The sequence below is a fragment of the Diadema setosum genome, chromosome 4 (genome assembly GCF_964275005.1).
Source record: "Diadema setosum chromosome 4, eeDiaSeto1, whole genome shotgun sequence".
Taxonomy (NCBI): domain Eukaryota; kingdom Metazoa; phylum Echinodermata; class Echinoidea; order Diadematoida; family Diadematidae; genus Diadema; species Diadema setosum.
This window is the reverse complement of record NC_092688.1, coordinates 22,193,838-22,264,303: the sequence shown is the minus strand read 5'-3', so window position 1 is coordinate 22,264,303 and position 70,466 is coordinate 22,193,838. Positions and strand designations below refer to the sequence as shown.

The 70,466-nt window shown below is 37.9% G+C and overlaps 1 protein-coding gene across 1 annotated transcript; it reads left to right on the top strand.

Annotated features, from left to right (window-relative positions):
• The first annotated feature begins 17,132 nt into the window (after window positions 1–17,132).
• Window positions 17,133–36,531, top strand: LOC140227008 (uncharacterized). The gene is made up of 9 exons (XM_072307440.1): window positions 17,133–17,266; window positions 18,172–18,398; window positions 21,133–21,257; window positions 21,810–21,939; window positions 23,023–23,288; window positions 26,051–26,295; window positions 32,168–32,340; window positions 34,704–34,881; window positions 35,461–36,531. The coding sequence occupies exons 1-9, from the start codon at window positions 17,195–17,197 to the stop codon at window positions 36,133–36,135; spliced, it is 2,091 nt and encodes a 696-aa protein (XP_072163541.1). The 5' UTR covers window positions 17,133–17,194; the 3' UTR covers window positions 36,136–36,531.
• Window positions 36,532–70,466: the final 33,935 nt, after the last annotated feature.

Below are 70,466 nucleotides of genomic sequence, written 5' to 3'. Positions count from 1 at the left end.
GCTTGCCTACCCCGCTTGCCCCGTCCCCGGGAGCTCCCCGCCGGAGCTCTCCCCACCTCAACTCGCCGAGTCCCGTCCCGTCCTAGCAAAGTAGCTGTTGTGTTACTAGTAACGTTATAGGCCTAAACGTTAGGGGATTCGGAGCGGGATAGAACCGTCGGAGAAGTGCATTTTAACAGAATTAGAAATTAGATGTAACGTAATAGGCACAAGTGCTAAGTGATTGAGACCTTTCTCGAGATAAGTATGATCGGAAACTGAAAACTTGGTTTTCAATATGCCAGATAATGTTAGGAGTTTATCCTATTGCTATAGTCAGTATAGACACTTACACCACACTTTGAGTACGTTTTCTACTATAGTATAACACTATAAAACTATGAAACCTTCAGTTATTGTTGTTTAAAAAGAAAGAGTGTAGTCTTGATTTACACAGGGACACCTTTCGTTTAAATATTTGTCATGAATAAAGACACATTGTCACAAATTTTCCGACATTTTCAAACCATAAATGAGGCGATACACTATAAGGATTCCCGACTACTAGAACCAATCTTACTTTTTACATATATTTTTGTAGACTAACCGACTGTTTTCCATTCCCGTACAAGACTGTCCCGCTAAAGACCCCTAAAGTACTGTACCCGCCTTAACAAAAATACGTATATGTACTAGATTCTATACGTAATTATCACCGCCTGCGGCACGCGTTTGCAAAAAGTGGGGGGGGGGGGGCAATTCCGGGTTGCTTGAGCTTACTACTACTACTACTACTACTACAACAACTACTACTACTACTACTACTAATAATAATAATAATGATAATAATAATAACAATGATAATTATAATAATATTAGTAATAAAAAGGTCTACACGGCATTTCGTACCGGCTTCGAAAGGTTTCATTACATTTTCGTCCATTTCTATTCTGCTACTCTCGGGATATAAAAAAAGGGGACACAAAGTGGTGACACCCTATGTATTCCTGTGAACAGGATTAAAAAATGAATAAATAAAGAGAGAGAGAGAGAGAGAGAGAGAGAGAAAAGAAAAAATGGGGGCCCGGCCCAGAGCACACCCCACCCCCCCCCGTTCCGTCGGCGATGATTATGTCCTTGTAAGTTGTCAGTGGTGAATATTATTCTGTATATAGGCACTATATGAGATTCTAACTTAGAACGCAGAATCTACGTGGTAGAGTTATTGTGAACAAATACTAGTAGGCCTATAAAGTATGATGAATGTTCCAGAACCCTGTATTGACCCTAATGTGTGTTTGATTGTTTTTAGTGTGCCCAACTATTAGTAACTACTATAATGATTATGGTGATCCCACTGCTATGATTTGATTTGATTTGATTTATTTCTGCATTTTTACAAGGTATATACAACCTAACAATTTTCCAATACTATTCACTTTATATCCAACACAAAAATGAATATATATATATATATATATATATATATATATATATATATATATTTATGACATATACCAACAGTGAAATACGTATTGTATAGGTGAATTATAAATATGCAAAACAAATGGAAAATCAAAGGTTCAAGTCAATGGAATGAATACATACAAAATGTAGGAGACCGTCATCGTATAACCTGTAATTTGTGTTTGAGGGCGGCCCCTTGAAAAGCATAGTTAGTCTATGATAGCGAGTTCCCTTTGACCTTTGATGAGATTATCGGGGTAATTGTCCCTGAAACAACTCTTTCCGATCTAATCTGGGATGTATGGCATCTTTTTTTTAGTGTAAACGTTGAAGAAATTATCTTTTCCTACTTGGTGAATTTACAGGTTCTTTGTCTGATATTGCAACATTCTTTCGGTCCCATACTGATACACCTACTGATACTGTGATGTTGTACTAATATGACTAATTTTGTGACTGTCGTATATTTTTTCTTTGCAATCCTTTTCTTGTGTATGATCTAATATGGCCTATAACCCAGGGCTTATCATCGGTCTCAGTCAGTTGATGGAGATGGAAACGTATCTAGAGGTATATAGGGTACATGTATATATATACTCGGTAGTCCTATAATTCTATAGACCTGCTGATGTGTAGACTATAGATGACGGTAATAAAAACGAAAGCAGCCCTTATTACCTTGTTATTAGTTTTTTGGAATCATCACATGCATTTCACTGACCAGCCATCCCCGTCGTGAGGCCTGAGTATAATATCAGAATATAATGTTACATCGGAAGGTGGATTTAATGTCACAATAAGGTCCTGTTTACCTTTGGTAAGCAGTGATTTTGAAAGTGTTCAAGAAATCACTTTTGATGCATACGTGTAGGTCATTTTTATCTCAAAACATCCTACCATATCAGTTTTGCAATAAATACTATTGTGGAGATATCGCTATTTTTCTCATTAAACCCTAACTGTAGACGGCTTACTCTTGAAACATTTTCATAACTATTGTTCACATTTGGCTACTTAACATAGATTATACTTTTAATTTTTGATTTTTTTCTATCACAGACGCACATTTTAGAACTATTTTGTAGCACTAATGCTGGGTTTATGTTTCATCATCAAATGGTTAAATCATGCCTTAAAGAAGAACATAAGAAAGAATAGAAGGTCTCACGCTATAAAGCAAAAACCAAATTAGCGATAAAAATAAATGATTGGCAGTTGGTCAAAACATATGTCAACTAAAGTTCCGCTAGCTTGTCGAATTTCAGTTCTATATTTGCAATTGTTCTTCTCAAGTCGGAAGGGCGATACCCCTTCAACATCCTTCCCCTTCATGCCCTTCTTTTCGGTTCACCTCTATTGCCCGAGAATATTCATTTTCATTATTTTTCATGTTGTACAGTTTCTAAATATGCAACCTGACGTGCACGAGATTGCTGGATTTTAGTTCTGAAAGGTGCTAAGGTTATAGCAGGGGAAAGAGGTGACAAACAGCATGCGAAATTTATTGCTTCTCTCTAAATGATGTGTTTTTATCGATTTTTCCTCAAATATGACAAAATATACGCTATATGCATCCATCGCAGCTGGATTTCGTTTGTATGTGTGTGTGTGTGTGTGTGTGTGTGTGTGTGTGTGTGTGTGTGTGTGTTAGTGTTCATGGGGTGGATATCTCCTCCACATCACCCTTCCTCTTATCATTGTCCACCCTCATTTTTCCTTGAATAATCTTTTTCTTAAGAGTATACTTTCCTGCTTAAAAGATTCCAAATACGCTACCTAAGATTTGCACCATATTTCAATTCAAAAGATGCAAAAGTTCCCTACAGTGAAGGGGGGGGGGGGGGAACACTCCCCTTACTTTTTGATTTACAATTTCCCAAATATTCCACGAAATCGTGTGCACCAGATCGTTGCTGGAATTTACTTCTACAATTGCAAAATCTTCCTCGTGTGGGATGCTGATACACCCTCCCCTTTGGTCAATCTTCACAGACTGATCTAGTGATAGTATCCATATAGGCCCACATAGTGAAAACACACAAACTGCATGGAAAAGAGGTAACAGTTACAATATCAACCATTCACATTATCTTGAAGACTTCCTTTCTTATCATCAAAAAGGGGACTAGATCATTGGATTTCACTTCTAAAAAACGCAAAATCTCCCTTGCCCACCCTTAGAAAAAAGGGCCATGCACATACGGCAATGCTCCCTTTCTCCTTTCTTTTTTAACGGATTGACGTCCCTATCCCCCATTCATATTGGTAGTGGGCCCCCTCACTATTAGTAATCCGCCGGCCTTGGCACTGACAGTGTCCCTGAATATTCACGTTTTTTTTTTTTACTGTGTAGAATCAAGAAATTTCAAGTTTTCAACTAAAAGTTTGCAAAATATTGTGGAATTTCTCTAAAATTGCAAAAGTATCCTTATGTGGCAGCCTCCCTCCCCCCCCCCCACTTGAATGACCCGTCCCCTCCTCTGTCCCTCCCCCTCCCCCTTGAATGATTACTACGTATGATCATTACATGCCATCTCACAGCAGGTTGCTATAATTATAGTTTCTCACCCGAGGTATAAGCCAGTTTGTAATTAGCTTATGTACACCTTGGTACAAATGACCTTTCTTTTTTTCTCAGTTGGTTAGGCACTTCACTCGTTTTCAAAGCGGTATAATGCATAAGCTTGCCCGACATAACAATTTGTGGAATTCATGTTCAAACAAAGAATGAGCTTTTGCTTAGACCAGGTGACCAGAATAGTCCGTCAGTTGACATTTTAGCAGGCATCTAATTTATTGTTTCGTATGGAATGCAATGACAACCTTTTTCTTTTGATATTGCAAATGCCAGGCTTGCTATCAGGTGGATGTGCTGGCAAGCACTAATCAGATAAGGATCACATGAATAATCATCACATCACAGATGCTCATTTCAGTGAAATGATAAACCAAAATTCCTGTTGGTTAAATGACCTTTTTCTGCTCATGCGCAAAGTGGAATTACGAACTGGTCTATATTGCTGCATGTAGTCTGGCAACCTAACGGGTGGCTCAGGGGTTCAGCACCCCTGTGAAAAAAAAAAGAAAAAAAAAGTTGCTCCCAGTTGCCTGGTCCTGTATGTAAGATTATGATACATGTCATGCAGACGGCATCTGTTTCTTTTGGTAGTATAACATATTTTGTCCTTCTTTATTTTTCCTTGTTTGTTATAAACATTCAAGGTATGGTACAATTACACCCCCCCCCCCCACACACACACAGATTTTATTATTGTAATTATGTCCATTGCAGGAGGGGACACATGTTTTCAGTTTCAGCTTTGTGAGCAAATGGTATTAAAAGGTTGGTATGCCTGCTAATACATGTGCATTCAGTCTGCATAATATATTGCCCATTATGCACGGATATAAACATACCAGAGAGGGAGAGAGAGAGAAAGAGAGAAGGGGTCCCGACCGTGTACAGAATCAGTCTATCTATAGCTCCTTCATTACTTTTATTCTATACATGTACGTTGAACTAGCTACCTCGGGCCGGGAATGCTCTTATCTTCTCGCCCTTTATATATATATATATATATATATATATATATATAACTTATATAACTATATTCGCACCAAATTTTCGACAAAAAAATTGAATGTATCGTCGACAATTTGGTGCGAATAAATAACACTGTTGGACTGTCGAAATGCATTCGGACTCTACTTCGTCATCTTTCCTATACTGTTACAACACGCGGACTACAAGTATCATTATATTTATATAATATATAATCAAACTATATATATATATATATATATATATATATATTACACACCATATCCAGCCATAACGGGCAATGCGAAAACAATCCCGATAATAATAATAATGATTTCCTATTTTGTATGCGTGCTTTATGACTCACCCTTGGTCACATCTTTCCAATGGCCTTGAATTATAGTTAATGATGACAAACTTTACTACTATAATTATATCTTTTACACAGTGTCAAATTGTCCCGGTGAAAGGTACTATACGTACTAGTCCACCATGGCCCAGCCATGGCAGGAAATGAAAACGTGGCACCACCTGCAAAGCAACACGAGCCATGATGTCGGATGGGTATCAACACTGGACGATGCTAACTGCATTCTAGAAATGTTTGAAGTCAGCAAGACTACTTCTTTCGTTGGAGACCAAAAATCCAAAGGGTTTGGACACCATCAACTACGCCAACTGGAAAACACATCTGCTGAAGCTGTAGTGACAGCAGGCAATGTGAATGATGAAAAGTCGGGTAATTATTACTTGAAATATAGGGTTTAAACATACAGGTCACTAGATACAATCATGTCATTCTTCGAGTACAGTTCAAATTTCTATTGTTCATAATGTCAGTATGTATCTCACACACGTACATGAGTGGAACTGTACGTACTATACACTAAAACATGTATAATTGTATCTGGTGTAGGACACTTCCCCCGTCTGTTTTTTTTTTTTTTCTTTTAATACAAGTGCAGGTCGAGATGGGTACTATATTCACGAGGGTCATTCCGAGAGATCGACATCCACGAGCCATACTCCCAAAGAGTTCTTTAGTTAAAAAAAACTCCAGGAGCACTAAAGCCTATATGGGTGTTCCATAGTGACAGATGAAAACTGCCCATAGGAGTACGACATAATAACACGGGGCTAAAGTAAGTCTCGAGCATGTCGATGGCCTATAGTTTGCTTATTGTCGAAATCGTGCCTGTATATGACGGGTGGATTCTACATTTCGTAGGCTGTGTGACTCATGGGCTGTTTCATTCGTGGATTTAAAACTCGTAACTTGCACCCGTCTTCTGTTCGATCTGTTCGATATTCTTTTGTGTATATGCACACAATGTCTTTGTAGAGAAAAGGCCAACAAAGAGCTTTGTGCACTTCTAGATGTTAATTCAACCCAAACCATAAGAACCGAATCATATCTATTAAGTAACAACAGTTAATCAGAATATAGCTTTTCTTGATAAATTTCGTAACCTTGTCATTTACGTTCCTATTCCGAGCATTCAATAACGGATTCAATGCTCGCAGCACTGAATCAGCACTCCAATTCGAAATCCAGTCATTCGAATTCACTATCGGAGCAGTCCGAGCAATGAATTGCTCATTTGCGTCATTCAATTTGAAAATATGTGGAGGCATTTCAACAAGAGGAATACAGCCGGTGACGAAATATCATCAGTCACTCCATTTGGCCCCCCCCCCCCCCCAAAAAAAAGAGAAAAAAAGAAAGAAACTACGTTCCAAAGAAAATGACTTATTGTAAAACATGTCTGGAAATTAGTTAACTGAAGGCCTTCGTATGTGTCATATTTTCTCTTACCTTCGAGTGGAATAGATTGGGCTCCATGATGAACATTACTTATTTCTCCGTGTAGGCCCTCCTGTTCATGCTGAAATTTGAAATTCACGAGTATTATGACATTACAATGGCAGCAATGTGCGGGCACATCAGACAGTCACTTGACAGTGTACAACGATGTACAATAAGCTAGATTGATGGACATCTTCCATAAAAACAATTTCGACCCCATTTTGACTGATAAAATGAACACCCTATGGGCCTACCTCTTGTTTGTTATTTATCATTTCATTGATATCTTCTTTTTTTTTATCTTCTTTTCGAGGGATTAAGTATAAGATCATCCTGTGTCATGTTTTCTTTTTGATGCATTGTGTGATGTGATGTGTGATGTGTGTGTGTGTGTGTGTGTGTGTTGGGGGGGTTGTCGTTTTTTAATGGGTGATGAGGTGTCATCGAAAGGAGAATGTTTAAGTAGGTAATTGTCTTTTGTCTTGTTTTGATGCACTACTGAGTGGACCCTATAATTCATTGTGTCTTGAAATGAAAAATCAAAAATACATGCACACGGAACAAAGCAGAAGAATTAAACATAAATGTATTAATTCCTGGTTTGTAAACATCTTTTCTTGTTTTATACTTTCGCCCATTTCTTCCCATATCCTCACCCCATCATCCCATTGTTAAAATGTAAAGTTAAAATTTAAAATTTATTCCTTTACCTTCTATGACTTGATCGCACTGAGTATGAAATTTATCATCTGATAATAAGATTGAATGCCCCAAATAAGCTCATCAGCTTTCTCTGCTTCAAATCGGATAGTTGTCATTATTTCAGTAGTGGAATAAAGATAAAAGATAATAACATAGAATCAGTGCCGTTGACCTCTGCTTGCATGGCAGCATTGTTTTGTTAACAGCATTAATGCAAAACAAACAAACAAACAAACAAACAAACTGTGTTTATGCGATGAATCGATCAACACGCTTTTCGTCTTTTTAGACATTTTACTAGCAATCACTATTCAAAAACAAGGCCGCATTTTCTTGTAAGGTTAGCGTTTAGAATAAAGGATAAATATTATGATACAGATGAAGACTGGAAATTTAATTCCCTCCATTTGATTTCATATACGGCTTCAGAAACTGCGTTCTCATCGTACCTGATAAGGTTTAAGGAAGACTCCAACGGATTAGTGCCATATGATGGGGTTCCATTTGTGACGACCGGCAGATATTTTTTAAGCTGCATGTACGGCCGAAACAAGCACCAGTATGCTCAGGAGAAAAAGAAACAAGAGACTGAGCAGGAGATGCAGGTAACGGTTTAACGGTTTGGGAGGTGCGAAATGATGCCACCCCACCCCAGAAACCAAAAACTGAGTTAATGTGGTACATTATTATTTATTTTGTATTCATGCCAATCAAATAAAACGTTTTCCGTTTTTTTTTTTCATGTTCATGCTCGTCGTCCGTTACCAATGTTTGAACCTTCTACATTTTTGTTCTACATTCAATTCAATTCAATTCAATTCAATTCAATTCATTCCAATTCATTTTATTTCCATACTTCTCATTTGTGGACAATATAACAGAAATCAAACAAGTTCTTTCACCTTGTAAACAATGTGCAAAACACAACAATATACATGGTGATAACACAGTAATTATATGTAATAACTGGTCAAATTCGAAATCGAGATGGGGTTGATCAAAGAAAAGTATGGCGGGACCTACATGAAAGCAAGCTTGTTTGGCTGTAAGCCCCGAGTAATCAGTGTTTGTGAAAAAGAAACGGAGAACGGATAGTAGATAAGACCAGATGATGTAAGAGTGCAAAATACGAAAAAAAAAAAAAAAAAACTAAAATGTGAACTATTACTGTGACCGAGATATCATTGGTTTCAGGAGGACAACATGATTTGCATAATCATGAAACCTACTTAGGTATATACATAATGTACACTATAAACTGTTGTTGGATTAAAGTTATCGCCAGGATATGATCCGTAAGACACAAGAAGTAACATGTACAGCTATCAAGCCATTTGGTATCCGCCGTCAAGCTCTGTATAGAAAGCTAGAGAGGGAAAGAGGAGGAGAGGGAAGCGAAGTAGAATGTGGAATTGATAATGATGAATTCGGAGAGCCTGACAGCAAGACCTAAAATGGAATCTGCAGCGTGTTGCCAAGAATATTTGATCGGACAATAACATACCACAATATTACATAAGACATTACAATTCAGTTTCTGCAAGATATGCACTCAATAAAGACTCTTTTAATTTGCGTTTAAAGGAATATAAAGACAAGCAGCTTGTTATTTCGGGGGAGAGGTCATTCCAATATCTGGTGCCCGCATACATTATCGTTTTTTAGCGAAAATTGTTCGAGTACGTGGAAGGTGAAATGCGTCACTTTGGCGGGTAGGATAATTATGAATCAAATAGTTTTTCCTGAACATGCGAGTGAAAACATCCGGTAACTCCTTGGCAGAAAATTTATACATAAATATGCCGACGTTGTAACTAAATAAATCTGATGTTTTCAGTATCTTATTTTTTTTAAATAGATCGTTCGTATGAGACAAATATCCAACATGGTTGATATTTCTGATGGCGCGTTTTTGAACACGGAACAGTATGTCAAGAAGATTTCTAGGTGCATTCCCCCAAACAAGAATACCATAATTAAGGTACGGAGCAATCAAAGTAGAATAAAGATTAAGCAGGATTTGACTTGTAAAAACATTCTTCAGTTTATTAAGAACACCCGTATTTTTGGAAAGAATATTACTTAAGTAACTGACGTGGGATTTCCAAGACAAATCACTGTCATTAAAAAGCCCTAGAAATTTTATACTACTAACTTGATTTAATTCAATTTCATTCAATTTAATGTTACAAGGAAGGGTTTTAAGACTGTTGCTAAAAAGCATACAATGAGTTTTATCGATATTAAGTGACAATTTATTGGCGTATATCCAAGATTGCACAGATTTAAGTTCTTTATTCATTGTGTTAACAAAAGTATGATGATCATCTCTGTGTGTAAAAAAACAGATTGGAGTCGTCAGCAAAACATATAAAGGAAAGAATTGGCGTGGAACTAGGAAGATCGTTAATGTACAAAATAAACAATAGTGGGCCTAGTAAGGAGCCCTGTGGAACACCACATGAAATTAACTTTAACTGAGAATCGTGACCATTTATACTCACAAATTGTTTCCTGTTTGATAAATAATCTCGAAACCAGTCCAAAGCCTTCCCACGTATACCATAATGTCGTAGCTTGTAAATCAGAATATCATGGTCAATTGTGTCGAAGGCCTTTGAAAAATAAAGAAAAACTCCAATAGTGTGGGAGACATCATCTATAGCATGAGCAACTTTATGGATAAAAGTGAGTAAGGCATGGGTCGTTCTGTGGTTTTTCCTAAAACCAAACTGGGAGTTACAAAAAACTTCACACTTTTCGAGAAATTTGTGTGTGCGCGTATATACCAACCTTTCAAGAAGTTTTGAAAAGGAAGTTAACAAAGAAATAGGGCGATAATTTATCACAGATTCTTTTTGTCCTTTTTTAAAAATTGGTAAAACTTTAGCTATTTTCATTTTTTGTGGAACTATGCCAGTAGATAACGATAAATTAAAAATGTGTGTTAATGGTGTAACTACTTCATTAATGATGTTTTTAAGGAGGAAATTGGTGATTCCGTCACATCCAGAGCTTTTGTTATTGTTCAAATTTTGCACGATATCTTTGATTTCTTCTTCAATGACTGCTTCGAAAAAAAGAGACTGCTGATTCTGGTCTTTTAAAAAGTAATAAAAATCAGTGTTTGAGTGTGGAATACTGCTGGCAAGATTAGGTCCTATGCTTACAAAGTATTCATTGCATACTTCTGCCACATCAGCTTGATCTTCAATGTACTTATCATTATAGATAATATGCCTAGGGGGTTCAATGTTCTTTTTAGTGTTCAGCGCTTTATTTATCACCTTCCACGTACTCTTGATGTCATTTTTATACTTGATAAATTGCTTTGAAAAATGCATTCTTTTGGCTAAACGCATGGATGATGTAAGAACGTTGCGATAATGCACATACCGAGACCGAGTTAGACTGTTAGCATCACTTCTGTATTTATAGAAAAGGGTATTTTTACGGTTAATAGACCTAAGGAGAGATTTTGTAATCCAAGGTTTTTGGGGAACTTTTTTACGGTTTGAACGAGTAAATGGCACAACGGGTATATTGGAATCATATGCAGATGACAGTATTTGTGAAAAGTGTTCAAAAGCTAAGTTTGCATCGCTTTGGTTATTAACAATTGACCAATCAACGGATCTTAATCTCTCCCTAAGTCTACTAAGATTAGTTTCTGACATTTCTCGAAAACCAGAACTGGGCGAATGAAAAGAAGCATTACTTATGTTAAAATTGGGCATAACAGCGTAAATCGGAAAATGATCGGATACATCAGACACTATTATACCAAACGTGATATTAGAAAGGGGACGATATTAAAAAAAAATATTGTCAATTAGAGTTGCTGTGACATCAGAAATTCGAGTGGGCTTCTTTATAAGAGGTGAAAAAGACTCGGATAGCATCACATTGAGGAAATCTTGGCATGTGGAGTTGGTATGACAATCTAAAAGGTTGAAATTAAAGTCACCCATGACAAAACAATTCTTGTTCACAAAATATGTATCAGCTAGAAGTACGGATAATGATTCAGTAAATTCATTAGGGTTTGTATTTGGAGGTCTGTATATTTCACCTACAACAATACTTTTTCTATTTGGAACCCTAATTTCAATAAAAATGCTCTCAATAACTTCAGACATTAAACTAAATTCGTCTAAGAGTTGATAATTAAAATTTTGAGTGACGTAAAGCCCAACTCCGCCGCCTTTTTTGCCTACCCTGTTGTTAGTCAAAAGTGTGAAGCCATCAATGGTAAATAGCGAAGAAGGTGATGTTTCCTTTAACCAGGTTTCACTGATTCCGATAACTTGACTATCAAATTTAACTTGATTCACGAACATACTGAATTGATCAAAATTTCTGTTTATGCTCCTTACGTTAAAGTGTGAAATAAAAAATTGGTTTGGATTTGACTGAAATAATGAAATTATATCGTCTTCGATGTGGTATTCTGTGAGTGGCATTTGAGGACTGGTGTCGTTTACATCAACGTCAAGTATCAGTTCGTGAGATTGTGAGTTCAAAAAACTAATGATATCAGGGTTATCACCTTCCTCGCTATTTGTGGCATGTACAGGTACATCCTCTTTGTCTGGTGCGTGAGCAGACATATAACAACAATTCTATTATTCATATCATTCACACTAATTGACTTAGCCATTGTGAAAAAGTATCATAACAGTGGGTATTACATAAACTTGTTGACACAAAATTCTGCTTTTGAACTTGTTTGCTGCTTGCTGTCTAGAGAGAAGAAGACATTCACCTGGTTGAGTTATGTAAGATGCTTGAATACCTGGCAAAGGAATGTCTGTACACAAAACATGATCAAGCATTATGCGTAGACCAAACTTGACGTTCGAGTACAATTTTTGTCTGAGGTAGAAATTTCACGGAATGATTTACAGAGAACTATATCAAAAGCAGGCAGAGACATTGGAATGACTAATTTTCCCTTTGAAAAAATGTGACACATTTGAGTAGCTACGTACGTACAGACATTGACAGCAAAAATGTCGGTTGAACGGTTACGACCAGAAAATAAGAAACACTTGACACATGTTAACAGCTTGTGTTCACTGGGTGAGGAATAATGACAGGGGGTTTGAATTTGGCTACTAGAATATCTGCATACCAGAAAGAGAAGGATCAAGTTCACGTGGTCACAAATAAAAATTGTGTTTATACACTTAGTGCTATTATTATAAGCATTTAAAAGTGCAAGCTTGGCACATTTATGAAAGAAATAAAAAATCTTTGTGGAACTTGCATTTGGCATTTCAACAAAATTACCCCGTCCATAAAAAAACAGAAGGAAAAAATGACGTTGAACATAATGTGCATAGATCAAAACTATCAAACAAGGTAAACGCAACTGTCTCAACCTTTGAGAACAGAAGCAGGAATACCATTAACACGAGAACTGAATTACACATTTCTTTAACCGATTCCAATAGAGACAATTTGTGGCCACCACTACTCCTCCCTAAACATGTGAACAGAATGACGAGCAGAGATGACATTTTCTTTTTTCCTTCGGTCAACCCTTTTCTATTGTAAACAAGGAAAAAGAAGTATCAGTATGAGACAGATTCTGATCACAAAGTAGTGGCAAAATGTACCCTTGTTATTACTTTTTGGTTGTTGTTGTTGAGAGAAAAAAAAAAACCCAATAGCGATAAAAGCTGTAGGTAATGTATTAAAATCAATCAAGTTGGGTTTAATATAATATGCAGTTAAATTTTAAATGCAAGAGGAATCATGTCAGGCCGCTTACGTACATACCAATGACCAATCCGTGAAATTGCGAAGAAAAACAAATATTACATCATATCCGTGAAATTGTGTAGAAAAACAAATATTACATCATACCCGGTTCAAACATAATGATCTATAACAATAACGTCACAATCTAATGTTCGAAATAACTACTACGCTTTCTGTTTTAGTTGTTGATAAACAGCTCTAGTCTGAAGGCTTATAAAAATTAGTGTGCCTGATTCCAATTGACCGGACTTAATAGTATGCAGATGTGGGACCTTTATGACCCGCATTACATGACATTATTAGACCAATCCTGACATTATTAATCGGAGCTTATTGTACTTTCAATCAATTATTTGTCTCTTCTATTTTTGCCGTAAAATAACGACCAGAAAACCGTCTGTCGAATGACACGCTTGTGTGTTGCCCGTGGTTTCAAGAAACCAACAATGCTCTGCAATAAAAGAAAGAAAAAGAAACAAATGATAATTAATAAATAAAAAATAATAACATAGAATCAGTGCCATTGGCCTCTGCTTGCATGGCAGCATTGTTTTGTTCACAGCATTAATGCAATATGTCAATCTGAGGAGAATCTTGGGTAAACATGGTAGCGTTGAATACACGTTTAATCTTCCGAAAGACTGCCCCGACATAAACTGCCTATTTCATATCGATTAATGAGTTTCCGCTGTCGTTTTCTGACCTTTTTTCACAGTTTTGATCCACTCCCGATACCAAATTTGCGTTCTCACGTTTGTATGCATATAGAGCTACAGAGTTACGTCACGTTTTCACATGGGCATGTCAACGTGAATGGATTGTTTTAAAAGTGTTCATGTCTATAATCACTGGGGACAGAAATAAATGTGACATACTACATTTGTTTTCAGACTTTATTTTCATTGACTTCTATTCAATCAATGTCATTAGTGAATACAATTACAGATTATAATACTTATTACAATGAAATACCGTACTTTAAAATATATAGAACTACATAAGACAGTTGTAAGAGAATGATGCCTTAAATGAAAATTCTTGCACATATAGCCTACCTAATTTTGCTAAATTTAAGTAAGTCATGTAAGTATGTAACTTATCTTTAATTCCAGTTTCTTTCTGATCATTCAATGACGACATCTGGAATTAAAAGTCAATACATGTAATGAAAAGATAATGCGCCTACGCGCATTGAATATGTAATGTGCATATGCATTAATCAATAGTTCACATGGCTGTGATATCATAATTCAAACGTAAAATAATACAATTTGACAGTCGCCACCTTCTGAACCGATGACTTTAGACAAGGACACATAACTAAAAAGAAAAAAAAACACCGAAAACCCTTGCAAAATGCAAATCTCATGCATTTTTAAGAATAATTTGGATATGAAAGGCAGTAACATAGAATTGACAATGCATTTATGAAGGTTTAAAACATAATGAGCTATCATGTGTCCTAACGTGGTTGCAATCGGACGTAATCGCATAATTATTTTCAAGAATTATTTGGATATGAAAGATAGTAACATAAAATTGACAATGCATTTTTGAAGGTTAAAGACATAATGAGCTATCATGTGTCCCAATGTGGTTGCAATCGGACAATCGACATCTAGGATCTTGTTGGGGGGGGGGGGGGGGAAGAGAAACAGGGAGGCGGGGAAGCCCCAACCTCATTTCCGTATATATTTAAAAATCTCATAGTCTTTGAGGTTAAGATATGTCACTGAGTATTGATATGCACATATTGCTCTTCAAGATACTTGAGGATTATCAAAACAAGGAATTTAGTAAACTGTTGACTATAGGTATGATGTCAGCCACAGAATGTATTGATGACACTTTTTGTTCTCAGTGAAGTTTATTTCAGTTAATCAACTTCGGTCTTGTTCTTTATGTTTCTCCTCTTTCGAATCATTCGTCACGTTTTACTCAAATAAAACAAAAAATAATATAACACTAACGGAGTAGTCATATCTTTCCCCTTTTTCATACACGTCCCTCTGCAAGCTGTTTGCCATGTGATAGTACAGTTACTTAATGCATTTTTTTTTCATTTACATAAAAAAAAAAATGTATACAGACTGATCATCCCATACTGCGGAAGAGACGGCGAGTAATCCAAGGATCAAAGAAAAAAGGGTGCCCAGCCCGTGTTTTCATGAAGGAAGTCATCAGATTCCCCCATTTTCAGGTACGCAATGTGCAATGTTACTTGTTTGTTTGATAGTAGGGTCATTTCATTATCACAAAAAATGGAAGCTATCATATATGATTTGATTTATCTTGTTTCGCTTTTTAAAACACAGATATATGACACAATGTGCCTGGTTGACTCCTTTTCCTGGTATCGGGGGCGAAGCACAATGGGTGGGTTTCATTCGCCAGTTTTTCGTATTCCTTTCTTCTTTTTTTTTTCTAATTTAAGTTGGTGGATAGAGAGACCACTACACCCAGTTAGCACCCTTGGTTTTTTTTTTTTTTTTTCGATGAATGAATACAGACGGACCCTCCACGTGTCGTGGAGGATTCATTCACGGGTCCATGTGGAGCCGGGATTTGTACAAACTCCAGGAAATGTACCAATGTCTCGCTGGGAAAATGTACAATCTTGAAAGTTGTTTCAACAAGAAATGTGAAAACGTTTCGCCTGAAGATTTAATAACTTTGAATTTCAACTGGAAATGTACAAACACTGACGAGAAAAGTACGAAACACATACTTCTACAGTATTACGTTGGCGATGGATAAAACAGTTGTATAAAAAAATTATCATGAATTCTTACCATTGTAATTTGTTCTTTTTGTTTTTGTTAACCCCAAGAAAGATTTTCACTAAACTTTGAAGAGAACATGTACACTGTATGGTGACTTCTCCTTTTGTTTACTTGAGCCCTCCCACCTGCTGCCTAAGGGAACTAGTTGGGATAGTAAGTCAGAACTCCTGAAAGACCCAACACTTGATATTTTTTTATCTCCTCATGTGCAATGGAAACAGATACAGCTATACAGTGACAAGAAATCATTTATGACTGAAGATTATGTAAGGGGATGAGGAGAATAAGAATGAGGTTGAAACGTCACATTATCAGCATGACTTAAAAAAAAAGCAATAACAAATTTTCTGGCCAAACGGGGAAATTTGCATCCGAACGATAATAAAATCCCTCTTTATTCCTAGGGGCAACAAGTCCAGGGAGGGGGGGGGGGGGTGATGAGGAAATCGGGCAGGGATGGGTTTATCAAAAGCCAAAAATAAGTCATATTTACTAACGGAAAAATCAGACGTGTGCAATAATCACATATTCATAAATACATCACATGTATTATATATATATATATATATATATATATATACTACATAATATACACACAGAATGCAGCTTTCATTCCATAGTTATGATAATATGCAAATTAGAACATACATTATTATAGAAAGATGACATTATGAATCTCGGCTTCCCATTAGCCAATGTGGCAGATGTAAATGTATAAAATTTTATTTTTAAGGTCAATGAACACAATGGATGCCTTTGGAATTGACCATACAACAGAAAGTGTAAATTAGCAACTGTTCGAGAAGGCTTATAATTAACAAGAATATATATGTGTAGACTCTACACATGAGATACACTAACCCTTTTAAGCAAGCGTTGTTGTAATGGAATTGCAGATACATATCGGAAATAATAAGTGACATTAATGTGTTCATTCAATCGATGATCATATTATACTGTAGTTTTCTATTTGGGAGAATATTGGTTTACCTGCTCAAGAAGAGCAATAAATTCCAAAGATCTTTAGGTCTACGTGGAGCTGTAGATTTTATCTATACTACCCCATCTCAGGCTACATCAGCCAGCAAAAGAGCGAAAGATGATGCAAGCTGGGCCCTGCGCCATGCCGTTGCAACTGGCACGGCGGTGATGACAGAGCGCAGGATCTACATGACTCTGCCGTCTGATGAAAAACACGCGGGCACGCATCCAACGGGGACGGTAAACCATACTTTTCATTATACTCCGGCCCATACAGCGTGTGAATACCATGATAATAACGATCATCGATTAATCGGTCTGTCTTGGAAAAGTGACAAATTGTTTTGATGCAACTACTCACTCAAAGGCGATTAAGTTTTGCAAATGCAAACGCAATCATAGAAAAGGTAGAAGAGACCTTTTGGGGATTGTTAGCATTTCGTTGTCGTTGTAAAGGAAACAAAAATCATGGAAATAATGACAAATATCGCGTTACAACTTATCTCTGACTTTTAGAGCAATGTTCTTCCAAACTTGACAAATAAGATAATTGTGTTTTTCTTTTCAAGACACTTTCTCTTGAATTAGACCTGTGTAAACGCTATAATCACATCTTTTTTGTACAAAAAAAAAAAAAAATCTTATGAAGCAATTAATGATCACTGACTTCCATTGTAAAATTGACGGGCAAAGGTAAAATGAGTGCGTTGGCTAATTCTATTTGTTGCTAATGGTTCAGAAGGAAATTGGTAAGTTCTCATCTCTATGTCATTTTGAGCAGGTTAAATAATGCACACTTTAGTAACCGATTACGCGTTTCCATGGTAACATCATGTTGAAACAATTTTACTTGAAATACTTAAATAGCTTGTAAATGATCATCAAGGTAATTCCCAAAAATTATAAATGTGGAAAAAGTGTCTACAGAACACTTATACAGAGAAAGTGTAAAGCAGGTGTATGCAGCTTAAAAAAAAAAATGGAAATTTTTATATATTTAAAACTGAACACTAGTGACGTATTGTAATGCATATAACGCAGAATTGCTATTATTGCAGTGTTATTTTCTCTGAAAATTAACATTGCTGGCACATTCTCTTTAGTACCATTCACCTACTTATTCTTATGCTCTCCCGTTTATATAGCTAACTGGATTTTTCAACACTATTAATGTGAGCGTCAAGAACAAACTAGAAGAACTAGTTGGCCATGGTGTGACCACTGTTAGTGAGGCCAGGCGGCACCTAAAGGTGTATGTGGAAACGGTGCTTTTCCCAAACCCAAAGTCACGTCCAGTTTCTTCAGACACAGCATACTATCCAACTGACCGGGTTATTAGAAACCACATCTACGCGGCCCGTATGAAGTTGAGGTATGCTGTCATAACTTATGATGCAAACTGATTTATCAGCTCTTCATCTGTGCTTAGCAGTATGCCATCATTATTACGTAGTTCGCAAAGGGCAGGTGTAATAAATCAGAGCTATATCATTTTTTTTTTTTAATACCCGAAATAAGATTTTTGATTATCTTATCGCAAACATGGGGACTTTTTGTTATAGGTTTCGCAGGAATAAGCTAGAATTTTCTTACAGCACATAAACTGCACCCAGCAAAGCAACAACTGCTGATGTTTTGAAAAAATATGCATTCTTCTTGACATGTACTTGATAAGTTCAATACTTTGAAAGATACATAATAATGTTATATCTGACACTATCAGCCTTATAATAACTTGGGCAGCTTACATGATATTCACTTGGAATTATCAGGTAAGTTTATAATTTTCAGCTTATTGAGTAACAGATTTGTCAAATGTTAATATTTCATGTCAAGAACATTTAATGTTGTAATGGTCATGTACATTGCTTTGCAGAAACTTTCATTATTGTTTTTATTGTGTACACATGTTTCCAGTGATTATTACATTTTTTTTTCTATACTCGTCTTATGTGGTTCCAGCACATGAAAGTACATGTTTCTTTCGAAGTTCTTCAACATTATAATACATGATAAGGAATGAGGCGATTGTCTTATTCAGTGTGAATGTTTACGCGGAATAATGATATATAATAAATAAGACTGATAATAATAACGTATTGCTTGAATAATTACATCTTAGCCTCCACCTTCAGGTGTCTCCGGAGGCGTGATTTTTTTTTTTTTTTTTTTTTTTTTTTTTGATGATGGAATTCCATCCACTTTCACGATTTTAAAGAGTGACGAAACTGGTGCACACTCGCATTCTATAATCATTATCGCTTCTTCGAGCATTATCCAATGTGAATGTTAGTAGCTTGAAACTAGTGTACAGGTGGAATGTTACTTTCCAGAATTTTGTCCAAGAGACACATGACCACCGAAGTCGTGAGCAAGCACTCCTATAAGTAGAAGTAAACAAGCCACGTGTATGGGCACAATGCATGAAACAAGCAATTGCTTTAAGCAAAAGCACAAGTTCGTCAAGCAAAAGGTCTAACTCAAGCAATTGCTTAAATCTATAAACCTTTTGCTTGTGCTTGTACCTTCTGCTTGCCCTCCACAAGCAATTGCTTGCGTTTTAACAAAAGGGACGTCACGCCTGTGCGAACACAAGAACAAAGGCGGATGTGACAGCATATATTTTATTCTGCTTGCCCTCCACAAGCAATTGCTTGCGTTTTAACAAAAGGGACGTTTTAACAAATATATTTTATTCTGCTTGCCCTCCACAAGCAATTGCTTGCGTTTTAACAAAAGGGACGTCACGCCTGTGCGAACACAAGAACAAAGGCGGATGTGACAGCATATATTTTAAAGGGCGTGTGTGCGCGGAAATATTTCCTGACATAGCAAAGGAGATATGAAATGGCACTCATAAATGCACACACAAACGTAAACATACATCTATACACACACACTAACTGGCTGATTCCCTTCTCTGCTTATTTTATCGTAGTGACCCGGATCTGCCTGATGGTAGGAATGTGGAGAGAGGTTCCTTGCTCTCCACCTATAAAGTCAGACATTACTCCTTTTTTTTATAATATATCAATTTATGAAGCGCAAAACCTATAAACATATATTCTTCTGCGCTGCAAAAGCTTCTGATGTGCTTGATAATAATGAACAATTAAATGAAAAGATGTGTTTGGAGCCGTGATTTAAAGACAGCTACGGTTGGGCATTTCCGGACTTCTAATGGAAGATCATTCCAGAGTTTGGGAGCTGCACAGGCAAATGCTCTGTCTCCCAGTGTTACTTTTGTTTTTCATGTTGGAATTTGTAAAAGTAGAGTGTCCTTAGAACTGCGCAAATTGTGAGTGTGTCTACAAGATTTGAATACTAATGATTCGGATATGTACCTGGGGGCTTGACCGATGAGTGATCTATATACAATCAATAAAATCTTAAACAATACTCGTTAACGAATCGGAAGCCAGTGTAAGTCTTTCAGAAGAGAAGTAATCCTTGAAAACCTGGGTTTGTTACAGATAAGCATTGCGCAGGAGTTTTGGAATCGCTGCGGGCGCCCAACTTGAGAATCAGGGAGTCCATATAATAACACGTTAGAATAATCCAATTTACTGACAATGCATGCTTGCACGATCATTTTCATACTGTTCTCATCAAAATATGTCCTAATACGTCTAAGATTATATATCATATGGTATGATGATTTACACACACTTGTGATGTGTGCTTCCATGTTCAATACAGCTCTATGGTCAAAACACACTCCAAAGCCCTTTTTACACTTTTGTTTCTTAACCCCTTACTTTCTCTGACCCAGGACTATCGTTAGTCCGTATCAATTTTTTCAGCTTTTTACACTCGCCAATAAATCCCGTACTAAGCTCTTGTCCTAGGCTAAGGAGAAAACTGACCTGAGTGTAAAAAACAATTTTATTAAGATTTTGGGTAAATCAGTTATGTATGTATGTATGTATGTAAGTAGGTATGAATGTATACAATGTATGTACTTACGTATGGATTGATCGATTGGTTGATTATTTGATTGATCCGTATATGCATGCATGCATGCGTGCATTCATTCATTCATTCATTCATTCATTCATTCATTCATTCATTCATTCATTCATTCATTCATTCATTCAATTGACTAGATATGCCAAACTGGATCAAGAAAACCTACAAAAACAAGTCGAGGAGTGGAGGACACAGAATCCAAGGGATAAGTACAAGCTTGTGCTTGCAACATCTGAACCGACAGCGGAAACAACTGCACAAGGTGCCTAATTTACACCCCCCCCCCCCTCCAAAAAAAAAAGAAGAAGAAAGAACAAACCAACCAACCAACCAAACAAACAAACAAACAAACAAACAAACAAACAAACAAACAAACAAACAAACAAACAAGTAAACAAACTAGCAATCACGAACAAAAACAAAAACAAAACAAATTGTGGTAAATTCCAAAATGTTTACATTGGTATAAAAAAGATGTGAGGGATGCCCTTTGAACGAGAGTGTTATTGACCGTCACCAAGTAATTACTTATTTATAACTTTTCAACCACAGTGCAAGTTTCAAGATGACGCAATTCCTGCAGCACGCCATTTTTGAATACAGACCTTATGTTTAACGTTTCTGGTGCATGTATTATTCATATTCAATGTAATGGGAGGACTTAAATATGATATTGGTGTTTGGTGGGCTTGCAAAGGAAGTACTTCTGCATTGCATAAATTTGTAGTTTCCATTTAGTCATTGTCTGTAATTTGATTTGCATTTAAAGTACACCTATCTTCTCATTTTGTAATATCTATATTCTGCATTACAGATGTTGAGCAGTCATTGAATGCTGACGACATGAATGACGAAGATGAAGTCCTTCCAATACCAAAGAAAGAAGAGAAAGCAACATTCTTCTTCTGCCACCAAACCGAGTATCAAAGACACCTTCTCCAAAGGTTATTTAATATCTGCATGTACAGATCCTGTTTAGATACTTACACTATTGTTGAGTGATGGGAAATCACCACTCTGCAACTATGTCCTTCCTTGTTGATATTTATTCAAAAGTATACAGTCCCTACTGCAATAAATTTCGTTTCTTCTCTATCGCAACAACGTGTTTCTTCATACATGTACCCGTTACTATATTCTTCAGTCCCTTGATGGATGCTGTTATAAATAATGTCGTTAACAATAATATTGATGAAGATTTTCATGCTTAGGGATTCAAAACTTAAATCACTGCACATGCAGGACATATTTCTATGTTTTGTTCTTCTCTCTCTCTCTATCTCTTTTTTTTTCTAGGTCAATTATACCTTGGAGAATTACCCAAGATCCTTCAAAAAACCCTAACCCTAGTCTTAGAATCCTGAACCTAATCCTAAACTTTACCCAACCTCAAGCCCTTATAGCCTAAACCTTATAACACTAATCTTTAGTACAACGTTGTCACTAACTATAAGTTTGGAGCCGGGGGTATTTTTCCCCCTATCTTAAGGGAGGAGGTGGGGATGATTAATAATTACCCTAATTCGTATTTTTTTTTTTTTACTTCTTGATTTTGTATATAGCTTTCTTTTTCTTGAAATTTATTATTAATTTCATACAAAGCTATAGTGTGAAAACGTGTTTATTCCTATGCCCGTATCCCATTACTCCTAACAGCACAAAACATCGCAAAGTTGTCGTAATTAACATCTCCTTAATCATAGTAATTTCATAGGACTTTCAAATCGTACAATGCACTTAATTTCCTAGTACATAAAAGAAGGCAAACACATTAATGCCTAATACATTACTGAAAGCGTCAATCATTTTTGGGTCAATGTAGCCAAAGTTAATTCCACATGCTGGATTTATGATAGCCACGTTTTTTCTACCGTAAGTAGTATATCAACTTCAGATTTGTATTTTCATCTTGTTTTTGAAACTTCATTTTGAACAAAATAAAAAATACATAGAATCCAAAGTAACCATGCATATTGAGTTTCATGATAGCCAATTTGAATTCAAAATTTATATTTTCTTAATGTTAGATACGGCAATACCCTTTGCCTTTTGGATGCCACATATAAGACAACGAGATACGAGCTTCCCATGTTCTTCTTGGCTGTGAAAACAAACTTTGGATATAGCGTCGCAGGACAATTCGTCGTCCAGTTCGAGACAGTTGCAGCCATTCAGGAGGGACTCCGAACTATTCAGCAGTGGATGCTGGAAGACGAAAGGCCTTGGACTCCGAGATATTTCATGACAGATTTCTCGGAACGGGAGATACGAGCAATTGAAGAGACCTTTCCAGGTAGAGTAGATAATGTAGATAACGTCGTTGCGGAAAATGTATAAATCCGTTATGGAACGTTCCAGTCATGTTAGAAGTTAACTCTGATTTAAGATGTAGGATATTACGGTCTCTTTCGTGAGGTCGTCATGCAAAGTTAATACTGCGTCTATTCACTTCGAGGGTTTTATCCATAACCGGTTCTTTTGTCATTCACATACATTTTCAGTCAGTCGAACTTGTGTTCATGTAAATCAAATCTAAAAAGTAGTCACTAAGATTGGTCGACGAGAGGTTTGTTCCAACGTCATGAAGCGGTAATTCATTTCGCGAAAGACGCGAAGGGGATTGCGCATTGTCGCTATACCAGCATACTTATAATCTTAGAGCAATTTCAAGGAAGCAAATCAGCACAATGGTGCTGATGTTCTATTACATAAGCACATGTTTTAATCCATTGCCCATGACCGTATGTTTCATATGTTTTAATGACTATGATGGTATACAGGATCATTCATTTGCTGTTAAGCTCCCTGAAACTAGTTGCACTCCAGAGTTACCATTTTCACTCATCCATTTAATTCAATTCAAAGGTTTTATTTTCAATTCTTTCAACAGAATGCACAAAATTATAAATTCGACATGCGTTTGAACGAATGATACATGGACAGCAAAGGGAAACGTTTGTCAGTATGTCATTTCAAAATGAGGCATTTTTCATACTAACATATTTTTACATCCTGCAAAAAGTGGAGGTACCCACTCCAAAGACTATATGCTTGTACAATTTGGGCACCTCACAGGAGAAAAAAATTAGGTGAAAATTTAACTACACATTTGCGGGATGAAAAAAAAAAAATATGGAAGTGGAAAGGGGGGAACAGAAATAGAAGTAAAGAGACGACTAAAGAGACAATTAAAAACAAAAAGCCTAGATCAATCGATACATTCAAGATCAAATCAACAGAATCTATTAGCCATATCATTCAATCAATTCAATTCAATTTTTATTTTCCATTCATGGGGTGCAACACCCTCGTCAGCCAAAGGCTGGTTTTCAGAGGGGTCCACACATACAGGTTAAAAATGCAAACAGTATACATACAGTACGACAAGGATATAGAACAAGAAACAAGGTATAAGCACCATGATAGCGTGTTTCAGACACAAAAGAAGAAAAAGGAAAAAAATATCTACAGGGCCTTAGATTACGACATAATAACAAAACAAAAAATAAGGGCATGTGACACTGAATTTCAAATACAGAAGAGAATCGGTATTGCTGAGATATTTTGACTGTGAATTGATGAGTGAAAAAAAATGGTTTAAACTCCATCCGGTTACGCATCGTATATTCATAATTATTTTATATATTCATGTAGTTGTTTTTGGAATGTATCAAGGGAAATATCAGAAGAAATATGTCGAACTACATCATTCCATACAGAAGCACCTTTATATACAAAACATCTTTTACCGTAATCTGTTTCAGGGCGTGTAATGTTCAATTGCAAACGCTTTTGTATGATAATTGCATGTATATAGCATATAATTTTGTAATCATTTTTTTTCTTTAAGGTATGCATACAATAGGCAATAATGTCTAGTTGAGAAAAGAAAAAAAAAAAGAAATCATGCGTACCTTTTCTGTCTCATCAAGAAACTGCAGCAATGCACATCAAGGACATTATAGCATATATTTTTGTGATAGGCCTATATGGGAATTTCATCTCACCAGACTTAGTAATCTATTTCCTCTTGATCAAGGCCTCTTGGGAGGTATGTCAGGGTGTCGATATCAAATGAATGTGTCTGTACATAGTTTTGTGAAATGATGAGGGTCATTGTTTTGCCTTCAGGCATGATGTATATGACATATGCAACGTTTTCACATGAAAAAAAAAAAAAACACCGAAATTTCAAATCCTCGTAACGTCCGACGCGACGTTGCGAAACGTTTTGAATATTTAATGCAAATATAATATAATACAATGGTTATTGTTTGTGCTATCATATTTTAGTTTTCCAAATATCATTCGTTTATCAGTGTACTCTATGAGAAGAGAGAAGTTATTTGATACTATCGTTATGCTGTAAAAAACGTGTGATTTGCATTTTCCCACGTATACATCGTGCTTTGTTAAAGGAGATGGCGAGTAACTGATCAGCATTTATCAGTGGGAATGCTTGGGGATGATTGTTCGAATTCTTGAAGGATTCGTTAAAGAGTATATCATATAATGTATTGTTGTGTGAAAATAATTTGCTTCAGAACGGTCGCGTGTTGAAGTAATAAGCAGTTTAATGTCCCGTCAGTGTACAGGCATGCTAGCCTGGAACCACTGAAGTGCACATTACTAGAATATGAGACCATTCTGAAGCAATTAATTATCACATAGACATAATGTACTCTAAAATGAATCCAACAAAGATTCGAACAATCATCCCCCAGCCTTCCCAGTGATTCCCACTGACCAGTTACTAGGCACTCCCTTTAATATCACATGATTCAGTACTCAATATGACTAGTTGAAATAGTTGTAAAAATAGACATTGTTGTTGGCCCTACAGCACAAACTGTAACGACTCGTTTTTTCGTTGTCATCTCCTAACCGCAAAGTCCGTCTGCCTGAAAATTAAATACATACGAAGAAACGATCAACAAGTGAATGTGCGATGTGCTAACGTATATCCTTACATTCAGCAACAGCAAGATTTTTCAGATGCAGGTCTAATGTCAATAAGTGAAAAATATTATTGTTACTATGTGTTTCAATCTTCAGGGTGTCATGTCTTTTTGTGTGACTTCCACCGAGAACAGAGTTGGGTCCGCTGGGTGGCGAAGTCATGTAATTGTGTTCCAGCAGCCTGCAAAGAGAATTTGCTTTCTATGTTGCGTAAATGTGCGCATGCTGTGACACCTGCAGACTATGAAAGGGCCCTGGAATCCCTGAAGACATCGCAGATCTGGATGGATAACAAAAGGTTGCAGACCTGGTTTTCCAAGCAATGGATCCCACAAAGTAGGGTGAGTATCATTCTGTAACTTAAACATTGTTTTTATTATAGGAAAAACAAAAGCAATAAAATCTAAGCAAGCATGCATAACCGCGTTCATGAAGAGCAATTGTAATCATGTTTTTGATCTCTGTAATTTTGTTTGATGTTCTTTAATAAGAAAAAAATTGAAAGATAAAAAAAGAGCAATTATGTTTTTCATATAGATGAACAGCACAATATTGGCGTTGATAGACCCTTGTGGAGCCGGGAAATGTGCAAATACCGGGAAATGTGCAAACGCCCGGGAATGTGCAAACGTCTTGCCGGGAAATGTGCAAATCTCTAAATTTCATCAACGGGAAATGTGTAAACGTGACGCCGGTCAATGTGCAAATGTTCATTTCACCTATATTAAGTACAGATGGGACAGATACTCTCAATCAAACATGTGGATGAATCATTACTACCTTTATCCCATGTCTCAGCCACCACCTGTCTATAGCGACCATTTGTCCTTTATCTTAACATTTTCAACATTTCTTGTAAACCTCACAACGAATTTTCACCAGATTTGGCAGATAGCATCTTAACAGTGATATGGTCGTAATTTCTTAAAATGAGTCCCCCCCCCCCCCCCACTCACACACACCATCACCGATGGAGGAGGATGGGTTGAAGTCTCGAAGGCCCTGAACTATGGATTTTTCCCCTCTTCTTCTGCCGAACCGAAAAAAGATAGAGCAAAGTTAGTGCTTTGAAGAGATTAATGACTGAAATTTCATCTTTGATTATAGTGGATCGAGGAGTGCCCTGAATTGGGGGGGGGGGGGGGGGGGGGTGACGCAGAGGAGAGGGATTGTCCACATTTTCAGCATCTTCATAAATCTCACTACAGATTATCACCAAACTTGGCAGAAAGCATGTTTACGGTGATATGATCCCTAAACTCTGGATTTTGTCTACTTCTGTCAAACCGGAAAAGATAGAGTTAAGTTAGTGCTTAATGAAGACGTTAGTGACTGAAATTTCACGTTTGATTATGGTGAATCCGGGGGAGGGGGAAATTAGAGGAAGAAGGGGGATTTTCCACATTTTCTGCATCTGTTTTATAAATCTTTGAGGAATTTTCACCAAACGTGGTAGCATCGCTAGGGTAATAGAATCCCACTTTGTTCGAAACGGCAACAAGTTCAATTTGTTCCCTTTCCTCAGAGCGGGGGCTAAGACGAGGGCAGCCACCACGTGACGATTATAGCAGACATGAAATTTCATCAAATAATAATAATTATAAAACATTTTTCTAGAGCGCAAATTACATTCAAGTCTCTGAGTCTTTTAGAAATGAGAAAAGACAGATTATGCATGTAGCCCAGTGGCTACTAGCACACAAAATGTCCCGGTGACGCAAAAGTACACAGCCCTATACAGCCCCTTCTTTGAGTTTATGCAGTCAGTGAGGTCCTGGTGAAATCCTTTGTTTTGCTTCCTGCCAGACTTCCTTTGTTTTCTCGTGGTCAATTCCCCTTCCCAAGAGAAGAGTGATTTACGGCAGTTTATGAGTTTAGCAATTAACTCCCCCATAACAGGTCCATAATCCTCAGCACCACAGCCCCACCCCAAATAACTGAACGTAACTGTTGTGAGGAGGCGCTTCACCCCCTAATTTTCATGTGCAATGATTCCGGTGTTAAGAAGTAGTCAAACAAATTAGAGACCATTGGTGAGCAATGTGGACACTGGCTCTTTGTCTCCTGCCCCTTGTTTGATATCGTTAATTATAATTATGAGGAAATTGACAGGAAACACTACAGCAGATTTTGCATAGGAAATAATGGTAGGAGCTAATGGGACATTTCACCAATGGGATGTTATTATTTTGTGGAGACACTCCCAAAGATCAAATTTAACCAATGAAATAATGGTAGGAAAAGAAAATGTGAATAGTTAATTAGGTATAAAAGAGCATGTTTGAGAGTTGTTTAAAAAAAGTTGGTGAGTGTCAAACTTGGTGAATGACTGAGCTGAGAGGAGAGAAGTGGCAAGCAAAATTCGATCGAGCTCCTACACATTATGTAGAGAAGCAATTAAGAGCTGCAGAGTATTTTGGAACTTTGAGAGTTGTTTGAAGCTTGAGGAGACAGGAGCAGATTTTTGGTTGGAGACCACTAAATTGAGTTGGAAACCCCCTTCCTTCGCCCATCATGTCCTCTCCAAATTAATTATTAACCTGCACTGACACTGTGTACCTCGCTGACATAGAACTGTGAGCGTCATTCCGATGATGTTAATCGGACTGTTCACATGATTTAATTCGGCTCACCCAAAGCCAGAGTGTAATGAACTCGAGCGACAACTGTTTGGTTGGCGTCATGGTCATGATGGTTGGAGCGTTCCATCCGACTGAGGCAAAGCATGGACTTATTGTTGTAGGTCCATGGGCAAAGTAAAGTGACAGCGACTGTGTTGATGCTGGACTCCCCACGCCCTTGGTGATGAACCGGTTTACAGGTTTGTGGTAGATGCAGATTTCCGACTGGACACCCCAGCTCATCGGCGATGACGACATCGACATGCGGAGGAGATCTTCATGCGTCTACCAAAAAGACGTCGAGCTAAGTGGCCATACCCCTACTAATTTCATTTTCCCAAATAACCAAGCCCCTTCCCCTCCCGTAGAGTAAAATGGTCGTAAAGAGTCTCCTGTTAATGAGTATTAAAGAGATGAGTGCGAGAGAGAGGTTCAGTTATATTATGTATTATTGATTAGTGTTGCAAGTGTGACAAAATGTCGTTCCGTAGATATTTGCAAAAATGTGTCATGAGTTGTAAAAAGGAAATTGTTTGTGAGCAATTCATTATTTCAGGCCTACGGGAAGGCCGGTGAATAAATATGCTGTTAGAAGCATTAGAGTTAAATATATAAACTGTACTCCTGTTCATATTTTGTCCTTACTCCTGTGGAGAAATGTTAGGTGCCTTTTAAATTTTGGTATTGTAAATTTTATTATGATTGGTGTCTATGTGATTACCTAACCCCCGACCAGTACAGAGAGAAGCTAACAGACCAGACAATCCGCCTCTGTACAACATTGGTCGCCCCCTTGAGACAATTTTGGGTTTGGGGGGTTAGACTCGTATGTAAGAACACACAGATACAAAAGAAGGAAATTACATATATATATATATCAACTTAAACACATCATTCAACAATTTACAAAACAATAGAAGTTACTTTACAAACAAATGAGACTTCAATAAAGACTTGAACTGATGTAATAATGAACATTCTCTGATATCATTGGGGAGTTGATTATTATAATAATATTCAAATGATAGTTGACGGTCGTTGACCGTATGACTTAGTTGATACATTAACCGGTTTTGAATATTGTTTGGTGCTTGAGCGAAGTTGTCTGACAGGTTGATATTCTTGGAGGAGCTGTTGCAAGTAATGTGGAGCTAACTGATGTTGACATTTATGTGAAATTACAAGTAACTTGCAAACCAACCTATCTTTGACTGGCAACCAGTGCAACATGTGTAATGTTGAAGAAATAGAGTCACATGTGTGAGTTCGGGTAACCAATCTTGCAGCTTAATTCTTAATTCGATGCAGTCTACCTAACATTGAATCTGACAAACCATATAACAATCCACAACAATTATCAATTCTACTCATTACAAAAGCATGTATAAGCCGTTTAGTCGCAATTTCATCAAGATAACGTATAATTGAAGCAATTCTTTGTAGTCCAAATGATGTTGTACAACATATACTGTTAATATGATCGGTCAAATGCAGTTGATCATTAAAAAGAACCCCTAACATGCCTAACTTGCGTGCACATGTAATAGGACGAAGAATAAACTCATTGAAAGTTATCGGAGGAAGCAAACTTCTTGTCCTGAAACGTGAACATACATGTAGTAATTCATTTTTTTTTTCATTGATTGAGAGGCTGTTTACTGAAGACCAATCAGCTATTGCACGTAAACATCAAAGGAGATCAACCTTCCCAATTTGTGATAAAATTGATTTCTGTTCATGTTAGTTTTACAGAAAATTTCTTCAAATTTGATTATGTATTCCTTTTGTCGTGCGTGGGGTTTTCAAGAAATACCTGAAATTCTGAATTTCACCCAGACGACCACACCCTCTTGTCTCGGTCCCTACTGAGGGGATGAGATGGGGGTGGGCTGAAACTCCTCCCACCTTTGGGGTTGGGAAGGTGAAAATTTGTCAAAGATTTTTTCAAGAAGAGGGAGAAAATTTGGAAAATGTCCCTCATCCCTTCACCCGACCAATCCCCTATCAGAGCATCCCTAGCTGCACCCGCCATAATCAAACATGAGATTTCAGTCCTTAAGGTCTTCATAGCACTAAATTTGTTCTTTTTCAAATCTACAGTAGATAAATATAAAAATTAAGAGTTCAGGAACTGTGAGGCTTCAACTCACCCACCCCCAACTCCCCTCCTCTTCGGCGGGGAGGGGTGGGGGTGGGGAGGGAGGGGATAATTTTAACAACTCAACATCAAAGTACAGTGTAATTGAAAATCCGTAGAGATTTTTAAAGAACAATGTGGAAAACCCCCTCCCTCCTCCGCCTCACACCCCACCTCCCTATCAGGGCACCCCTGGATCCGCCATTATCACACCTGAACTTTCAGTAACACTGCATAGCATTAACGTAGTTCTATCGTTTTTGGTTCGACAGAAGAAGATTAAAAATCCCAGAGATCTAGGAATCTTAAGCTTCACCTCCCCGAATGGAGGCTTCACGGGTTAGGGAGGGGAGTTGAAGCCCCCACCCCCCCCCCCCCCCACATGGACTCGTGCTCTGCATCTTTGGATTTGTCATTAAACTTGAACTACTGTCATCAATGTCTTTATAGTACCAACCAAGCTCTATCTTATTTGGTTATAGAATATAAGAAGAATTTCTGGGAAGAAGTGCAGGGACTTTGAGGTCCCCCCCCCCCAACCCATTTTTCGTGGGGGGGGGGGGGGGGTGGGAGGATGGGTAGTCTAAATAAATTGAGGTATGGCCCATTGCCATAATGGTGCTACCTGCCAATTTTGTTGAAAAATCTGTCAAGGATCTTATTAAGAAAGTATTAATGGTGGAGGTTCATGCGCAATGTTGACATGGAGTTTGTCGATCATCTTTTATATACAGTATTGCTAGAGTAAATGATTTGCCCATTCCCGACTACATTTGCACATTTCCCCGCAAAACTGAACTTTTTTACATTTCCCGGCGTCGTGTTTGAACTTCTCCCATCGATGAAATTTGCACATTTCCTGGCGAGATATTTGCACATTTCCCGGCGTGTGCACATTTGCCGGCAAGACGTTTGCACATTTCCCGGCAAGACGTTTGTACATTTCCCGGCGTTTGCACAATTCCCGGCGAGACGTTTGCACATCTCCCGGTGTTTGCACATTACCCGGCGTTTGCACATTTCCCGGCTCCACAGCCCTCCCATTTTCTGACACTCTAGGCGAGCCATGATGAGTCAGCATCTTTCGCCAGTTTTCTTTCGTGGTGGATGAAGGTGGGGGAGGATCTTTGGAGCTTGGAATGTGCAAATGCTGGGAAATGCATGCAGGTTTCGCCTGGAAACATGCAAACGTCGGGAAATGTGCAAAGATGACCAAGGGAAACGTGTTAAATATGGAAAACAATTACATCACAAATATTGGATGTTAGATGGTAATTCACCAGTATTTGTGAGATGAATTATATCCATGCAAAAAAAAAAAAAAAAAAAAAAAATGAGCAAAGATGGTTTACCATTAAAAATGCAGTCAGAACTAGAGGATTACAGTAGTACACGCGAACACTTTGATTGTCTTTCATTCCTTTCTTTTTCTGTTTCTTTGTACTAATTTTACAGCGGTGGGTGTGGGCCTACAGGAACAATGAAGGCATCCAAGTAAACACCAACAACGGACTTGAAGCTCAGAACAAGGTATTCAAGTATGCCTTCCTGGAGAAAAGGAAAGATTCAAGCGTATGTGGCATGTTGCACTGCCTGCTGACGGAATATCTTCCAGCAATGATGCAAAAGTATGAGGAATAATTCATATGTTTTTCTTGTTTGTGAAAAGATGAATATTACGTTTGTTTACACCTTTTTCTCGTTTGTTTGGATTTTCTTTGCTTGCTTGTTTTTGTTAATCACGGGTCAGTGTATACTATCTAGGGAACCCCACGATTAATAGGTAATGTCTGTAATAAAAAGTGTAAATGTTCACTATTGAAGAAGTAGATAACAGAGAGAGAGAGTAAGTTCAAAGTGAAATTTGAGTGAATTATTAGTGAAAATGTGTATTTTCACTAATTTTGAAGTGACCTCAGGAATCACTTGAAGATTATGTTTTGACGTGTATAACAATATCAACTTACTAATGAAAAAGAAATCACCACAAGTGTAAAACCAAATTCAGTTTGATGATCTGAATGGATTTCACATAACCAACTTTAATTGTAATTCATGAAAAGAGAAACTGAGCCGAACTGAAAAGATTTGTAATCATTGCACCTATTCTACTGCAAGAAGATCTTTTAATGTATATGTACATATTTACTTCTGGACATGAGTCTGTTCATATACGGGTGCTCAATTGTACTGCTATTCCCACCTTCCTCCTTCAAGCAATCCCAGTTCATACACATGAGTGATCTAATTTCCAATAACTGCAGTGCCTGCATACAGTCAAAATCTTGAAGGCATGTGTAGTATTGAAGCAGTTCTATGAGTTTATGCGGTTAATGTCCCAGTGAAAATGGCATTTCATATCACTAAATTTAGGGATTGCTGGGGGGGGGGGTGAGGGTGGACATTAACACGCGATTGACGTTCAAATTCATTTTGCGATGAACTGAATCTGCAATCACTTCAATCAAATCTGAAACGTTGTCAATCAAATCCGTATAAAGTTTTCCAACTTCGCGAAGATGTCATTCAATATCGCGATAGACGCAACCTGTTTTTCTTGGGAGTAATGGAATAGGCTTGATATCAATTATAGTTTCACCCCACAATTTGTACGTAAATGATTATGTGTTTTACTTCAGCGTTAACGCTTTAAAAAGTCGTGTGTATTATATTTTCATGTTTGTTTGTTGTTGTTGTTTTTTTTTTTTGGGGGGGGGGGGTGTGTTTGCTTGTTGGTTGGTTCCTTGGTTGCTTGGTTGTTGTTGGTTTTCTTTTCTTTTTTTTTTCTTTTTTTTTTGGGGGGGGGGGGATAGGTACATGCGTAATTATTCGTGAAATTACATTCCAGCCTGTTCATTTTCACTGCCATGGGGTGCAACACAGCATCATTGCCTTTGATGAGAATACCACACAGTACCTGATTTCTTTGTTATGACATGTCGCTGATGTTTGGTTCTTCCCAAATATGCCATGGGTTTTCTTTTTGGGAAAAGTATAGACTATTGTGACACTTATAAGGATGCTAAGCAAAATGGTACTTCAAATGAATAAAGGAGAGCAGATCTCAGCGCAGTTAGTGGTTTTATTCATTGGCAATCAGAACATGTGTCTGCACCGATATATATGATTTTCTTTTCTTTTTCTGTTTCTCTCTGTGAATTAGTAGATGTTACGCATTTTTGTGTGACATGCGCTCGCCATTTATCACGTCAACATCTTCTGCCGCTGGCAATCTGGCCGCTAACCTTTCAATCTAAACTTTAATGGATGAACTCTATTGGTAATTAAAGGGCTTGTATAGGTTTGGTTGAGACTTAACTTAAGGTTTCTATCATTTTTTTTTTTTTGTATGTGTGTGAGATATTGAGAAACTTCTTACGAAATATGAAAGAGCATGTAATTCCATGAAGATTTCAACGTTTATTTGATGAAAATTGATTTTGAAATGGCAAAGATATCCAAAATAGAGCGATCCTAATAAAGTGTGGAACCCACATTACGATTGTTTTGTTATACTTTGTTTTTTGATGTTTCAGATATTTAAGATGAACTTTGAATTCCTCTTAAAATGGTATGTTCTGTACTGTTCTATTTGTGTTTTCTTGGTATAAAGCCCAATTTTCATCTCCATCAATACTGTACCATCCCTTTAAATGTTCTTGTGAAGGGAAAATGGAAATTTGGATGCTCGTATAAAAGCCGCTCCATCGCCTTCCGACGGAATTGAATACTCGCGGCGTGAATTGCTGACTCAAGTGTGAAAGTGAATGATCGCATAGCTTCTTTCGTGGAGATGTATTTTTGCCCAAATGTGAGTGGCCCCATTTTCAGTTTGTTTGGCAAACATTTGAGAGTAACTGCGTAAGCCTTCATTATGCTGGAAAATATTCACTATCAATATTTTCAGTTTAATTGGAAATATTAGCATTGAAGTTTTCATAATAAGAATAATGTACCATTTGTGCTTTTGATCGCATTTCATATAATACAGATACATCAAGGAGAATGTGAGCGCAATGGGATGCCTGGGAAGAAGTTACAGTGAGGCAATACCAGAGTACCTGAAGGACAGACCAGCTGGCTTTATAAAGCACTGCATGAAGAAAGTGGAGATGGCAAACACCCTTGAAAAAGATGATGTTCTAAAGATATCAGACAATCATTATCAGGCATGTTTATCATGATTTGGGTGTATGTCTATGCATTGTTCTTTGTGTGCGTGAACATTCATGTCTTCTTTAATTCTGCGATAACTATAAATCGAAAATGAGTCAATTGTATAACTGTAGACCTGCTTATAGATACCTACAGAGACATCCTCCCTATCATTTCTTTGCACTTAGTTTATAATTATCTATATCGTGCACAAGACATTGGGGTCCTATTTCTTCTATTTCATTGTCTTTCATCTATACCGATTAGCACGCTCCATTGTCTTGTCCCAAGTGACATGGTGTTGCTGGTCCCAGCTCATTTTCATACTATATCATGTGAGAAATGTAGACTGTTCCAAAGGAAGTAGCAGATGGCATGTTCAAATCGTACCTGTTTCAATCATTTCTCTTAATCTCGAAAAATGCACACATACCATTGAATGTATAGTTTTCAGAGACTAATACCAAGAAACAATGTTCAAACATAATCTATATTTGCAATGAACGCATGAACAATGACGAATCTGAAGAAAACAAACAAACATGAAGACTGATGTGTATTTTGTGTGTGCAATGACTCTCATGATATTGCAGGTGAAGAGTGAGGTCTTCTCCAAAAAGAAGATGTATGATGTCTACCTGCAGACCGAGAGTGGGCTCCCGAGCTGTGCTTGCATGGATTGGTCGTGGTCACACCTTCCATGTAAGCATATGTTTGCCGTTCTTCTACATGGGCAAGGAGCAAATTGGTTGCAATTGCCTGAGATGTTCAGAGAGTCACCATTTTTCACCCTCGACAAGGAAGTAACATCTTACATTGGGATGACTCTTGAACCTGAAGTGAATCATGAGGTGCCTCCAGTCGATTCGCAGTGCTCACTAGAGCCGTTGGAAGGAAGGGTGGGCCGAAAATCAGCCACGAAGCGGATTGCTCTCAGATGCAGAGAGAAACTGGACCTTATCAAGGACATGTCGTACATGTGCGACAATGTAGAAATCCTGCAGTATGCAGATGATCATCTAACAGCACTCGTAATGACACTACAGGACATGATGAACACAGATGAAGGCTTAGTCCCTGCCCCTGTTGTGCACAGTGTCAGATTCAAAAGAAAGATCACCCAGAGCCAGAGTAAAAGGGTAAAGGCTGCACGAGATCTACCTTTGCGCAAGAAGAAATCACAAAGACGAGTTGGAATGGCAGCAGACCGGGCAAAAGTAAACAGAAAGATCGCTACTACCATTGCTTTCGTGCAGGAAGAGAAATGAATGCTATGTTTTCTTTGCAGTTGTACCAACAGATGAAGGACAACATTTGAGTAGGCATACATATCATATATTCACCGGATCTGGTAGGTCCTTTAAATGAATGAAATGGTGTTAGACACAGCTCAATGAAAATAAAACAGACATAACCAATGAGTTGTTAACAACCATTACCGAGACAATTTGTTTTTGGATACTAAAGTAGTATTGGATATATACATACAAATTCTTCATGTTTTCACATGTTTTGCATGCCACAAAGATATAACATGTTGATAACCGTGCGGGTTGAATCACAGATCCATTTCCAAAATGATGTTGTGGAACAGCTGATTTGTTTCTCTTTCATGCCTTTGCAAGTTTCAAGCATGAGAGTGTGGTACTATCATAATTTCAAGTGATATACCCGATATATTGTGCTAAACAACAAATACATTCAAAGCGCAAAGATGAATTATTGAACGCGAATGTACAATGTTCAACTATATTGTTATACTGCTGTTCGGCACACCAGCTGACATGAATATCTTTTCTATGTTTGTGTAATACTGTGTAATGTACTGTTATTACAGCTATTCACCTTTCACTAACAATGTATTTCACAAAGGGTTTACTGCATGGTCGGCTTTAGTTTATTTCTGACCTATTTTCCAATAATGCCCAATCAAAAATATAACTCCTCTATAATTTCACAATAAATACACTAATTTTTACTTAGAAACACAGACTCATTATTCTTTTGTTTCATGAGAGTGATGGAATACCGAAATCCACTTGCCAATCAGAATTTATTATGGCTACTGCATAGCAGTTAAGATGCAAATATCAATTAAAAAAATGCACACTGTATTATAACAATGCATGGTTTGGATTACACCAAATGTTACATGGCACTTGTAATTGCTGTGAATTTATCAGATTTTGTTTCATTTCATAACATACTTTCACGTAGTACAAGTAAATAGAATGATTTTGCAACACTGTTCATGATTTTGTTTAACGAATGAGGATTAGTAAGATCGAAATTTCTTTTGCTAAATGCAAATAAACTATGATGAAAAATTGTGTTTTAAAAGAGAAAAGTAGCAGACGATATTGAAAACGTTTCATATCACGATTACACTGCAACACATTGTGTTACAGCTTGCGTTTAAAAGAAAAAAAAATCAAAATGAGAATGTTTGCATGTAACTGAACTTTTATTGTGTTGAGGATGGAGTGTTGGGGGAACACTATTGTATTTTGTTTGTTTTTGCTTCCTTTTTTTTTTTGGGGGGGGGGGAGTATGTATCTAATGGAAAATAATTCAACATTTCATATTGCATGGTTAAAGGTATCATAGATCGATTTGGAGAAAAAAAAATATGTCAGGAAAGTATGTAATCATGGCAATGGGTGTTGTACATGTACTTTAGTTCTGTCTGTGATGTGTGCGACCGAGAGATGTATTGTTACAGAAGAAAAGTAGCAGAAAATATTTCGCCGTCATTCAAATCCGATATGTTGAGTTTGTACATTTTCTACGCGACGATATCTGCAGATTTATATGTCCTTTCTTAAAGGCATTAGCCCACATTTGTAAACCTGCAGCAATTGGTCTCATAGTTAGCATGGAGTTTGGGTATGATTGCAGTAACACCTGTGCAAAATTTCGTTCCAATTAGTCCATTACTTTCATAAAAATAAATGAAAATGCACCGTAATCCGTATGCATGCGTATAACGCTCGCTAGCTCCGGTCCACGTACGTGTTACATGTACAATGCACGTAGCTATAGCCCGCGCTCGTAATTCGATTTTGGGTCGGGTTGACCCGGTTTGAAAATTGATTTTAAAACGATGATTTTTCTCTCTTTTATCAAATAGTATAGACAAAGAGCGACAGGTGAGGTATGTTACTGTTATAACTTGTACTTGAAGTCATATTGGACCTGTTTTATGCAGTTTTGATTTTCGTGGGTTTGCAAATGTGGGCTAGTACCTTTAAATGCGACCGACTATATACTTGAAATGAATTTGTCAAGTTTGCTGTTTACAGTGGCAAAAGATTCGGTAATGTCAGAGCAGACAAAATCTTAATTCAGTCTGAACGTGGTAGGCGTGTATTGAATAAATGTTCATTATATTGAACATGATCTGATATAACAACAAATTTGAACCACTGAAATACTTGACTGACGAAGGAAGAAAACATCAAGTTAATATGCAGTAAAGTATACCCTGTAAATTCTCCGTACTAGAAAGGAATATGAAAAATATATATCATATATATATAATGTTTCCTCTATTTTGTATGCCAGCACTGCACTTTCTGATAAGTATCAAAGTTGAAAGTCCCACAATGCATATATATATATATATATATATATATATATATATATATACATACATATATATATATAATGTATATATACATACATACACACATATATGGTCGGCGGAACGGTGGGGGCCATGGGGGCTCGGGCCCCAACAATTGTTTTTTTTTTTTTTTTTGGGGGGGGGGGTGCACCATACAAAGGTAATTATGGTGTCATCAATTTCAGTCCCCACACATTTTTTTTTTTTTTTTTAACCATGAAGTACGTAAGTGACACTAAATAAAAATAGGTAGAGCTTTTGAGGTGTGAGCATGGTAAGGTTATACTACGTTTTCGCACTGAAAACCTTTATCTCTTTTATTATTTCTTATTCTTTTTGTTTTGTATTTGTTTCTTTTTTTAACTTGTCAGCTACAGAAACCCGGAAATAGAAGAGGCCAACACTTTTTAAAACGCTCCGCAGGCCCTGTATGATATATATAATACATGCATACATACACATATACATACGTACGTACATGCTCATTGCAATTTGATGTGAATTGAACGGAGGGAAATCTACACATTTGTGTGTATTCGGAGTCCTTATAAATTTCGTGTTCCCTGCCCCCTCACCTCTCCATTTCCATCTGTATGCATGCCTTTAAGTTACAAAAAGTCTGGGTTCCTTCACTCACCAATAGATGCTTTTGATTTTAGTCCTGCATTGTACAAGTATAGGCACGGTATAAACTCACGAACCGCAGTATACAAACAGCGTCTGAAATAATTCAACAGCTAGACACATCAGTGCACAAAAAAACAAAAAACAAAAACAAAAACCGAGAAACGTTATTTTCCTTACTAGAAATTAAAAGAAAATAACATTGTGTAGAATTATTTTGTCACATCCAGCTGATTTGTCTTATTGTGCTGCCGTTAATTGTGGGTGACATTATAGGCCCTAAGGATTTAAGGAACATGCAAGTTTTGCTCGGTCTTCGGCAGGGTGCATTCAAATGTATTTTGTTAGTCATATTACAGTGTAGTACTTTAGCAATGATTGACTTATTATGATGTCATAACCAGCATCTTTTTTTTTAATGTTTTTATTGAACAAAGCACTGAAAAATAAAACATAAAAAAGTGACAAGAGAGAAAAAAAAAAGAAAAAAAAAATGTAGTCACAGTTAAGTAAAAAATATGCTGACCCGTGGATATCCACTATGATGTATCGCATTAATTTCAGCGAACTACCAGAATTCGGGCCTATAACCAGAATCTTGGCTTGGAAGGTTGATGTTGTTGTTGATGTTGTTGTTGTTGTTTTGTTTTTGTTTTTTCCGTCTTTTTTTTTTTTTTTTGCTTTTCCAACTAATCTGAATATAAAAAGAAGGAATATTGTTGAAAATATGTATTGAATTCCGTCACTCTACACGGTATCGCCACGGAGGTGTTAGTACTAATCTCTCGATCACCCTAAAAGCGCGGATTGGGCGCGGGTTCAGCTTGGGCAAAGCTGGCTGGAGGCCGAAAAAAAGTCAAGTAATATTTTTTCTACATGCATGTTCATCATAATCATATGCCTAATTTACACATTTTTATCACATTAATTCAATTGTCTGCATGCGCGAAATAGTTATCATGGGCAAAAGTAACAAACCTTCATGTCACTTGGCGACCCCAGCATCAAAGAAACAGTATGGCTTTGGCTTACTGAAGATGTTAGAGCGCTGCGCGGCATTCCGACAGTACACTTTATTGTTTTAGGGAGATACCCATTGTAATGGACGTAAAAAAAAAATTACTGAATACGTGTCCCCGTGTTTTCCGTGCGCTGCATGCCCCGCCCCCAAGGAATCTCCCAAAATTATAAATATTCATGAATGACGTCAAATGACGCGGGGTCGGATCCGTGCCCATACAGTCCTTCCCGACAGAGCCGCACTGGCTGGAACACCCGAGAGAGAGACGGGGCAGGTGCACTGATTGTGACGTCAACCTGTAAACAATCATGCATGTGCCTGTGCCTGGAGAGGAGTGAGTGGTCCTTGCACATAAAGGTGTACAATGGAGCGTAAATACAATACCAGAGTAAATAGTAAGGTAGGTCGATCGTGGCGTCGTCAGCTTGGTGTTGTGCAGGCTCAGGTACCCCGTGGCTCACCCGCCCGCCGGGCATTCATCGCTCCGCCGTCTGGATGAGTGGATGACAGGATAGTCGTGAGCAGACCAATGGAGGATAGCCGTAAACCTCTTCCTACCAACAACCTGTCCAATGAACCACTGATGAGGGCGTGTCTACGCCACAGAACTCTAAGAGTTCTGTGGTCTACGCGTAAGAACAAGAGTCTAGCGCTCGGCACCGGTGCAGGCTTTCTCAGAAACGCGCTTTATAATACAATTGTAATATCATGATTAAGTTGTTTTCCCAGTGGTTAGTTCATTTACCTGGCTGGTATTCCTAAATGAGCACAGGAATTTTGCAACAAAAAGAATAATCATAATAAAAAATCGTTTCAATTTCGTCGTTTTCGTCACAAAGAAAAGGACAAAATAACCGTAGAATACAGGAAAAAGCCTACTCCCTATAAGCCCCACTTTTTTATTACCCAACTTCTGTCCCTTCCCTCCCTCCCGCACCCAGCGTTGACACTTGATCCCATCAGGAGGGGGCAGTGAAGACGTCCCCTGACCCCCACCCCCGCCACAAAATGTACCCTAACCCCACCCCACCGCCATAGAAACGTTCTGTGGCCCTTTCTCATAATGATCATTTCAATAGACCACGCAAAAACTATACCGAAATCCGTATTTTTTCCTTCTTCTTCGTCTTTTTCTTTTCATCGTCATCATCTTCTTTTTTTTTTTCATCATCTTTTTTTTCTCCTTCATCATCATCTTTTTCTTTTTCTTCTTCTTCTTCTTCTTCTTCTTGTTCTTCTTCTACAGGGTTGAGTCTTTCTTCAATCTTGAAAATTCCTGCCAACTTACATTCTTAAAAGTTTTAATGTAAGATCAATAATCACCCAAAGTGTGAAAGTGTTATCTTCTCAAAACCTGCCATGCGTGTGATTCATACGTTCGTGATAAAACTGGTATTCTTACTATGCATCTACCTATATCAACTGTTCCTACAACTGAACCTTCACTTTGCTCTTTATAGTTAGAATGGACTGTCTACCTTGTTTTCTCTCACCTACAAAGAATTTACAGCTTCTCGGAACTGACTGCTTTCATTACTTTTTTAATGAGTTTCTTTGGTTTACAAAGGCAGATACTCTTTCAATGGTGTTCCTACGTTCTTACCGTCACTGTTGCAATTCTTTCACTTCATTCCATTCCAACTTTATCCTACAGATTCTTTTTCCCATCAGATTCTCCGCATCGTTATGGTCCCATGCTACTTTTTTTTTTTCCAGATCAGCATTCTTTTGGCTATCTTATCAGTATTTCATTTTCTCTCGCTGTTAGTGTGTTTATCGTCTTTAGATTTCTGTTTTCTTTGTTTCATGATAGCATGTTCATTGGTCATCATGTACATTGGTCATCATTTTAAAGGGGTGGTTTAGTTTTGGCTGAAAGGGCCGGCTTTAGATTTCCGACTTTTTGTGAGATAATGAGAAAAAAAACCTTTTATGAAATATGAAAGAGAATACAATTCTATACAGAATTCAAAGTTTATTTGATGAAAATTGGTTTTGAGATGGCCGAGATATCCCATACAAAGACATCATAAAAAAGGTGGAACCCACCTTTAATCAGGATCACTTTGTTTTACTTTCTTTTCTTTTATATTATCTCAGCCATTTCAAAACCGATTTTCATCAAGTAAACTTTGAATCCTCTTAGAATCGTATGCTCTTTAATATTTCATAAGTGCAGTGGCGTATCTAGGGAAAACGGCGCCCGGGGCAAGCCCACGAAAATTGCGCCCCTAATTTCTGAAAAAGTGTTCAACCCCAACCCCATCCCGGTAGGGACTTTAAACAAAGTCCACATGATGCTTTTTCAAGCACTTAAAAGGGATCTTTTGAGGGTGATTTAAATGTAATGAATTTTGATAGATTTTGGCGAGCGAGCGCAGCGAGCGAGCCGAAAATTTTTGTATTTCAGCTTACAAAACATGGAATTTTTGTCATTTTTTGCTTACCAAATCTTACAATTCTAATCAAGATATAGTGACAGCCTTATAGATATCGATTTATACCAAAAAACTGAGGACTTTAAAAAATACTCTAAATTAGTGCGCGCGAGTGAGCCGAAATTTGTAAATGTCCTCGTCATCATCACGTATTGTTCTTATCTTTTTTATATATAAATTTTGGCGAGCGAGCGCAGCGAGCGAGCCGAAAATTTTTGTATTTCAGCTTACAAAACATGGAATTCTTGTCATTTTTTTGCTTATTAAATCTCACAATTATAGTGACGACCTTATAGATAACGATTTATTCCAACAAACTGAGGACTTGAAAAAATACTCTAAATTAGTACGAGCGAGTGAGCCGAAATTTGTATATTTCTGCGTCATCATTACGGTTTTTTCTTATCTTTTTTTTTTTTTTTTTTGCGCCCCCCTCCCCCGTATATTCGAAACCGTTGGCGTCCTCTTTTGATCCAATCTCCGATCGCTTCAGAACGAATGAAATTGCAGTCGCTGCTCCGTGTAACATTTTCCTGCTAAATATAAAATGACATGAGTGAACACAATAGACATTACCATTTTGTCCGCGTCATCGTCACGTTTTGTTCTTATCTTCTTCTCTATTTTTATACAAATTTTGGCGAGCGAGCGCAGCGAGCGAGCCGAAAATTTTTGTATTTCAGCTTACAAATCATGAAACTCTTGTCAATTTTTGCTTATTAAATCTTACAATTCTAATCAAGATATAGTGACGGCCTTATAGATAACGATTTATACCAACAAACTGAAGACTTGAAAAAATACTCTAAATTAGTACGAGCGAGTGAGCCGAAATTTGTATATTTCCGCGTCATCATTACCTTTTGTTCTTATCTTGTTTGATTTGTTGTTGTTTTTTTACGCCCCCACCCCCTATGTTCGAAACCGTTGACGCCTTCTTTTGATCCAATTGGCGATCGCTTCAGAACGAATGAAATTGCAGCCGCTGCTCCGTGAAACATTTTGCCTGCTAAATATAAAATGACATGTGTGAACACAATAGACACTGTCATTTTGTCATCATCACGTTTTGTTCTTACCTTCTTTTTTTTTTTGTATAAATTTTGGCGAGCGAGCGCAGCGAGCGAGCCGAAAATTTTTGTATTTCAGCTCACAGAACATGGAATCTTTGTGTGAACACAATAAACATTGTCATTTTGTCCGCGTCATCATCATGTTTTGTTTTTATCTTGTTTGATTTGGTTTTCTGCCCCTCCCCACCATTCTCCCTCCCCCTTCCGGGCGAGGTTTTTTTTTTTTTCTTCTTCTTCTTCTTCTTCGTTTTTTTGCGCCCCCAAGGAGTGGCGCCCGGGGCACGTGCCCCCCTTGCCCCCCCCCCCCCCCCTAGATACGCCACTGCATTGATAAGTGGTCTTGTGATAATTTCGCATGAAAAGTCAAAAGTTGAATCTCCATCTCAACCAAAACTATACCATCCTTTTAATGCCGTCTTTCTTGTTATGGTTATTGTTGTTGTTGTTGTTGTTTCTTTCTTTTTGATGCTGTCTACACACTATCAGCCGCTAGGTCCTCTCAGCTATCTTACAAAAACGCTAAATCTTTTACCAACCAGCACAGCTATACGTTCAGACGAGATCGTTATTACGGTCTCCCCGGGAGAGAAATGGTGTCCCTGCAGAGGCGAGGACTGGGGAATAAAAGTTGATAAAACCTCTTAAGTATAAAACCCCATTGTAATCCTCTCATTTTTTTGTCGATAAATCTCTACCTCCTGGGATATTCCTTTGTGTGCGACTATAGTCCGATCTGCAAGACAGCTCAGGTCAGTTCGCACAGCAAAGACCGTGCAGGTGTCATGATGCAGTTATGTGTATCTGGAGGTGTCTCGTGTGATTATCTTAATAGGGGTATCAAAACTTCAATCTTCCCTTTGTCGCTAGCCATCTATATTTTTTTTTGACCGTTTGTTTATATTAACGACGTCATTGGATCAAATTTGAAAGACAACCCCACAGCCGGCTGGTCCTACATGCTGGAAGACGGCCCTACATCAATGATCCAGTATACCTTCCTACGTCGGCCTCATGCCAAAAGGGCTCTAACAGTGTACAAAATCTATGGTGTTAAGGCCCTTCTGGCATGAGGCCAACGAAAGGCCCTGCTGCAAAACTGTGTTCTGCAGCTGCAGACGTGACCGTAGTGGTAAAAAAAAACTTTTTCCATACCACATTCATCCAAGAAAGTAAGCAGAACTAACCAATAAACCATCGAAGGACCAGTCTACGTATCTGTCAATCAAGAATTTGACACTTCAATAGGAGAGGAGTTGAGAAATTGATGAGCTCATTATTACATGTAAAGCCTATAAAATATTGTACCTTCTGCATTTTCTTTCTCGTTCCATCAAAGTTATAACACAGGTAAAGTATTATTACGTTGGAAATAGGCCTTTGTCTCACCAGTTCTCATGTCAGGTGAGAAGGTTACCCGCCATCCAACAACCGGCTCATCTCCCTAGACCTGCATTCCCTACAAAATGACGTATATAATCCTATAACAATTGGTAACTTGCTTGTACAAGTGCAAAGATCGGACGGAGGCAGTGGCGTATCTAGGGGGGGGGGGGGGGGGGGGCAAGGGGGGCACGTGCCCCGGGTGCCACTCCTTGGGGGCGCAAAAAAACGAAAAAAAAAAAACAGAAGAAGAAGAAAAAAAAAGCAAAAAAAAACGAAGAAGAAGAAAAAAAAAGGAAAAAAAAAAAACGAAGAAGAAGAAAAAAAAAAGAAAAGAAAGGGAGAAGAAGAAGAAGAAAAAAAAAAAAAAAAACTCGCCCGGAAGGGGGGAGGGAGAATGGTGGGGGGGGGGGGGCAGAAAACCAAATCAAACAAGATAAAAACAAAACATGATGACGCGGACAAAATGACAATGTTTATTGTGTTCACACAAAAATTCCATGTTCTCTGAGCTGAAATACAAAAATTTTCGGCTCGCTCGCTGCGCTCGCTCGCCAAAATTTATATAAAAAAGAAGGTAAGAACAAAACGTGATGATGACAAAATGACAGTGTCTATTGTGTTCACACATGTCATTTTATATTTAGTAGGCAAAATGTTTCACGGAGCAGCGGCTGCAATTTCGTTCTGAAGCGATCGCCAATTGGATCAAAAGAAGGCGCCAACGGTTTCGAACATACGGGGGGGGGGGGGGCGCAAAAAACCCCGAATCAAACAAGGTAACAACAAAACGTAATGATGACGCGGAAATATACAAATTTCGGCTCACTCGCTCGTACTAATTTAGAGTATTTTTTTCAAGTCCTCATTTTGTTGGTATAAATCGTTATCTATAAGGCCGTCACTATATCTTGATTAGAATTGTAAGATTTAATAAGCAAAAAATGACAAGAGTTTCATGATTTGTAAACTGAAATACAAAAATTTTGGGCTCGCTCGCTGCGCTCGCTCGCCAAATTTTTATAAAAAAGAGAAGAAGATAAGAACGTGACGATGACGCGGACAAAATGATAATGTCTATTGTGTTCACTCATGTCATATATTTAGCAGGAAAAATGTTACACGGAGCAGCGACTGCAGTTTCATTCGTTCTGAAGCGATCGCCGATTGGATCAAAAGAGGATGCCAACGGTTTCGAACATACGGGGGAGGGGGGCGCAAAAAAAAATCAAAAAAGATAAGAAAAAAACGTAATGATGACGTAGAAATATACAAATTTCGGCTCACTCGCTCGTACTAATTTAGAGTATTTTTTCAAGTCCTCAGTTTGTTGGTATAAATCGTTATCTATAAGGTCGTCACTATAATTGTGAGATTTAATAAGCAAAAAATGACAAGAATTCCATGTTTTGTAAGCTGAAATACAAAAATTTTCGGCTCGCTCGCTGCGCTCGCTCCTCGCCAAAATTATATAAAAAAGATAAGAACAATACGTGATGATGACGAGGACATATACAAATTTCAGCCCACTCGCGCGCACTAATTTAGAGTATTTTTTAAAGTCCTCAGTTTTTTTGTATAAATCGTTATCTATAAGGCCGTCACTATATCTTGATTAGAATTGTAAGATTTGGTAAGCAAAAAATGACAAGAATTCCATGTTTTGTAAATTCATTACATTTAAATTACCCTCAAAAAAAGATCCCTTTTAAGTGCTTGAAAAAGCATCATGTGGACTTTGTTTAAAGTCCCTACCGGGATGGTGTTGGGGTTGAACACTTTTTTTAGAAATTAGGGGCGCAATTTTCGTGCTTGCCCCGGGCGCCGTTTTCCCTAGATACGCCACTGGACGGAGGCCCAGTTTGTTCACTGTCACTTCACAACCTCCTCCTCAACCCTGGTTTCAACCCTATCAAGGACATGTAGGATGGGACAGCCTCCATACTCGCCGACTCCTCCCACAATGATCCCTTTTCCATCGAATACGTCAACAACTTGTCTGCCTTTTCCGGTACGGTGTATCATGCTAGCTACTTACTCACTTCTGGAGGCATGGCCAGATGCTACAAAACCCAATGATACCTGTCTATTCTATAGCGGCCAACCAAAAGAAGGGAGACAAAATGTGGCCGCTATGAAATGGTCTTAACTTTTAATTCTTAAGTGACTGTTAACGGCTAGTGGCCGCTAAAGACAGATGGCAGCTGCGGCAGGTTTGACTGTGTGCCATGCCCAAAGCGACAGCAGACTTATGCAACTTTGTAGCATAATTGCGAGAATCATTTCGAATTTGACATAATTTACCTGGAACTTTGGTACTCCCTCCAAACCCAAAATACGTTCAGAGAGAATACAGTAGTGTTAGCCTTCATCAGCAGGAAGCAACATCATGCTGGGTCCCACCTGATGCACGTTTTACTTGTACGAGGATTATTCCTTTTATTGTACATAAAAAGGACTGCGCAAAAGTGGCACATTGGTACATGACGTTATGGTCCACATCCCGTCAAAGCTTCCAAGGAGCTGCGATTAGAATTACTGGAAAAAGTTCCATACAGTGCAGGTAACATTCAACAAGGAGCAACTTTTTAAGGTTACTTACGTCGTAAATAATGCTGCACCTTTTTTCCCTCATGATTATACATCCTGTACAACGCTTCCATATTACTCAAACTATATCGACACTTTAAATTTCTTTAGATTGTTCATTTCTCCAAAGCGAAGTTTTTGAGTTCTCGGAGTGAGGAACTTGGTGAACACAGACAGCTACAGGTCCTAGCGAGTGCTTTGAAACGACGCTAGATGGCGCTATTTCTACTCTGCTGTTTCTGCTCTTGGACGTTGGCTGTTGCACACTGGAATAAGGCAACTCTTTTCAGTTACGACAAGGATGTACCACGTAGAACCTACTCTCAGTGAGTTGTAGGAGATTTTGCAGGAGTTCGTTATTGTGAATGTCTGGAGTTTGTTTGTTTGTTTGTTTGTTTATTGCTCTTTCCGATGTGTTTAAGGTGGTTATCAAAATAGTATGGAACCATTACGGCATAAATGATTAAAAAAAAATTGTTTCCTCGTCAATCTCAAACATTTCAGTGTTTATGCTGTTGATACCTTGATAAATGATCTTATCATACCAGTCACTGTACTGTGATAATAAGAAAAAGAGGGAAAAAAGAAAACGATAAACAGAAAAAAAAGGTATATCATGTCAATTTTATATTCATTCTTATTCTTATCATCATGGCATCTATATCACCATTATCTTTATGATTGATATTCCAATACTGAAGAATGACGAAAAAGAGAGAGAGAGAAAGAGGTAAACTCGGAGAGTGAGGGAGAGAGAGAGGGAAAGAGAGAGAAATTCTCAGAGTTTGACATCACACGCAGACGGAAACACGTCACCTGAACCTGTGTACGCAAAAAAGGCGTGTCTTATTGTCATGGCAACCTGGAGAAACTGAAGACTTTAACCTTGATAGCTTGCTGGGTGTTAGTTCTGTAGCACTTACTACCAACTGTACTAGTATTTCACTGAACAGCTCTACAGCATATCAGATGTCCATGATCTTTTAACCATTTCAGGAAGCAAAAGATGTCAACTCACGGCAAAGTATAATTCAGTTAAACGAATTACATGTACACGGTGTAGGCCCTACTTCATTATGTACAACACCCGTCGAATAGCGAAACGCGGCTTCCACAAGATGTACGCCACGTACCTTAAAATACCTTATGAATTGGAGAGCGCCCCCATTTCTGTCGTAGCGGGAAAAAGAGCTGCTAGTATGTAAGATATTGCAGGATAATTATTGCTTCATAAACAAGCGAGGTAAGAATATGGATTCAGACAGACAGTTAGATAGATAGATAGATAGATAGATAGATAGATAGATAGATAGATAGATATATAGATGATAGATGGATAGATAGATAGATGGATAGATAGATAGATAGATGGATAGATAGATAGATGGATAGATAGATAGATGGATAGATGGATAGATAGATAGATGGATAAATGGATAGATAGATAGATGGATAGATGAATAGATAGATAGATGGATAGATAGATAGATGGATAGATAGATAGATGGATAGATAGATAGATAGATAGATGGATAGATAGATAGATGGATAGATAGATATGATAGATAGATAGATGGATAGATAGATAGATGGATAGATAGATAGATAGATAGATAGATGGATAGATAGATAGATGGATAGATAGATGGATAGATAGGATAGATAGATGGATAGTTAGATAGATGGATAGTTAGAGAGATAGGGGAGTGAAATAAAAGGACATAAGGAGGTGGATAAAAAAAAGAAATTATAAACAATGGGATAAAAACCAGGAGAGAGAGAGAGAGAGAGAGAGAGAGAGAATGACATCATGTGCACGTATGTCTGTGCGATCGAATGCGTATTGTTGAGAGAGAAGGGAGAGGGGGACAGTTAGAAAGATAAATCTAGAATGTAGACAAAATCGAAGGTATGGAGTAAAAATGAACAAGAGGAAATTACATGTATAGCGAAAATGGGATATCACCGAAATTCTGCCACTGTTGGGGTTCTGATAAACTTTGAACGATATTGGAGCAAGGACATAGATCGAAAAAAACTAGTGTTATCATGCACTGTCCATCTGGTTACCATGGAGACGCCCATTAGAAGAAAGGTCAGTTGATGAACAGAACCGTGTCAGGGCACCACAGTACTTCCTGTGTCGTCTTGTGCCAAGTCTTCATCTCCATGGCAACCGAGAATCGCAGCTCTGCGCGCCAAGTCCTCTCGATATACAACGCTGTCAAAGCTGAGATGATAGTGCAGCTACGTCACTCTCCATTCTCCTTCCCATCCAGGACGGGATTAATGTATCCTGGTTTGCGACTTATAAAGTCATCTCGATTCGCCACAATTCTGTGAACTGGACTGCGACTGGACTTCAAATCTATCGGAGAAGGTTTTTAAACATATTAAGCTACAAATTCCTGCAATCTCAAGGATAACCTGTACATACATACTAGTGAAGATGTTGAAGAGTACTATGATTTATTCAAATGTGATTTAATTCTGGACATTTCTGGCCGACATCTTTATCATCAGGAGATTTTTGGGATACCGATAAAATCATGGTTCGCTTGTCAACACAAAGAGTGATTTGTGTCGTCCGCAAGGTAAGATTACGCTAAGTTCTCCATTCACAAAAATATATAGTTACACAAAAACATAACAAATTGTTACCCATATTAAAAAAAAAAATCCGGACCACCATGAGGACGAATACACTTGGTATGTTTGTTTGTTTGTTTGTTTAATTCTTCATCTGAGAAGATGGCGGATAGCCCATATTCGGCTGCACATTTTCATAGCTGGTCTTCCATGGAGATCAGCTGGATGTGAGGCGGTACCACTTCACCAGGTTATGCACCCTCGATGCTCTTATGCAATGAATAAATAAAGCGAGATCTTTTACGAGTTTGTTTGTTGTTTGTATTTATTTCTGGGTCATATTGTATAAAAAGGCACATACAAAATATACAAAATATCAAATCATGTACATCAAAGTAATACGGAGGGTAGCCCAAATTCAGTGATATTTTCAGAATAACACTGTTCTTCCTCGGGGCCCTTAAGGTACAGATTACCAATTAAAAAAAAAGAAGAAAAACATACGCGTATATGAGTTGTGGCTATCTCACACATGCATGGGACCTCCAGTTTCAGTCATACCTTAGGGACAGGGTGTAAAGGTATAGACGTTTCATTCTGCGTGGTCACTTACATGTGCACTTGAGCTTCGGGACAAGCGTGATAGGACTCACGTCCCTGGCGGCTCTCTTTGACCGGGTGTACAGTGTGTCGTCTGTCTGTGTTATGATTGACTTTTAATTATTGAAATTTTGTTTAGCTCATGAAAGATATGTTTGTTTGTTTGTTCATTTCCATCTGAGAAGATGGCTGGATAGCCCATATTCAGCTACGTTAAGCTGGTCTTCCATGGGGTCCATGCAACATTAAAAGATCTGATTTCTATCGACTATTGACTTACAAAGTATAGTGCAGCAGCTCTTTTCTTTTTTTTCAAGAATCATATCGTATTAACCGTATCATTGTGATCTACCACTTACTCATTATATCCCTCATCGTGAAGTAAGAATCCATTCAAAGTTTAAGTAGTCTTTATGAATTGAGAAAAACGCAATTGTAAAGCAGTGAAAAATTTTACCAGAATTGGATAGAGGACAAGAAAGTTGGAATTGCTAAATGTAAAAAACGACGTTTCCTAATGACATAAGGCAGTAAGGATAGCTGTCAAAAGTCAAATATGCAAATTACTTGAGATAAATATAATGATAGCATGACTTCACTAGACTCCCATTCGTGTTCACCCAATCTTCATTAGATTTTCCTTTGGAACATAAACTCTAGAAAAAAAACCAAACTTCTAAATAAGATATCTCAGAAATTTATCAATTTAAGAATAATTACTTTTTGATTAACTTTCATTTTTTTTTAAGTAACGGGGGAAATCGTGTTAAATTTTGTTGCCGAAGGGAATGATTTGCGACTTTTTTTTTTTCATGTACAGCATTACGCTCAGGGTGAGGGTCTCTAATGATTGAGAGTCAGGAGCCGTAATAATCCACTATATCACAGAGTTGTATGGATATATAATCACCGTCAATATGATATAGTTGCCAGCGATGAAAATGAAATGATAGAATCGCAGACTCAAAAAAAAATGATGTCAACTTGGTCTATTTTATGGAATCTCGACAATGTCTGCAAATGTGCAGACTATAAAAAAACAGAGAATCCCTTAACTCGAACTTCTGAATCAGCTAAAAACAAAGAAACCCTTAATTTGAAGATCAAAATCAGCAAAGAAATAAGGAATCCCTTAATTTGAATTTCAAAATCGGCAATTCCCATGATAACCAATCAACAATGGAACATTGTTGAACAGTGCGCTTGCCCATTCAGCTAACCTAGTTAGCCGTAATGTAGTATAGCTCCCTCTTTCGTTCTGCACCAAGAATGCTATCAGGGCCCCGTTTTATCAAAAGATAAAATCGATTTTAAATGTCCTTACCACACAGGTTGCCATAGACTTAGAGTTGAAATCAACTTTATAATCAATTTTAACTCTTCATAAAACAGGGCCCTGGACTGTAATCTCTTTCCCACTGGTTTGTATAACACAAAGGTTTGATCAAGATTCTGTTTGGAGGTTGATCTGTTGGCAACTACTCCTTTCCCCTAAAATCCATCATGCCTATAATTATTGTAGAACATTACAAAACCGCTTTTTGAGGTAGGAAATCTAGTGAAGGTTTCTGCATGGGTCACTGAGAAACTCAGGGGTAAAGATAAATCTATAGGCTTCTATCACGTCTGCGTATTCTTAATGTGGATGCGACTAATTTCATTGATTAATGAAAATGTGTGAAGCTGAAAAAAAATCCATAACATTCTTAGATATAGATTAATTTTGAGAGCACTGGCCCTTACCATTCTCTGTATTGTTTTCACACTATTCACTGAAACCCAACTCGATAGCATGTGAAATAACTTTTTAATAGTCATCCCCCCCCCCAAAAAAAAGAACAAAAAAAAAAATGTTAGGACATAAAACACCTGGATCGAAAAGAACACAGAGGACAAAATATACATGGATTGTGTGTTTGCTTTTTTTTTTCCAAGGATGTACACAGCGGATAGATTCGAACCTTTTTATGACCTGTTGTTCAAGAGTCAAGACCCCTATATTCAGTGCACCAAAGTGCTCCTTATTATGACATTTGTTCAATTTTTAGGTGTATTCGACTTTATGAATGTTTTATGAATTTATGACTTTATGAATGTTGCTTTTGTTTTATTCTGAATAATAAAGAAGATAATATTTATATTCAATGTAGATGTTTTCTTGCTGTTTTAGTTTGAGAGCTCATTTTTGCCATCATTATGTTGTTGCTAGGTGAGGCAAGCCTCAGGTGAAACTGTACGGTTCGTGCAGGCAAGCTTTGAGCGTGTAGGAAGACCTCTCTCAAAATGTAATATGCTGCAAGTATTATTTCGTTATTGGTGAGAACAGAGAGGAACAGAGTCATTTATCTATATTTATCTCTTATCAATGAAGAATTGATATCATAAGTATACTGCTTTTAGTCTTGTGAAGAAACAAATCTGCATGGACATATTTTTATTTTGCTTGTTAGTCCAGAAATTGTTAATACTTCATCAAATTCATTTCCAGATCAACTTGACATGGCACTCAGCATTTTTTTTAAAGCATCGGTTCTTTCTTGAAAAAAAAAGGATCATTGCAATTTCCATGCAAATAAATCTACATCTTCTGTGATTAGATAGTATACAGATAACTCACCACGATATGGAGTAATGTTGCTGCAAAAATTACCATGTTTACTCATTGCATTGGCAAGTCTGTTTCGATTGCTGATTACGACATTTTGGAGAAAGTTGAGATGAACCTGACTGTATGTAAGAAACCTGCACAAAAGCAGAAAGGCCCACAATAGTAGAGCAGATAAACAGAAGAATTATTGTGCACATTTGGCTAAAGCATGAAAATTTTACCAATGGTAATGCATGCCATCAGATTCATGTTAAGATGGAGAGGTAATATGCTAATGTTAGAAAAAGAGAAACTTTAATCTTCTGAACTGCGCTAAACGTAAATATCCGTTAAAGAGTCATATCTCAAGACGCTTTCAGAAATTCTGCGACGGAGACAAACGATCACTATGCACAACAAAATGCACCTCTTGAAATATTTATAACAATGAACATTAAAAAGATACAGCACCAAACTGCAAATAGAATGTTTCTGGGAATTGATGAGTTAAACAAATAAAATTCGCTTTGTTGAAACTCATACAAGCATTGATAAGTATTTCCTGTACATTTGTGAAATGGAGCAGTTCAGTACGCTCAAAAAGTTAAAATGGTTATTCTTCCCGCAAACCATATTTATTAAAAAAGAGATCCCAATAACAACAACAACAACTATACGTTGTGACTCTAGATACCTGTCCGGCAGGGAATAAGGAAGGGCGGTCACGTGACCCCTAACAAATTCTTACCATTCGGGTGACGACGAACCTGGATTGGCAGCGATGTCACGATTGGGACAAAGGGTCAAGTCGGTCGAAGAGCGTGTGTGAAAACGGAGAAATCGGCCAAATCATGGAGCTACAAACGAAGCTCCATGGCCAAATTAAAGCGGGGCGAGAAGTCAGTTGAAATACGAGTCCTTCGGCCCGAACGGGTCGCGTGCCGATTTCCTTTTATGGCACGAAAAAGTGGACTCCGCCGCGATGCGCGCGCCTAGCAATCACCCGCAGTGCGCGCTACGAGCACAACTAGTCTGGTAATTCACACCTCCGATGTGTTTTGACCCTAGAATGCGTTTTGACCTATTACAAGGGAGAGAAAATCATTGAATAAATATACAGAGTAAAAGCAACAACAACAGCAACAAACAAACAAACAAAACAAAAGAACACCACCACCACCAACAAAAACAATACCGAATTTAAGAACAAAAATTAGCCTCATGATTGAATCTTCACACCATTCACAAACAAAAATGAATGTAGAGGAGTGGCGGGGCATGATCGTACAAATTTGTGCGAGTATAATGACAATGCATTCCAAGTATGTTCTGCACGGTATCGGATGTATAATTATGACTTGTAAACTCACTAATGCATTGTGCAAATGTATAATAAGCGTCGAAATATTTCCATTGGGGTCTGAGAGCCAAGACTTTGTGAAAGGAGCAATGCACGCTTCTTTTATTGTCCGCCGTCTTGGATCCATGTCGTTATCATAATGAAATTCATCGCATATCTTTCATGTTTACCCTGAAAGCGCTTTGTTGTATGAAAACCCTCAAACAGTAATTTTGGAGTATAAGAGGTCACAACGAAACAGATACATACAAAGGCACAGAGAGACATCTTATCAAAAAGAGTCTTTTTGCCCTCAATAGTATTTACGCAAGACAGTAATTCAAACTGGTATCACTGTGCAAACTAACGAAATTGCATAATTTGGTCACAATAAACAAAACTATACATGATTCCTTCTCGTTGTACACTATTTTGCTCAATTAAGGTAAAATCAAAAAGTTAATAACTGAAACAACGAACAGTAATTGAGACATAGACACACACACACACACACACACACACACACACACATATACACATGTACACACACTTTTTATATACATTCATGTACATATAGACATATCATACACACATACATACATACATATCATATAGCCTACAGAGAGAGAGAGAGAGAGAGAGAGAGGAAGAAAGTTATGTTTTCCTCAGTTAAATCCATTGTTTTTGTTTCAGTGAACCGTCATCCAATTTTCCTGTAAGTTCCACACTGTAACGTTATTGTTATGAATAGACCCAGTCCTTGCATGCTCTGTGATGTCTAACGTCCATTCTATAACATGATGCATAGGTGCCTATAGATTTTATCTGCATAAATAGATTTGCGGTATGGGGCTGATGTTGTGTTCTGGTGGTGTATTTCAGATCATACTTTGGTTACTGTGGCTGCCTCACTTAACACGAGTTGCTAAGTGAGGAGTTTCGGTCGAGTTCGAAGAACGATAGCACTCCAACAGAATTTATTCCGAACAGAGAGATATGAATTTGCGAATACGAATTTATTGGAATCCAAATCTCCCATGTAGAGGTAGAGTAGAGTAGATAAAATACTGCAAGAAGAATAGAACAAATAAAGCGAACATTTAGTATACAAATCAACGAACAATATTACAAGGAAAACAAATTCATAACAGCGACTAAGTGCGTGTGATATTACAGAAAAGTGTTTAAAATAACTCTCCTTATACTAAGGTCAACAGATGTGCATTCACTGAACATAACAGATATAAAACCAAATCGAACCCACATGTACATATCCGAATAGTGAAATGTAGATTATTTCTTAAACCTTAAATATTACTGAGCATCACAATTCATAAAATGATAAAACAAGTACAGCTCTATCTGTTTTTACTAGACTGTTAATCTATACATTGTAAATACACACATGCGAACATATTATTCCAACAATGAATATGACCTTTAGACTATCATTTGAGTTACTAAAATCAGAGAAATAAAAGGAAACAGAGTTACAGAAAGTAACCAGCAATAACATGAAAATCTGAACTTTTGTAATGAACTCAGAGTTGATGAGGAATTAAGCATGATTATTCAGCCTTCAATATGCATTTATCTTAACTGATTTCAATCATAAATCTGAACAAGAAAACTTCCGAGAATTAAGTTCAGAAATACTAGAATGGTTTTGGATATTGAAATTACTGTAACTACAAATCACCTTTAATATACATGTACTGAAATAAAGAACTGTTCTTACCAATTGGAGGCTTTGAACTGTTGAAACTGGTTTTGGAACGAAGGAACGAACTTCGAAGATACGAGATACGAGATACGAGGTATATTCTCAACGGTGATTGAACATGATACTGACTAGTTTGGCTGTCTTGCTGGCTTTCCAAGCCCAAGATGTTGCAAAAGCTAACTTTGTTCCCACGCCAAGGCTACCAGCAGAAGTTGGGTTCTAACAAAAGGGGACTGCACAATTTGAAGGAAGTCTTTGTTTGTTCCTGCCTTGGCCAAGTTTATGGTAAAGATAAAAAGCCCTCTGGCCAGAGTGAGGACAATAGCTGTCCGAAGAGTGAATAGAAGCTTGAGCTAGCAAACTTGACTGTGTGTGTCTTTCTAATTAAGCAGTCCAAGATTGGAGCATATACAAGCATATGTCACTCTATAGGCCACTACACTACACACTGTACAAATGTATGTTATATAAGTATACTATAGGCTTCTACACTATGTATTGTATGTGCAAAACACATTACACTTACATGTACTCTAAAACTGAACACACTAGAAATAATTAATTCTAGGTTTAGGATTGTCAAAAATATTCACTGCGCACTGCTGCAGTGACAGTTACTATTGACTTGGATACGTGTGTGTAATTGTATACAAATGTGTGTTTGTGTGTGTGAAAAATAAGATACCCAAAACAGACAACAAAGTCAAAAACATGAATAGAGTGGCAGAATGGAGGAAACAAACTCCTGACAAAATTCCATAATTATGATTCATATCACAACTGAAGTAACTGCATAACTATTTTCACAAGAGAGATGATATTACGTGGATATATCCGTTTTGATGATCCAGCACCGCAAAAGACGTTTACTTTTGTCCGTGTTTTCCGACGTGGATAATTACGTTCCATTGCCGCATTGATTTCTCAACCATGTTAATTGTTAGCCAGACTTCGAGGCCTCGGATGAGCCGCGGGAACAAAGGCACGGAACACAATGAACAGAAGGTTCCCTTCCCCCATCTATAGGGTCTTCTTCGACGTGTGATGCGTCACAAAAAAAGTTCACATCGGTTATGAAAGTTCATTGGTATATCTAATGGATAATTCGTAACTAACTTGTGCAGTGCTGCTGATAGGGCCTAAAGGTTTTCCCATGCAGTCAATTTAACAATTTTGTCATTCACCTTTATATCAGAAGCGCTCATTTTTGTCAATACGCTCAGGCATCAACATATCGTCATTCAAAATCGTGTTTCTTAGTTGAAATGAATGAATATGACAATCTATTTTGCATGGAATGCAAAATAGATTGTAATACACGTGTGTACATTAAAACAAATTCATAAAATGAACATTCAAAGTAAACCTGGAATGATGTCCATTAAAAAAAGTAAACTACTTGTAGTGTATTACAAAATGAATGTTAGAAACGTTTATATGTGGATCACACATGAAAACGAAAGTATACATGTGAAATGAAGATCACAAAAACAATATATTTATAATGATCATAATGAAATTAAAGATATAAAAACGTGATGATCATGATAAAAAGAAGAATTTATATTACAGTTCACATAAAATGTTAAGCAAACGAAAAAAAAGTATTTGTATGTTCAAACGAACAAATGCTGATCACGATCAAATTTATGAAACGTAAAAGTTACATTCAATGATTACCTGGATGAAACATCACTTTTGCTTACTGTGTGTATTTCGAAAGTGAATGCTGAGCATAGATGTGACAATCGATCATTCAAAAACGAGGATGAAAGTGCTCTGAAGTCCCCATACCCAGCCCATCCCGCTAATTTGAATCCACAAATTTGGAAATTCATGCCAAAACACGAAATTGAATACTTACATCAGAATTTGAACTTGAGACCATTGATTTGGGTGCTTAGAAACGAATTTGAAATATTAAACGTGAAATTGTTTTACCAAAGTCACTCTACCGCTTCAAGCATTCTAATTTAGATGCCCATAACATGAAAACGGATGACAATATTACAAACTAGATAGACTGGGAAAACCTACAATAAAAAAAAAAAATGTTTTGTGCGTCACGTTAACTCATTGTTTAATTGAATATCGACTTCCAAGTCAACACCGCAAGCAATTATTAAAAGCAGTACTCTCTCTCTCTCTCTTTCTCTCTCTCTCTCTCTCTCGTGGGGCTCATAGTCCGGTATGATACAACAAAATAATTATGTCATGGTTGTATACTGTCCATTTTTTCAATTATTCCAACGGAAACGTACAGATATAAACTTCAGAAATACTTGCAAAAATTAACATTACAATGTACAGTGAACGAATTTATAACTTTGCAAGTCACTTTGAGTACATGGAAATGTTACGCAATGCAATATCGTACATGATAGAATCGCACATGATCAAACCAGTGCATGGAGTGCAAAAGGACTGTACTGATGCGACTTCAATATTATGCGTCTCTGAATGGGAAAGAATACGAATCGATAAAGCAAAGCATCAAATCTTTAAGGACTTTATGCGTCTCTTTGCAGAGATTTGGTTTGAAGACAAAAAATAGGCTTACATGATTACAAGTAGCATGCGTATATAAAGCAATCATATTTTCTTGTTGTTGTTGTTGTTGTTGTTGTTGTTGTGTAAGCCCTACATACCTTGACAACTTGTACGTGTCGTACACGTCAGAGTCAAAGTGAGTATGTCTTTTGGGAAACTTTGGAACCAGTGGTATTTCAAGCAAAAACGAATACTTGTACATTTGTATCATAATATATCAGAATGACAATCATTGTGGTTATAAGATGACCTCTTTTAGTGACTGACATATTGAATGACTCACTGACAACCAACGGGTTACAACTTCCCTGATTTTTCCCCCGATAATGTGTTCGATTCTTGTCATCATCTGATTTAGTTCATCGAATGCACGAATTGTATGTTCTGTTATCAAAAGATTTCTGAATAGCAAGAAGAGAAATACCCTTACCAGACACATAGACACGATAGACCGACACCTTCTCCGAAAGAGAGGAGGGTATTACGGAGAAAACCTCACTGAGCATGATATCTTTTTACATCCTAACAATCATTATCTGACTTTGATAATAAGTGTAGCTAGTACATGTGTACTTCCTTGTGTGTCTTTTGTTGATTTTTGCTTTCTCGTCATGTGAGGTCCCGTTGTTTCAGTTTTCCCCGAATAGACTGTCATTTTCTGATATTTCCGATATGTGGAAGAACTTTGCGTGAGAGTATTGAGTTCTTTTTAGTAGTTGATCGTGAATTACGTGTTACATGAATGAGAATGAAAGTGGAAGCCAGATTTGGCTAATTCGATTGCCAGTGTCCAGAGAAGATACGCCTTGATTGTTTGTTTGATTGTTTGTTTGTTTGTTTGTTTGTTTTTGTATGTGTCATCCTTTATTCTAGAATATTTTTGATCTTCGGAAGCGTTGTCCACGAGGTACTTTTCAGTAATTATACTGAGACGAATATACAATAAAGATAGAGAAGGGGATGCCTGAAAGAGAGAGGGGAGAGAAAAGGGATATTAACAATATTTATGGGTTTGGAACTATGTCATAATCATTTTACGCAAAAGATATAATGCTACCTAATTGGAATTCTATTTTTGAGCCTAGGAACGTGCATAATAAAATGGGCAACCAGTCAGCACCAGTTGATACAATACTACAGGTCGAATAAACTATTGAGTGGGACTATCATCAATGGTCCGTTATCAAAAGAGTCTTTTTATAAAATGTTTTAAAACTACGAAGAGAAACACTGGTTCTAAGATCCTCTGACAACCAGTTTCATATGTCTGGTCCATAATGCTTTATATATATATATATATATATATATATATATATATATATATATATATATATATGATTTTGCACATGACAATCAGCAGAGTGACTGGTGGGATATGAGTGGAGGCTCGGGTTTGAGTAGAGGGCTGCATGGTTTTAGTAAACGTTCTGGTGAACCTTTGCTTCTTTCACTTCCTCATGTTTCGGCTTGTTTCTGTTAGTTTGCTTTTTTTTTTATTCAATGATAGGGAGTAGATTATGATGTCTTAACAATCTGCAAAAAGATCCGAACTCTCTTAGCTAAAATATACCCTGTATTTGGATGACCAACTTGTCCCTATAATTCATTACTTTGCCTTGCAATGTTTTTCAATCTGCTCGAACGAAGGTTCTTCATCTTCCACACTGCTTGTGAAGCAGATTGTCCAATCAAACTAAAGATTGCCATTCATGTGACTAGATCCACATGCACATAGTGGTATACACTGCAAACATACACACTCACACACACTGAGCAAAATTACATATAGTGTTTCGGAATAACTGGTATAGTGTGTGTAACTGTACAGGTCTTCTTTTTTACTTTAAAAGGAAATTAATGTATTAAGCTATTAAGCCAGTAATTTTATCTGAGGTTATCATGCAAGGTATAAGATTAAAAGGAAATCTATGATCATGTATAAATCCACTACCGAGTAATAAAGTGCAAATTTAACAAGGTTTTTGGATGTTTTCTTGTCAGATTGGGATTACAGTGTCTAGAAAGAGAGACTAACAATCAGCTGACCCGGCACACGTGTACCTGCTTTGCGACCGCCTACTTCACTCGCAGCATAACAATAACAGTGATCAACAAAGCGCGTTTAGTTGTGTACGAGGTGTCGGCTGCAAGAGCACTCAGTGGACAAATGCTGTATCTCCCGCTGTACATCACCCTGTTTGTTGAGAAATCTGGATGTTCCCCCGCTTCCATCTATCTATTGGTCTTGTGAAGTGGATTCTGTATTCATTCGGAGAGTCTGCATAATTGTATGCATCTATCATCACACGGGCGAGCTCAGGGAACACTGCAATTGACTAGTAATATATTCCTTACCTGGCGATATTTCAACCACATCACACAGTGTTAAAAAGGAAACATGGTTCAGTTAAAGGTTCAACGCAGCATTGTGGTCAAACGCACGGTAAGACTCATTGTTTTTTTTTTAATTATGCATTTCTGACCTTTTGTTTGCATTCATATAAAATACATTCATGATTTGTTAAGACAAACTCCAAAAGCGACATGCGTGAGCCAACATACCAGACTCCTAAACTGAAAGCTGTGTTAAGCATGATATCTTGCTTTGAAATACAATAGTGTGGTCGTTCTGAAATTGAAACTCGTACTCATTTAGTAGCATGCACGTAATACAAGGATATTATCATATTAATGATTGCCTAGCACCAAATTTGTTTTCTTTCGTGTCCAAGGTCTGCTGTGTAGTATACTAAGTAGTGTTGTCACTGGTTAGCGCATGACTGCGGATTGTTAGCATCATGAAGTAATTACGTCGCCAACGAATGCACAAGGAATAGAGTTTCAACCAAAATAATATTCTGCAGCAGCAGACCATGTTGTTTGCCAGGAACACAATGTACATTTCCATGGTAACTAGCTGATACCTTGAATTCAATAAAAAAAAAAAAAAACACACACACACACGCACACGCACACGCACACATCTATCACGACATATTATTTGCTGTATTTCGCAAATCTCAGGCAACGAAGACCCGCACTGCAGACAAGAAATGTATATGATTATCTTTATACAGCAAAACGTTCTGTCATGTCTATTTGATTCCAGCCGTAATCATTTCTCTCCGAAGCTCTCTCGCCTACCCATCGATTTATCGACTGGCTTAAAATGTCAGTGGCGTGAAATTATTCATTTCGCCCTTCGAAAAATCGCATCATTAATAAAAGAGAGGGGAAACCACCAATACAATCCCTATGTAGTAGTCTCTTGAAACAGGCGTCAAGAGTAATTACGCATGAAATTTCGAACAGAAAAAGAAAATCGATGTGATTTGTTTATTATACAAAATTATGGAGAGCAATGCGTACGCATGTCTGAGAATGTGTCAGTAATGTGTCCGTGTGTGTACTCAGCACGTAGTATATATATATATATATATATATGTGTGTGTGTGTGTGTGTGTACCAGATATGAGATGACCTGGTTTGCTGACAATGCTTTTGACCGTAAAGAGCGAAATAAGGGAGAGATAAGGAGTACTATGATAGCTAAATAGATTATGAGTTAGATGGATGAATAAATATAATCAATGAATAGATATACGGAAAGACAGAAAGTAGATACAAAGATAGATTCAAAGAAAGATGATGTGTTTTTCTGAGTATAGGAAGATGCGAAGTGATATTTTTCAACTACCACGACTGTACATCATTGCGGAAAGTTACACCTTAGATATAATTATAATAGAACAAGCATCTGTTGAATTAACCACGCACGCACAATGCATTTCATACACAATACCACAGGGTAATGAATACAGCATAAACGCCTCCAAAATAATGCACGTAGAGCCTATATCGTGATACGATCATATAGAGGTGTGAGGCGATAATACACTGCTCGCATGCACAGTCCGGGCGCGAAAGATACCCAGATGGCAAGACACCTCAATTGAGCTGCGGTAATCGATACGAGGATCAATACACTTGTTTCCCCGCTCAGCCCGCTAGCCCGGGGTTTGGTCGGGGTACAACTCGGGGATTCTCCGGGCCAGAAAGATGGAAACCGTGTTCACATTTTTGTTTTCTTCCCGGGAACACTGCAGTTTACACATTCAAACTGTATAATATCGTATACAGCGGGAGCAAAAGGACCAGTTCAATCACCAAAATGTTGTTACAGTTACACAATTCTCTCCTCTGAAACGCGCACTCCAACAAACAATCTCGTCTATCAAACGGTTACCAAATCATCAATAATATTTGTATAATATGATAACTAACATAGTGTATCAATTTCGCGCGCTGGCAACGAGCAAAGCCTGGAACCATAGGAATAAAACTTGTATCACTTTGGACACGTACGCACTGGCGTAGCCAGGGGGGGGGGGGGGGGGCGATGGGGGCGGTCGCCCCCCCCCCCCCCTAAGATTTGGACCGGGGATTTGGGAGGCGAAAAAAAAAAATGCGTGTATACTGTATGCATGCACATGAAGCGGGTCTCCTTTGCAACCTTTCATTAAATAAGATATTGTTTTGAATATTTCACTCAAAGTGTGCACCAGATCGTTGAATTTCAATTCAAAATATGCAAAATCTCTCGTGCTTGGGAGGGGGTATCCCCCTCCCAAACCCTCCCCCTCTGTGCCTCTTTCCCTAGCTTAGTAAACTTTTTAGATTTACCAAAAAAAAAAAAAAATATATGAATAATTCTGAGTGCACAAGACTTATCACTTATATTCCGAAAACTCAAGGTTCCCTCATGTATAAGGGGAATTTCCCCTTTTAATCGACCCTTTCCTCCCTCAGCCCCCCCCCCCATCAGTTTTTTTTTTTCTTGTTTTTTGTTTTTGTGATTTCCCAAATGTTGATTCCATCAAATATGCGTATACGAGATATCTCAATTTCAGGCAAAAGCTCCATCGGAAGGGAAGGGTGGAGATGACACTCGCCCACACCTTCTCCCTGCTCGCCCGCCCCTCCCCCCCCCCCCTTCCGCCATGCATAGAAGTAGACTGTGGCTATACCCAGATCACTTTGTTTCAATTCTAAAAACGCAAAAGCTCCGCGAGCGGGAGGGGGAATCCCCCTTCCCGTAAGCTCTACCTCACTAGACTTTATACATACACACAGATGGTGCACATTCGGAATAAGAGCTAAATTCCGTGATTTTAACACTTCGATGAAAAAGTATTGCACCAAAAATTTGCACCAGATCGCTGAATTTCAGGTCTGAAAACGCAAAATCACCTTCGTGTGGGAGGGGATATGCCCCTATCTACACCCTCGTGTGCATGCTTTTTCTGTTTGATTGCTGAACTGCAGACAGCGTTCATGATATTCAGTGTAAGAATTAATACAAGAAGATTATTTAAATGATATACCATTTTATAGGCAGAGATTGTTCAGAAATAATCTACACTAAAATATACTGCAACCTTAAACAAGTGGGACTGTTTCAACTCGTTAAAACACGCAAAAACATGCATCAAATTGCACCATTTGCAACATCAAAATGCAAAAAGTTCTCACCGTGGGAGGGGGACACCCCCCTCCCACACCCTCCCCTCCCCCTCGCTCGCTCCGCTCGCTCGGGTTCAGTCGCGTTCATGATATTCAGTGAAAAGAATTAACACAAGAAGTGTATTTAAATTGTACCATTTTATAGGCAAATTGTTCAATAATAATCTACATCAAAATAATACTGCTACCTTAAACAAGTGGGACTGTTTCTCGTCGATAAAACGAGCAAAAACATGCATCAAATTGCACCATTTACAACATCAAAATGCAAAAAGTTCTTACCGTGGGAGGGGGAACACCCCCCTCCCACACCCTCCCCTCCCCCCTCGCTCGCTCCGCTCGCTCGGGTTCAGTCGCGTTCATGATATTCAGTGAAAAGAATTAATATTGAGAAGTGTGTTTAATACCATTTTATAGGCAAATTGTTCAATAATAATCTACACTAAAATATACTGCTACCTTAAACAAGTGGGACTGTTTCACGTCGATAAAACGAGCAAAAACATGCATCAAATTGCACCATTTGCAACATCAAAATGCAAAAAGTTCTTACCGTGGGAGGGGGGACACCCCCCTTCCACACCCTCCCCTCCCCCCTCGCTCGCTCCGCTCGCTCGGGTTCAGTCGCGTTCATGATATTCAGTGAAAAGAATTAATACAAGAAGTGTATTTAAATTTATACCATTTTATAGGCAAATTGTTCAGTAATTATCTACACTAAAATATACTGCTACCTTAAACAAGTGGGACTGCTTCACATCGATAAAACGCGCAAAAACATGCATCAAATTGCACCATTTACAACATCAAAATGCAAAAAGTTCTTACCGTGGGAGGGGGGACACCCCCCTCCCACACCCTCCCCTCCCCCCTCGCTCGCTCCGCTCGCTCGGGTTCAGTCGCGTTCATGATATTCAGTGAAAAGAATTAATACAAGAAGTGTATTTAAATTTATACCATTTTATAGGCAAATTGTTCAATAATAATCTACACTAAAATATACTGCTACCTTAAACAAGTGGGACTGTTTCACGTCGATAAAACGAGCAAAAACATGCATCAAATTGCACCATTTGCAACATCAAAATGCAAAAAGTTCTTACCGTGGGAGGGGGGACACCCCCCTCCCACACCCTCCCCTCCCCCCTCGCTCGCTCCGCTCGCTCGGGTTCAGTCGCGTTCATGATATTCAGTGAAAAGAATTAATACAAGAAGTGTATTTAAAATTATACCATTTTATAGGCAATTATAGGCCACACCCTCCCCTCCCCCCTCGCTCGCTCCGCTCGCTCGGGTTCAGTCGCGTTCATGATATTCAGTGAAAAGAATTAATACATGAAGTGTATTTAAAATTATACCGTTTTATAGGCAAATTGTTCAATAATTATCTACACTAAAATATACTGCTACCTTAAACAAATGGGACTGTTTCACGTCGATAAAACGCGCAAAAACATGCATCAAATTGCACCATTTACAACATCAAAATGCAAAAAGTTTTTACCGTGGGAGGGGGGACACCCCCCTCCCACACCCTCCCCCCCCCCCCCCCCCCCTCGCAAGCTCCGCTCGCTCGGGCTCGGTCGCTTCGCTCCCTCGCAGACTAACCGCCCCCCCCTAAGATCAAATCCTGGCTACGCCGTTGCACGTACGTAGCTCATCTCCACACTATCCATGCAAATTGACTAGCACTAAACAATTCAAAAGTATATCATTGTAACACGTGATAATGTTTATCAGTAATGTTGAGACAAGGCAAATAGACAAGGTAAAAACCCTTCGCAGGGTTCCTGAGTTATAGTTACACGGAATTCTTTATGTTTAGCAACTCGAACATTTACGATTTAGGTCTGATTAGCACACAGTTTCACGGTCACTCTATACTATATACTTCTTCTATAAACGTGAGGTATGCCTGATAGCTTGGTGTGTTTGCCTTACCGCCCTGTGTTAAATCCCGAACTCAAACCCGAAGCCTTTTTGCCATTATTATAGCCAACAGGTTAACGGACGTAATCCATGTTTGCTTTGTCATGCCTTCACTAGGGGCTTTTCGGTCACCGGGTACTTTTAGTAATGGTCAGCCAACTTGGTGACGGGAAAACAACAGTCAATGCAATATGGCTATCAAAACCGACTATAGAATGTGAACATTGAAATTCATGAAATTCTTCCGTTGAGTTGTTTTTATTGCAACTAATTAACAAATTGCCCTACATCGACATTAAAATGTCTGATGTCGCGGGGAAGCTCGGTGGTTTAGTGGATAAGACGCCTGTCCGGAGATCGAGAGGTCGTAGATTCGAATCCTGCCAGAGAATATATGCCCATGATTTCTTTTGTCATGGCTACTACTAAAACACCGATCGATCCAGTGCTTATTTACGTCGATGAAGGGCAATTTGTCAATCAGTTGCAGTGTGAACATTATTGCTCAATTATTATGTATATATTTCCATATACTTCCATAATATTAATAATCCCAATTCTTCCAAGCAAGTGGATAGAATAGCTATCGATTTGATATGGAAAAAAAGTTTCCATGCGGTTAGGACAATATAATGGCAATTCTCATGATTTGAACAGCAGTAAGGTTAATGCACCCATCCAATACTCTGAAGTGAAATATAGTGAAAGAGTAGAAGGAATACGAACACCATAATAGCGTAATCACATTGTGCACGTGAGGGTGTGATGGCGCTTGACGCAGCATGGCATGTTTTCCGTGATAATATAGCAGAAAGGTTACAGATAGTGCCTGCACATGTAATTGATGAATATATATTACCTCTGTCTGGTAAAATGCGGGCTGGATAACGCGGCAATGGACTTCTTTCACCATAAGTATTCTCGACAAAGTTTACTTACTGCAGGTTTAGCTAGGTTTCTTATGAATAATTCATTTCAGCGTACAGGTACAGTAGCTACACAAAATGCCAATACTACTCCTGCACAGGCGGTGCAGTGAGTTGTGTACAAGTATGAAAGAGTTATTTGCTGTCATGGACCCAAGTAAGTTTTACAGGAGTTTGTCCACATGATGGTGACTTACTAGTACCAGCCACAATTACAAGGTTATAGTTAGCAGTGCGTTATCGACTAACTGCCCGTATAAACAGTACGTCATCCTTATAAGCAAGCCGTCTATATAATTATTAGTCTATATGTCCTGACATTTTTTGATGCTCTATAGATTTTGTGATTCGATTCACAATGGTTATCTTCCTAGTCTAGTAAAGACTAGCTTATGCGTAGTTTTTATTCTCTTTGAGCATGGGCAAATGGGGGGGGGGGGGGGTGGTGATGTAAACTACCACCATCTTGGTGCATGAATACAGTATAGGTCTAGGTATGTTATACCTCCTTGGAAATACCATAGAATTATCTAGTTCCATGGGAATAAACACAAAGGCATAATTTACCATCTTCAGATGGAACAAAAACCCAGTATTAGTGTTCAAAATAGTTCTAAAATGTGAGTTAGGGATAGAAACAAGCAATGTAAAAATTCGAATCAGTATAATCGATGTTAAGTATTGTTAAATATACAAAGTGCGAACAATAGTTGAAATATAAAAATGTTTCCAGACTAAACCGTCTACAGTTATGATTTATTGAGAAAAATAGTGATATCTCCTTATATTTTAGGCTTTAATGCGAAAATGTTACATGGTAGGATGTTTTGTGATGCATCTGACCTACAGATATGCATCAAATGTGATAGCTCGAACATTTTTAGAATCACTGCTCCCAAAGGTAAACAGGACCTTTAAAGAGAAATTCAGGGACCATCCGTTCCTGACTATGGCACGCCAAAGGTAATACAGGAGATATCTTTGGCTTCATTTACAAAATTTCACCCACACCATTCGTACGTCAACCGTCGTCACTAGTGATTTGTTTTTGTCTTGAAGAAGCGTAGATTCTGTAACTGTGTGGCTACGTACCTTGCGAATTGTGCTGAGTAAATTGGCAGCAATGCGCGAACACTCGGACCGAGTGTTCCAAATTCGTCTTTCCCGTTTAGCCGTGATAAAAGTTTAATGCGTAAAGTAGATCTTACACGCGCCGCGCGAAACGGGATTTACATTAGTGCCGAGTTTGGACTCAAATCAGGCTAACAATTCGTATAAGGGATAGAAGAGTAATTCTTTCAGTGCACTCTCGCCTCTCCGCTTTAGATGTACGCTTGGTCTACTTAGTACATCACCCCTAGTCACACTTTTCACTAACCTCCCTGCTCTTCAGTCCCTCTTCCATCTCCCTGTCTATCTTTCTATCTATCCATCTATATCTGCCTCACTCTCATTATCTTTTCATATCTCGCCCAGTCTCCATCTCTCTCCCTCTCTTACTTTTTTTCTTTTTCTATCTATCTACTAGTATCTATATATCTCTCCCCCTCTCTTTCTATCTCCACTTTTCTGTCCATAATTATTCATCCTAATTGTCCCCCTCTCTTCGCTCTTTTGCCAGAGGATGGCGGCACACACTCATACAACATGACACGAACAGATGGCAGACTATCATGACGTGACGATGTGTCCACGAATGAGTGTTATCAGGAAGATGACACCTCGCTGATGTAAATGAAGCTTTTGCCCCTACATGCTCCATACCCCCCCCCCCAAAAAAAACCACCAAACAACAACAACAACTAAACAAACAACAACAAACAAACAAATAAGCAAGCAAACAAAAGAAGAAAAAACCAAGGGGGAGAGGAGCGAGAAAAAGTGTCGGTATAATGCTACGAAGCTACACTGGTAACATAATATAGAAGATTTCCGACGAAGACCAAGAGATTGATATTGCGTAATGATATGTACATGTATAAGCTGACTATAAAAGAAGGATTACAGGTATCTAATTCTTTCTTTAACCAAATCCTGAAAAAAAAAGTCCTCGAACAGTATAATGCAACAATTACCTGCAAAGAACTCCAAGCGATAGTTGCCATCGGACACCGGGAATTCGTGTAGTTATAGTATTGGAGGCAGCAACGTTCACATGGAAAGAGAAATGAGAGCGAGGAAAAGGTAGAAATAGTGTGGTGACAATGACACGGAAAATGGGTCCTCAAAGACAGTCAGTGTTTATGACTATATACAACAATTAATATGTTTATCAATGACGGATTATTTTTTTTGAACTTTGAATGGACACCTGTCATCCAGAATATCAATGTCATCATTGTCATTGTCAATACGACTTCATCTGTCACTCATCATGGTACCATCTTCATTTAGGAGCACCGTGCACGTATACTCAGTAGTTAATAATAATAATAATAATAATACATACAATTTCTATAGCGCCGTCCTCCACTTTGATTAAATGCTCAGGCGCTTTACAATAGGTACATCAAAGCAAACAGATTGAAAATACAAGTACATCACAGTAATAGAAGAAGATGAAGAAGCAGAAAAAAAAAGACATGAAAGTCTGTCTTCAAAAGACACTGGTCTTCAAAATGCACTGCTAAACAGATAGGATTTTAAATTACTCCTGAAAGATGTTATAGAGCTTGAGTCTTTCAGCTCACGAGGAAGTGAATTCCACAGTGTTGGTCCAGCGTGAGCGAAAGCACATTCCCCCCAAGATTTCCTAGAAAACGGAATATGTAAGAGACCTGAAGTTGAGGATCGAAGAGTTCGCGAAGGTTGGTATTGACGAAACAAACAAACATTGTAATCAGGAGCTGTTCCCTCAATAACATGATAACCAAAAGAAGTATCTTAAACCGAATACGCTCCTGTACAGGCAACCAATGAAGACTCTTCAGGATAGGTGTGATATGACTGCGTTTACTTGACAAAGAAACAATACGTGCAGCGGCATTTTGTAGCTTTTGTAATTGGGCAATTTGCGAGTTTGGTAGATTGAAAAACAAACCATTACCAAAATCAAGGCGGGAAGAAATAAGTGCATGAACAAG

Excerpts from the sequence above, each read along its gene's own strand:
- LOC140227008 (XM_072307440.1), top strand. The coding sequence starts at position 17,195 with ATGACAGAGCGCAGGATCTACATGACTCTGCCGTCTGATGAAAAACAC. Across the intron at positions 17,267-18,171 it reads GCACGCATCCAACGGGGACG|CTAACTGGATTTTTCAACAC; the intron begins GTAAACCATACT and ends CCGTTTATATAG. Across the intron at positions 18,399-21,132 it reads GCGGCCCGTATGAAGTTGAG|ATATGCCAAACTGGATCAAG; the intron begins GTATGCTGTCAT and ends TCAATTGACTAG.